Here is a 72,089-nt window from a genome sequence, read left to right on the forward strand (position 1 = left end):
GGCACTTTTTTTTTGGCAAGAAAAATTTTTAATATAGCTATGTATATACTTTATTACGTCCATAGAACGTTGAAACATTCAATCTAGTACTTTCTTTAAAAAAAATTCACGAAAATCGCCTAATTTTTCATGCGTCACACTGGTATAGGCCCTTAATATCAAGAATTGAAAGGAAATATACAGAAACTTATAATGGTGGTATGTTTTTTCATGTAAATTTTCAGTAAGTGAATTGCCTTCTCTCTTACTTACAAGGATGCAATTTTGTTAAGTACGGGCGATAGATGTGAATAGACTTTTTATTAAAATTCCATAATAGTTAGCCGACTTTGAACACCCAAAACCCCTTTTGAAACCCAGGTTTCATTTGTCTGCATAATGAGCGGTCAAGCAATGAAATCTTGCTTTTCAGATAAGAATCATCATATACGACTGAATTGCTACGTCCTACTACTTTCGTAATGATTTTTTTCTTGAAGACATTTAGTATGCCAAAATATCTGAGAGCGTTTGAGACTTCGTATATCTTTAAATTGCCCTCCGCCTTTTTTTTCAAATTCTAAACGAAGAGTCATTTTCTTTTCTGGTGAACGCAGAGTTGTGTTAATAAAGTTGAATTTCATAAGAATTAGTTTCAGTTTCATGATGACCAAATACGTTATGCTGTATCCATTCAGTATTCGGTTGCACTCCTTCATTCCTTGATTTTTCTCTTCTTCCTGAAGTGAGGGTACGAAGGCTATACGACTGATTTTTTACGTTTTTGGCATCACAACATCTGAATCGAAAATAGGTATTCTGAGTTACGATTGGATTGAAAGAAGAAGAGGAAGAGCTGTAGCTCTTTCGAAGTCAGCTGTTTGCCTTGAAACGTGTGAAAATGAAACATAACAAAGCAAAAATACACAAATTATTGTTGGTTTATTAAAATAAAGAAATTATATCGCGTTTTTTTTTAAATACTAACATGAAATCAGTAGCGGCAGCGATATTACTTGAGGAGGAGAGCAATGCGTTATTCAAAATATGATCTACATTACTCTATTAAATAAAAACAATTGCATTCAGTGCATTTTACAGCTCCTATATTAAAGAAGTAAATGCTTTTATTTCATTTCACAGCTCGTTATATAAATGAATAATAGTAAATTAAATAAAAGGCTAACAATTAAAAAATGACTACTTTGAATCCGGCTTATAATTTGGATCTAATCTTAGCATTTGCATTTTTATTTCTACTTTTTCCTTCACCAGCTCTTCCTTAATTCTATTGTGTCGCTTCTGTTCTTCAGGTTGCTTCACTGCAGTCTCCGCCAAAGTTTCTAGAGAACGATTCATGTGCCGTAAATATGAAGTAACTTCTTCCATTTTACCAAAGGCAGCTTCATTGAATTTTTTCGTCTCTGCATAAAATTCTTTTTGATTTGTATCTGTTGCTTAAGTAATGAAGAAGTGCTCTGCTTCTCTGCTCTCGCCTCTCTATTTTGGCTGCTAGCTCTACTGGTTGAAGGGATATCATCCGTTTCCAAACCCGTCAAAGCTATCACCTTTTCATCAAGTGGGCTTATGCGTTGTAAACGGCAAGGACCTCCACAGGTGCTCATCCTTTCTTTTTTGTTATGCGATAATTTTCGCTTCATGTAGCATTTCCAGTCAATCCAGACCTGCACGAAAACGTTAGATTTAACTTAATTTTTTAAAATTAATTGTAGGTAATAACTTACCTTTCTCCATGTATTGGAATCTTTTGTTGGTGGGCCAAGTGCATTTAAATTCCTTGCAACCTCCTCCCAAAACTCCTGTACTTCTTCCTTCGGTCGCTTTTGGAAGCCCTGCGCAATATCTCTTTTCGTGGCCATCATATCTGCCGTTGTTACTTTTGACCTGCAAACATATCAAAATATATCATTTAAGCACAAACAACCAAGGACACCACCATTTTGTCTTTTACAACTATAATCTTAAAGTTTTACTTACATATTTGAGGAAATTATTTTATCCAAGTGCACGAAAATGAATATATGTATAACGGCTTTCCACCAACAAAACTTCAACGTACAAAAACGTAATTACGATCGCAATGCAGAATACATAGAATTGGAATTTTCGAAGTTGAATCGAAACGCAGAATACCAAAGTTGCCAATCGGAGAAAATTTCGATTCGAGTAGAAATGCAGAATAGGGGCAGTAAAATTAAATTTCCTCTTCTTGTTTAAGAGACTACATGGTTTTCATGGGGTCAACAAATCGATTTTTTATTGTCTAATTTAACATCTAATAAAAAATTGAAATGAAATATTTAATTTTTTATATGGAAAGAAATACTGAAAATAGGCCGTGTTCTGCTTGAGGAAACCTATGTAATCCCTTAAAACCTCCTTAACGTAGGTTGTGCCACGGCAACGTTAATATCATTTCCATTGCATTTTTGATAGTTACCGTCAGCAGGGATGATTTCGCATGATACCAAGGATGATGAGGAAATGTTACTTCATCTCACTTATCAAACAACAAAATTCTTCCATACTTCAACGAAAAAAACTTATGAATAAGGACGAACATTATAAAAAGGCTATTAAATTGTTGGTACAACTTTGGCTTAAAATTAAAAGTGGAAAATTTTCCGAAGGTTTTTCCGTATGCGCAGCATATCAGATTTGCAGCCAACATTTTCGCCATTGTAAAATAAATCAAAAATAATGTTCATTAACCGAATTAAAATTTCGTTTAAAAATGTTCAGATGTGTAATTATTAGAGTTTGGTTGTTACCGGCAAAATATTCTATTTAATTTCAATAGAATCCACACAGACTGCCCAATATTTCCAGTAAAAAGTCAGCCGAAGGCATTGGACACAAGATGTTCGGTATCTGTGGTTTGAAAAGTTGTTCATCTTTTTCGACATTTGATAGACGTGAAATGGCACACCTTAAAAGTGTTTAATTTGTTCATACACAATTTACACATGGAATTTAAAAGTGTTATAATGTATATAGGAAGTGGGCGTAGTTTGTTGATTCCGCCCATTTTCACAATGGAACATAAGAATGTTAGGAAATTTTTATCTAAAGTTGGTTGAAATTGGTCGAGTACGGATCCGGAGAAATGAAATTTTACCTAAAAATGGGCAGTGCCACGCTCATTGTCCAATTTTAACACCGGATCGTATAAAGCCATTTTTCACCATCCCGGATGTAAAATTTAAATTAGTTATTGACTTATCACATTTTTACTAATTTTTAAGAAAACCGTTGTATGGAGAATGGGCAGGGTTATCAACCGATTTCCCCCGATTTTACACTGTCATAAGAACTGTTAAACGTATACGCTCCTACGTGATTTGGGATTATATACATATGTAGTTTGCATGATTGGGAGCGTAGAAGCATCACTGTCATAGCCGTTGCGCAAATATTTGCAATATTTGAAAAGTAATTGCACAAAAACTTACACCAAATCCAAATTTGTTAGCTAAAATGTCTTTAAGTTATTTATGTTAAATATAATTTTAAAATTATTGTTTAAATGAGTTAAGACTCTCCCATTCTACCCGAAAAAAACTGGCGCACCCTTATATAACACACCACACCTGAGAATAACATCACACTCAACAACTCAGAAGAACATAGTTGACGACACCACACGCGTACAAAACACAACTCACCACGCTTGTACATCAACCCACACAACATAAAGGATGGTCCCCTGAGCAGATTAAACACATTCGTTTCATATATGTACATTCGTTTTGCGACACCCATCCCGCGCGCTGCAGTTAGCACCACACACGATCCCGTTCAATTCGATTTCCTTCATGGGCCTCCGAAATAAATAAACATTTAACTTTAAGAAAAATAAAGTTTATATAAAGTTAATGACTCTATAAATTACGTTGTATATTATAGAAGTGTGTCACACAAGTAAACAGGTATTTTTATTTCATATGTGCGGATAACTATTCCATTTAAACTAGTTCAATTTATACATATGTACATGGTGATTACTAAAATGAAAATAAAGATATATCCTGGTTAGAAACTTAAAAAATTATATTTATTCAATTTTTTAAATTTAGTCGATAATTTTTGCTATCTAACTTGTCAGTGAAAGTATTAATAAAAACATTTCGCACATTTTTATGTTTGAAAATGCAAATTATCAGCAGTTTTTAGCAATTTCATGGAGGAGCATCAGCCAATATCACATAAGCAGTGCAACTGCGCCGTTTTGCCAAATTTTTTAAATTTATTTTATAATTTTTGCTATCTAACTTGTCAGTGAAAGTATTAATAAAAACATTTCGCACATTTTTATGTTTGAAAATGCAAATTTTCAGCAGTTTTTAGCAATTTCATGCAGGAGCATCAGCCAGCATAACATCAGCATTGCAAACTGCGCCGTTTTGCCAATATTTACTGCATTACTGAAAAATTTCAAATTCAACCTATTAGATGTTGGAGCCACGCACACTTCTTAAATATTTCTAAACCCCTCTCTTTAATGCGATTAGTTGTGAGATTGTTACATTGAGCCGTTTAGCCACGGATTCAGAAGGACGCAAAATCGCATACAATTATTGATTTCACGACATATCTCGTTCATTTTCGACTTGGTGATTTTTCAAAGTTGCTGGTCGAAAAATCGACCAATAGCTGTAAATGGGTTAATGGGGTTTTGTGGGCGTGGCAGTGGTCTTATTACACCCATCTTCAATCCCACACTTTTTATGGTTCCAAGGAACATGTGTATCATATTTCATCCAGATATATTAATTTTACTTAAGTTACACCTTGCACAGAGTACGGATGGACAGACAGTCAACCGAATTTCAACTTATCTCATCATCCTAATCATTTATATCAAACGAACACTCTGTAGCAACAAGTTGAAAGAGTATAAAAGTAATAATAATATATTTGTTCAGCTACGGTTATCCGGAATAAGTTTTCTTTGTCATTATAAGCCACAATTTAATAGAGCATGTTTTCCTTACATAATTCAGAAAAATTAATTTAAAATGCGGGGTAATGTTTTTCTGCACCATATCGTATTTTAATAGCAAGAAATATAATATATTATATATTATTATGTTAGATATTTACAACATCAACATTTATAGTTTTGCGGAGAAAAGTAAGAATATCAGCAGACTCTTCTATCCTCTTTGAAGTCGGTTTACCAGCACCGTGACCAGCTTTACTATAGACCCGTAGAAGAATTGGATTTTCTTGAGCAGAATTTCGTACGGCATCTTGTAGAGCAGCTACAAATTTTAACGAATGTAAGGGGCTGACACGGTCATCATGATCTGCTGTTAGAATTAAGGTAGAAGGATATTCTTCACACTTTTTGTTTGGAACGTGAACATTGTGCAGAGGCGAATATTTCAACAAATTTTCAAAATGTTCCTTTTCAATAGGGTCGCCATAATCAGAGCACCAAGCATGCCCAATAGTGAATTTATGGAAACGTAACATATCCATGACACTGTTTAGAACACAAATTTAGTTTTTGTAACTCAGCTTTCTTAATAAGTTAACTTACCCAACTTGCGCGACAGCTGCACCAAAAAGATCGGGTCGCTGATTAATACAGGCACCAACTAACAGCCCTCCATTTGATCCTCCCTGTATCACAAGACGATCTTTAGTTGTATAGTTATTATTAATTAAATATTCGGCTGATGCTTGGAAGTCATCAAAAACATTTTGTTTGTTCAAAAGTCGACCTGCGTTGTGCCATTTTTCGCCGTATTCCCCTCCTCCACGCAGATTCGGGTACGCTAATATGCCATCGAATGTATCCATGAACATTAACCCTGTGGCAGAAAAGGAGGGTTGTAGGCTTATATTAAAGCCACCATAACCATAAAGAAGACAAGGTTGAGGCGATATAACTTCCCCCTTTTTGCGTATTATAAACATAGGTATTTTTGTCCCATCTTTACTATTATAGAACAATTGTTTTATTTCATAGTCATATTGGCTGAAACCATCCAGTTGTAATTTAATTTCACGGAATATTTGTAATTCTTTATTCGGTAAGCCGAAATCGTATTGATAAATAGTGCCAGGATTCAAAAATGATGAGAAATTAAAGAAAATTTCTGAATATTTTTTTTTGCCAGATACTGCTACAACAGTTCCAATATCCAAAGAAAATTTTTTAACTAACTTTCCAGTTTTTATACAATTTGCTTGAAGGACACTCTGAAAAATAAAAATAATTGGTTAAGAAACAGTATATAAATTAAATTTATTCATTTAAATAATGTCTGATTTAGAAATATGCACCAATATTGAAAAAGAGCATCAGCGATTATTTGCAAAATTTATAATGTTGCTTATGACAGCATATTATCGAAAAATATATGTTTCAAAATAAATAAGAAATAGCTAAGTTTAGATGTCATTTGTATGAATTTTAGGCATTAAAAAGTTTAAAGATGCCCGTAAAATGTTGTAAAAAGTAACGATGTATATGAGTAAGTTTATTACACAGTCAAAGAACGAAACTACTAGTCGTTTTCAACTCATTTATGAAGTTAACATCTGTAAATTATTTAAACGAGGCTCTCATTGTAACTATAGGAAGATCTATTTTGTATGTGATTATCGCCTTTAAAGAGTCACGTATGGAATTGCTCCGCATCACATTTTGTCGTAAAGTAACTACATTAAGCAGCACTTAAGGCGGCAAACGCAAGCAAAGGGATCTTAGAAGTTATAGTCACACTTGTATATGGATGACTTACTAACTGGGGATGACAGGAGATATTTCGTCTTGCCCTCGCTCACTACCGACCCATTTGCTTCGCTTCCGTATCCAGTTTGGAGCTCCTCTTCATGCTGTTAAAAGTAGCTTTGAAATCGACGAACAGGTAGTGTCTATTGATCCTTTTTTATGGGTCTTTTCCAAGATTTGACGCATGGTGAATATCTGGCCAGTTGTTGATTTTCCAGACCTAAAGCCACACTGATAAGGTATAATCAGTTTGTTGACGGTAGGCTATTTTATTTCACACAGTACGTTCGATAGCACCTTATATGCGATGTTGAGGATGCTATTCAAACGGTAGTTGGCAGAGATTGTGGGGTCTCCCATTCTTAAATTTCCATGTTGTAGTTGTGACGGGTACCCAATCCCTGTTAGGTTAATAAGATTAGCTAAGTTGTCGTCGACGTCATCAAAAGGTAGGCCCAAGAAACGTGCTCTGTCAATGGGAGAAAGGTGTCAGGTGAGTGAAGTTTGAGGGGCATGCAGTGTCATGCGGAGACTCATTTTAAGCAGGACTTAAATTAGATATGTTGGGTATATTCTGAATAAGTAAGAGTTTAACCTGTTACAGTATTCAGAACGAAGCTGCTCAAGGGTCACTCTCATTTCTCGCGGCAGAGGAATGACCCCTTGATGCTCCTAGAAGATTCCCCTCCAAGCAGGTGCCTGCAGGGATGATTTCTGCGAAAGCACCCCAGCAGGAACTGCTTGGAGAGGAGTTCATTATGCTTCTTAACTGGGAGCATACGGGCCTCACTATGTAGGTGTTCGATAGGATCCATCAAGGGGCACCCCGTAGTAGTCCGGAGTGAAGTATTATGGCAAATCTGGAGCATGTTCGTCTGCTTTGCACTGCATCCAGTCGACCATATTCGTGCGGCGTAGTTAAAGACCGGTCGCCGATTGCCTTGTAAGTTGCCAACAACGTTTTTCTGCCCTTTTCCCATGTGCTGCAATAATCGCAGTCGAATGAGGAGTGAAGAAGCGCAGGCTGTCAAGTGTCACACCTAAAATTTTAGGATTATTGGCAGTCGGAATCTTGACGCCATCGACTGCAATATTAAGGTCAAGTCTATACTCCTTCGTCCAGTTTGTAAATATGGTCGCAGTGGATTCATTGGGGGAGAGAGTTAAATTCCGTGCAGCGTTGAAGCGAGAAAGGTCGGAGGAAATATAACCGTTTACGTTTGAACGCATGCCATCGATTCCATTGCCCGACGTCAATATCGTACAATCATCAACGTAGAGGACACCACCCTGCGGAAACTAAATTTTAAGTTTTTACATCGAAATAATACGGACGATTGACGACCGCTCAGTTCTGGAGGTAGCGTAGTTTCTTCGATTTTCTCCAGTAGCGTTGTATAACTGACTGTATCAGAGGCTTTCGACAAGTCCAACGCTACGAGGATCGTTCTCTCACAGGGTAGTTTCTGGTTAAGGGCACGAACTATCTGGGGATTTATGACGCTAAGTACTGTAGTGGTATTGTGTACTTTTCGGAAGCCATGCTGGTGGTTTGCTAGGCTCAGGTGGTGTGTGAAAGTTGGAAATAGCAAAGCGTCAAGTGTCTTCACTACTGTAGTGGGACCACTCCTACGGCTTTCCACTCATAGGATAATTGAAGAGTGGTCAGCGACAGTTTGAGGACCTTGATGAGGTAACTTACTCCCGTCGAGCCTAGATGCTACAGCATTAATATGTTGATTCCATCAGGGCCTATAGATTTGGACGATTTCGCCTTACTGATGATACTCTTAACCTCCTCATCGCTGAAAGTAAGCGGTGCACAGTCTTTTGACATTGCGTACATCGTTTGGCTTTGTCTTCGCCGCCGTATTTGAAAAGCTCGGCCGGTAATCCATCTCCGCTCTCACCGCTCACCGTCAAAAATTGGCACCAGCACAGAGAATATACACATATACACTTGAGGCCGTGCAAAGCTTACCACTATACTTTCTTAAACTTTTTTTCGGACTTTTTCGTTCGTTAGGGATTTGTTTCAATTTTGTTTTTTTTTCTGCTTTTAGTAAGCATAAGTAAACTAAATAATATTATCTAATTATAATTATAGCTTTAAATTTATTACGTTTAATGAGTAAAACACAAACAAGATTTTCTGTGCTTATACAAAAGCGGCCGATTTTATTGTTTCTAAAGTAATAACGAGTCTAAACTTCGTGTTTCAATTAAAAAAAATTAAATAAAGCATTAATTTCAATTTTAGTGTAAATGAAATTAAATTTAAAAAAATATAATAATTCATCGCATGTCAGTCTCTTATATTTCGTGCTCATATTGTAACGCTCACTAACTTTCAAATGATTTGGTCTATAGCTGAATGTGTTTTGTTTTTAATATTTTTAATAATTTTGATAAATATGTAGCAAGAAGTTAAGCTATGAAGTGTTGTTAAATATGCACTTGCAAATTTTTAATGGTAAGCTTTGCGTGGCCACAAGTATACATTGTAATCAGCCCTAAAGCTACGGATACGAATGTCCGCTACGCATAATTGGTTATCACTGAATCCATGTGAATTCGAAACTTTTGTTACCAGTCATAACTTTGAATTTTGACGTTTCGAATAAGCTGGGTAAAAGAAAAAGTTTAAATTTTTAGAAATAAAACTGAAATCGTTCATAATCAAATTGAATTTACGAACGAAATATGGATCTGCTAAGACTCTAAGAATTTCGAACTTACGTACGGAATTGTTCGGATTGTATCATAGCAATTTCATATCTTTCCCGAAAAAACCGTATACGATGGAGTGCATGGTAGGGCTATATGTGTTTCTTCGATAAAATTGTAAAACACATTGTATGACCCAATCACTTGACCCGCAAAACAAATACAAGGGCGTGAACAGGACTTAAAAAAACAGAACAAATGGTTTTTTCGGCAAAATCAATTTATTTTATTCAAAATTCTGCTTCAAAAGCTTTTGCACGGTCTAAAAACGAACGAGTGTTTTAGCACGTTGGCCGGTATGGCCGCCAGTATGCCGGTGCAAGCCTCTCAATGGCCTCTACGCTTTCCTTTCATGGGAAAATGCATTTTTGCGAAAAGGAAGAAGTCGCTCGGTGCCATATCAGGTGAATACGGGGAGTGTGCTTTTGGAATGTGCTTTTTGGTCAAATAATCGTCCTTCGAATGTTGGATTCTGTGCAACTTTTGGTCGTCAGTCAATTTGTGCGGAACAAACCGTGCACACATCTTTAGTAAGCCCAAATTTTCGGTCAAAATGCGATAAATCGATGTGTTGGAGATGTTCAATTTCATTTCCATGAAGTTTTTGATGAATTCATGCACAGTTTCGATGGAATTTCCGGTGATCACGGATTTTGATTGGCCCACATGTTGATCAACATTTATGTCCTCACGACCACTTTGAAAACGTTGAAACCACTCGTGCACTCTGCTACGGGATAGGCAATCATCGCCATAAACTTGTTTCATCAATTGAAACGTTTCAGTAAAAGTTTACCAATCTTAAAACAAAATTTAATGTTGGCTCTTTGTTCGAACCTCATTTTCGCACCGATAACACAAACATACTGACACTTAAAACGCAATAACTTCACTTCCAATCGATGAAATGTCATGAAATGCCAACAGGGGGCGCTAGGTTCAAAAAGTCCTGTTTACTTTGGAAAGCAACTTGTAGAATAAATGGAAATTATTGTGAAACCAGGCTACAGTTATTTTCATATTGTTCCAGAAGTAATCAAGGAATAATTGACGAAGATTCTTTTCCACGCACATTGCAAAAAAATGTATTCCTGCTACAACTCAGCATAACTAGATACACAAAGGGTTTGTTTAAAACCCGTTGATACATAAATAAAAAATGGAGCACCACTATATAATATTCATATATTCAAAAAGCTGACAACGAAATAAAATTCCATGTAGAAAATATCGCGTTACTATGAGACGGCAAAAAATGAAAAATATCAAAATGAAACACGATGAATTTTTATGTTGTAGATTAACAATTTTAAAATTTTTACTCACCTTGACATCTTGCATATAGCATAATAACAATTTGTCACTATCGACACATTTTCCCCAGTCTAGTACATCGCTTTCCTGTTCCTAGAAAAGTTGGATTTTTTATCTTTATTTTATAAAAGTTATAAAACACACAAAAAAAAAACGTTAACTTCGGTTAAAAAGCTTTAATACCCTTCACGCAGCTATATCCTATAGTTATCTGATCTAATTCAATTCAGTTCAGTGCTACTCTGCTCATCAATCGATAAAGATAGCAGATTCCAAGGCACTAGTCAGACATTGTGTACTTTGGAACGCACCTTGTATAAAAGAAATTGCGAAACGTAAAGGTGGTCCGCGATTAATATTTAATATTGTTAGAGCGTTAGAGTAGACGAAGAAACATTATAATTCTTGTGATCGTGAATGAATTTTCAAAATTTGTTTGGTTATACCAACACACTGAGTGGAAGCAGCTGTATTCGGAAATCTAAAGCGCATCATCACTGACAGAGATGCGGAATTCACAAACATCTTGAAAGCCAAATTCTTGATCGTGTAACTGCAGCGTCAATATTTGAATCAGCTGCTTACGATTTAATTCTACTAAAATTTATAATGATTTCCGCTATTTGAGCTTAACGGTAGGGCAAGTAGCGTTTGGCTTTTTCGAAAAACATTATAGCCATTAAAGAACTTCCCCAAGCAAGACCCTTACTGGAGATAAGCTTTGATTGGTTTTTGCTTCGATATATATACATTATATTTATTATGTCATGTTTTCAAATTTACTGTAATGAAAAATGTTGACCTTAATGTAGTTTTTTTTTAACCCTCAATTTGTTTATGTTAATTAAAACTTACTGGAATTATTGTTTCCCAATTTTCTTCACGAGGATTTTCCAAATCAATGATAACAATTCTGTAATTGGGAGAATTTTTGTTTGTCCTAAAATACATTTTTGGCCCAATATTGGTAATGTACTGAAAATAGACATTAGAAATATTTAAAGTGAACTCATTTTGTGATTACTTACCTCATAATCGTATTCAAATTTATCTATCACTTTTATCACATTTAAGCCTGACTGTATTTTGTCGCTTTCATTTAAATCAATGTAATAAAGTAGATTATCGCGGCAACCTTTAACTATGGGCATGACCAAATACCTTCCACAGTCAGACACGACAGCTTGTCTAAAAAAAAAACAAATAGTCTATGTGAATAAACAATGAAATATTTGGCAAGGTATAATTGTGTAAAAACAAACGAAAGAGTTAAAAACAATTTATTACAACCACACGAAACACTCGGAAAATAGTAGAATTGCGGTGTCCCATAACTTAAATAAATCCTCAGGTAACGCCGATAGGGTTCCCGAAGTTTTAATTTTTCATTTTTGTGGTTCAGTCGTGTTTTCATGAATTTTCTGTTTACATTTTGATGATTTTGTGTTATTTACAATCCATACGTATGCAGTTATCAAGAAAAGAAGTTTCATTGGCTAAAATCTTTGAAATTTTTTTAATTAAAAAAGCAAAACAATACAAAAGGAAACGGCTGATTTTGTCATTATGGATTCAAACACTTTTATCGAATTTAGCTGAACCATAGCTGTGAACTGATAAATTCTGTAGTCGGAATTTTTAATATTGAAATAAAAAACAATTGAACTGTGCTTTCATGAAAACTTCTTTCAAATAAAAAAATTGGACGAATCCAATTATGTGTCATGGTTCCTACAAATGAGAAGTGTTTTTGTACACTCCGATAGCACTGTGAAACATTTTTGGGATTATTGTCTTGGGGGTGAGAAATTCCAAGTCAGGGTGATGGTACTAGGTCAGTTTAGTAAAACCCTCAAATGGTTTGGCGTTCGTATGTGTCAGTTTTTTTTATGACCTTTACAATTTTTTCCTTATTTTGATGTTTTTTCGCTTAGTTGTAACATATATTTTTTTTTTTTTATAAAATTCTTAACAATTCCAAGTTTAATATGCAGTGGAGGCAGCAATATCTTCTCCTTCGGCACTAGAGGCTCACGAATAATATTGGCCGTTTGTAACCTGCTGTGCTCTCTGAGTTTCCATCCGTGGCATGCATATTGGTCACCGGAAAGTCGTGTGTCCCAATCGCACAAAAAGCACATATATTTTATATAGCCGCTTTGAAGACCGCAAAGCATTAAAAAAGGAAAAAATTTAAAGAGTCATAAAAAAAAACTGACACATACGAACGCCAAACCCTTTGATGGTTTTACTATACTGACCTAGTACCATCACCCTGACTTGGAATTTCTCACCCCCCAGATTAGCTGTTGTACTGTGTAGGAGAAGATCGCGAACGGAATAATTGTGGGGATCTGAATATCGCATTCGGTGGAACGATATACAGTTCATAAGATATACGACGACATTGACATAATTCAGCGAATTAAAAGACAGCTGCTGCGCTGGCTAGGTCATGAAGTACGTATGGATGGGAAGGGGGAAGTAGACGAAGAGGAATACCTCCACTCTGTTGAAAAGTCCAGGTGGAGAAGTACCTGGCTTCGCTTGGAATTTCCAATTGGCGCCACGTTGCGAAAATAAGAACCGACTGGCGTGCTGTTGTTAACTCGGCTACAATCGCGTAAGCGGTGTCTACTCCAATAAAGAAGAAGAAAATATCCCGTTAAGCGATGTCAAGCTCGAAATATTTAATATACTATATACAGTTGTCTACAAAATATTAAGAGGGCAACAAAAATGTATTTTGCTGCATATTTCTATAAAACATGTAAGCAACGAGATACAATTACGGGTACTGGCACTAAACTAAAAGACGATTTATTATTTTGAAGATCGTTATTCGCGTTCAGCTTTGCTAGTTGTCAGAGAAACTTGTTACAGCATTCTACAAAACAAAGGAGTGTTAAACCGTTCCTTTCTATAGTAATATTTAACCTAAAAATATAATCTATTTTCTTTATTTCTTTTAGTTCATTTACAAAAGATGTCAATAAGGTCACACCGATTATTTGACAGACTGCAACCCTTTAGTTGCTGTCAAATAAATAGATTTGAACAATAAGTTTAATATTGATATAAAACTATTTTTGCACTATATAATGTAAAAAAAAGTACAAAAGATTTAATGACGTGTTAGTGAAAATAAAAATGAAAAATATAAGTGTAAATTAATTTATAATCCAAAAAAAATAGTGAATTGAATTAGTGGTAATTTTCAACTTTAATTTATCTCATTTTGTACTTGTAGTTATTTTTACCCCAGTGGTTTCGTAAAATGTTGCATTGATTGTTCCAACATGTTGAAAGCGATCACTAATGCACATCCGTTTAATTTGTCGTTCTTAACGAGGTTTTACTGTTTTCGGACGTCCACTGCCCTTTTTCGAGCTAATCAAATAAATACGTATAATTTTTATTATAAGCGCATGTTCCAATCCCTTATGCCCATTACACGAGCTATTTGCTTTGGATAATTTATTTTATATGAAGCTACGATTTCTGCTTTCTTTTTTTTTGACACCACCATGTTCAACTTTACTTGTTTTCATAACTTATTCAAACAGAAAAAAGAAAAAACCGCAAATTCTGTAATAAACACGTGCGGACGCTAACGGTTTTAAAAATAAAGGTAAAATAATGTAGTCACATGACAAAACAGCTAAATAAGACAAATTGTGAATTTTGAGCAAATAGTGACAGTTCAAAAAGAAAAATTAGAAAATTTCCAACTGCGTGGAATTTTGTTTCGCCGAGTCTATATTCTTGATCTGGAGAACCTCCACTATCCGACCATACCCATCTCATTTCCGTAAGCCTGGGACGGTATTCTACAGTTTTCCAAAACGTTAATTTACGAGCAAAAAAACTATTTAGGACTTGAGGAAGCCATTGAATTAATAATTGGTGTTTAAATTGAAGATGGAGAGTATGATTTAGTTTGTGTAATATGATGCAAAGAACTCACGCCAATGGGGTGTCTTTCATGAAAATGTATTTATAAAATATTTCGGACATCATCTAGCTAAACAATTTATTATGGGGAAACCAGTGCGATTTGGATATCGTAATTACACTGCCACTAGCTCTGACAGCTATTGTTATACTTTCGATGTGTATTGCGATAAATATACAGAGCTTTCTACTGATCCGCTAGGTGCAAGGGTGGTTAAGTCTCTGCTGGAGAAAATACCTATTATCCCCAGAGAGGTGTGTAGTTTGACAACTTTTTTTTACCAATTACCAATTGCTGCATGATTTGCGGCGCTTAGAAAATAGAACAAAAAAATGTCCACTTACGGTTGTAAAAATAATGAAGAAAAGAGTGAGAGCAGATTTTGAAAACCGTTTTGATACCAGGAATGAAATTGCATTTGTCTGCTGGAAAGACAATAATGTTGTTACCATTGGTTTAATTTTGTATTTGAAGGGGTGGTGTAACATTAAAAAGCAAAAAATTGACTTCAATATATAGAAAATGTTGTTGAATTATTACAAGAGTATGGGCGGCGTCGATCAAATGGACCGGCCAAATAGCCTACACCGGGCATATTTACTTATATACTGGACATGGCGAATTCTAATGCTTGAAGGCTTCATGTTTTGATAAATAACGCTGAAAATGTTACTAGAATGGATCAACTAACATTCAGACGTATGATTACACGAACATATGTATCTACGATTATCAGAAATATTAAGATTTGAGCACGAAAATGAAGGTCACAATTTACAGCGTTTTCGAGCCCATTACGGTGCGTTATTTGTCATAACAAATATGTTTGAAAACGTTATGCATTGAACGACATTGCCTTGCAGAATTTCACCACTAATCCGCCTATTGTACACAATTGTGTACACCCCTATAACTCAACAAGCACATAAAAAATTGTTTTTTTTTTTTAGTAAAGTTTATATTACACTAGTTATGACATAATAAATAGCTCCTAAAAATAATTGGCATGTGTAGTTTGGGTTTGGGAGTTAATGGGTTAATAGTGACGCTCCTCAAAAAGTACAGCTCCTAAAAAAGAAACACGTAGACAATTTGCAAAAAGGCTTGTCTCCTGGCCATTGGCGAAATATGTATGTTGTGGCCATAAAAAACCAAAAATATATTAGTTAGTGGTAAGGCATCCCTTCAACGCGGAACATAATCTCTAATTTGTGAGGCAACGATGCCAGTAAATATTTAGACAAATAGGTTTTCGCACGAAATTTAAATTAAAAGGTCTTACCTCCTTTTGCTCACAGTAGTACTCTCATTTTTATGTGGAACTAGTTTTTTAGTTTATTTAACATTAACATTATGTAAAATTTTATTTATGTACGTTCAATTTAAATATATGTATAAACCATGAGAATATTAATACATCAGTAGTGAATGTGTTGTCCAAAAATTTTCACACCTATTTTTTGACAGATACTTTACTAATGTTAAAGAGAACCTCAAAGCATGTAGTAAATAGTAAACACCTACTTTGAAAGCCTAAAAAAGTTGATTTTTGGGAATTAAAAAAAAAACTACTGTCTGGATTATTTTGAAAATGTCAGGGTATATTTATACATGTTTCAAGAATCAACAGTGAAATTTGAATCGAAAAAAAATATAATAAATATTTTAGAGTTATTCGAAATCTCCGGCGGCGCTTGGTGGAGGTACTCCACCGCTGCAGTGATTCCGGATTAAACTTGAAGATATTCTTTATACAATGACCAACGTAAAAAATCGAATTCAACCCTGAATTAGATTTTTGAACAGAACATGATGATGATTCAAGATAATCGGATTATTTGTCTTCGGGTTATCACTGCAGTATTTTCGAAATATGTTGTTTAGAGAAAACCCATTTGAGATATTGATTTGAAATTTTACTACTTTATTTTCAAAGGTATAAACTACCAAAAAAATCAATTAATTCATTGACGTAGTTATAAGAGTACTGTATATTTAATTTTACGCTCCCATGCTGTTGTTTCTACGCTATTACAATATTTCAGTCTAATAAATATTTTCTCTAATAAACCTCTAAATTCTTCATTAAAATTTGTAAAAAAAAATATTTTTTTTGTCAATTCCAATAACGAACATATTTTAATGCATTTATTTTAAAATCAGTAACTTTTTTCTATAAACACAACAAAATATAACAACAAAAACATAAATTCCATTGATTTAACGTCAATAAAATTTTGGTGCAAAAACGAAAAGGAATTCAAATATGATTTATACAAAAAAGATAATATAATTTAACTTTGTGGGCCCTCCTTTAGCTTTAATTATTGCTTGTAAACGGCGATGCATGCTTTTTACTGGCACATTAGTCTCAGACTTTGTAATTTTGGCCCATTCAATTCCTATAGCGGCTTTTAAGATATCCTTGGGCGAAATATTGCGTTCTCAAATCTTTTTTTCTATCAAATCCCATATGTGCTCTATAGGATTAATGTCGGGTGATTGTGGTGGCGTTTGGAGTTGCTTGCAGTTATATAGAAGGCATTCACGGACTAGATACGACGTGTGTTTAGGGTCGTTAACTTGTTGAAAAAGAAATTGGCTGCTGTCAAGACCCAGTATTTTCACGCCTTGGACGCAAATTTTTCTTCAGAATATCCAGATAGATATATTTGTTCATTTTATGTTATAAACTCTAAATTACCCACGCCAGATGCAGCCATACACCTCCATACCATGATGTTTACCCCACCATGTTTCACTGTTAGAGTAAGAGCCCGTGACATCCAGACCTTCGTCATTTTATAAAAGCTGAAAGTTTGTTGAAGTATGCTTTGAACATAGGTAAGAACGATGGCAAAATGTGAAATTCGAGTCATCGTGGCTTTGGGAGGTAGCGGGTGGGACAGGTGCCTAAAATAACAGCCAACTTTCGTTATTTTACAAAGCATAATTTTTTAATACATATGCTATTCGGAATAACATTACAAACCATCTTATTCATTGCCAGACACTTTTTATGGTGGCAATCCCTTGCCAGACACCCTAAAACTTTAATAAATTTTAATTCTACTTTCGTTATAGTATAAAAGTTAAAATTTATATACAGGGTTACCCACTCGAAGTGTTACCTATTCAAACGACTATAATTTTTTAGTTTGATAATATTTTTATTGATTCCAATGACAAAAATGTATGAAAATAATCAAAAATTTAGAATCCATTCACTTTAGCTCGATATGGCCACCTTTTGCCTGACTATGGCCCTCAAACGGTCAAAAAACGAGTTGCATGCTGCACGAATGTGAGCTTGTGGTATTTTGGCCCATTCACGTACAATCGCTTTCTTGAGCGCATCCATACTGGTGTATTTTTTAGTCCGCACCTTGCTCTCTAAAATGGACCAGATGGAAAAGTCCATCGGATTTGCGTCTGGTGAATTCGAAAGCCATTGTGTCGACGAAATGAAGCGTGGAACATGATTTTTTAACCACTCTTGGTTAATTCTCGCTTTATGTGACGGCGCCGAGTCTTGTTGGAACGTCCATTCTTTCCGGCCGAAGTGTTTACGTGCCCACGGCTCTAAAGCACCTTCCAAAATATTTTCACGATAATAAGTCGCATTTACTTTGACACCAGGCTCGATGAAAACGACTGGAGAGCGCCCATCAGCGGTCACGGCAGCCCATACCATCACTTGCGATGGGAAATTCCTTCGGGTGGCCATTCGTAGGCTTAAATTCTCGTACGTGCGTTCGGTCAAGTAAACACGGTCATTTTGAGAGTTTATGAATTGCTCAATAGGGAAATTCTTCTCATCAGAAAACACAATGTTCGGAAATTCGCCACGTTCGTGCAAGTGTAACAACTCCTTCGCTCTTTCGAGTCTAACTTTTTTGCTGCGGTGTAAGATTGTGTCCTTTTTGGAACTTGTAAGGCTTGACCTTTAGCTCATTTTTCAACAGTCGTTGCATTGAACTTTGCGAAATTTTCAGCTCTTTAGCCATTTGATTGCCACTTCGACGTGGATTTCGTTCAAGTCGAGCCTTCACTTTTCGAATCATCTCAGGTGATGTTGCTGTTTTCTTATGACCACCTCCATGGCGTTTTGCGATGCTGCCAGTATCATTGTAACGATTTATAGTGCGATACACAAACATTTTGTTCACTTCGAGATGTTTTAGCTGACGAACAATTGCTGCTTGTGATTTTCCAGCCAAATATAAAGCAATCACACTATTACGTTTAAATTCCATCACGTATAACTTTTTTTTCACACGACACAGACTAAAATGTTTTTGTACGCTTGTAAACAATGGAATGATTTGTTATTGGTGTAAATTTAAGCGCGCTGTCATTAATAGTGTGGTAGTTATAGCAGTTTGAATTTGGTAACACTTCGAGTGGGTAACCCTGTATGTTATTTGGGTGACTATTAGAAGATGTTTTCTCAGTTGCCAGACAGTTCCTACCTGGCCCAGACAAACATATTGGGTCCCTATACTAAGGGTATAGGTGCGAGCGCGAGGCAATATACAATCGTATAGGTGCGAATGAGACAGCACGTTAGGAGCGATCGAATGATGTTATTGTGTAATTATTTACGACTTAATATTTAAAAAAAAGTTTAAAAATTAACCTATTTGGTAAACTACTAAATAATGGGTAAATTTAATGCGAAATTAAACTAAAAGAAGCGATTTATTTTTTTTGAAATTTACAAAATTATAAACATTCTTCATAGCATTCATCATTACTATTAATTTCGTAATTTTCTTCATACTCTTCATCATTGCTGCACCATATTTCTTCTGGTTCATTGTCAGTGTCATCTTCTTCGTTAGATTCTGTAAAAAAAAGTGAGTGTGCTTATGACCACACGACTGAAGTGAAACTTCTTTCGCTCTATCTATATGTATATATATATGAATGTGTGTGTACAAATTATACATGTATGCACATATACATATATTAATTTCCTACAAATATTTAAATTTATTTTATGTTTTCATTAGTAAATTAATATTTTTGCATAGATCTTTTATTTTTTTTCATTGTTTTATTCGTTATTTTCATTATTGGGTACATCAGTAATTACTGTGGTTGATTGTAAAACCGAGACAATAGGCTTATGATACGAGAAATACGATACATATATTACAAATTTTGACAGCTCATTTATAAGGCACAGAATTTTACGAGTTTAAGAATTTTATGAGGCATTTATGAGTTTGATGGAATACCCATATTGTAGGTCGGAATTCGCCTCGCAATTTTAACATTTTTTACAATTCTCTCACATATTCTAACCGAGAATATGAAGAGACAGAAATATATGTATTTACGGCATATGATGACATGGCATATATGCCGAAGCAGAGAATAGGCAGAGACAGAAATACACTCCCAACGAAGAATTTCGTTTATATTTATTTCATTTTGAACAGCGAAAAATGTGTACAAAACACACCTCTCGCACAGAGAACATAAACAAATTTTTTATGTTCTTGTCTCACATGCCCAAGAATATGAAGAGACATAAATATGTATGTGTAGGCATGCTCCTTATGATGCTCCCAACAACAGCATTGTGATATTTTCATGCTTCAATTTCTCTTTCAACTTGGGAATCGCAATGTATGCAAATATGTATGCTTTTGCGTTTTGCCGTCGGCAATTCAATATTGACATGTAAACATAATTATGATTTGAGTATAATTTTGTATGAATGCATGCATAGTAATATTTATAGTCAATTTTGACTTGCATATCTAATAATTTTATTTAATTTTTACATAATATACTATACTAATAAATATTTTTGTGTTATATTTAGGCTGTTCACGGTAAGGTGGTTATCGGGTTATGTGCTTATTAGATTAAAAATAACCTCTATGCTCCGTGAGCACCCTATGTTATATGGTTATTTGCTTACTTTTACACAAACAGCTGTTCATTGTTTACAATTTTAGTTCAATGAAATTCCTACTTATAAAATGCCTAAACAAAGTTTAAAAAGCAAAATAATCGATTTTAAAATAATAATTCTGCTATTCAGGAAATGGACTTTATTGAAGGTCTGTGCTTATTAAATAATCCGAATTTTAAGGGTTCAAAAAATTCTTTGTATAAAATTTGCAGACATCTTGCGCCCTGAAGAGTGTCATAATGCAATGGATGAAGTACCAGATGAACTGCTAGAGGACATAACTTTAATCATCTGTAGTAGACGGGGGGATGAACTACATGTTCCAAAATCTATTCATTGGCGAGAAAATGTTCTGTGTTGCTTTGACGATGGAAGATTTTTACAAATGCTGCGCGTCAGCAAATGACAATTCGCTCATCTCCTAGAAATATTTTCTAATGATATGCACTTTACTAATTCAAGTTTACAAATACCTGTAGATTTGCAACTCGCAATCGTATTGCTCCGATTAGGTTCATCGGGTGAAAGTGCTTCTATACGTAAAATCGCTACAACTTTTGGTGTGGGAGATGGAGGTACATTGACCAATATCACCAAAAGAGTTTTTTCGGCAATTTTGAATAAACTACCCCAATTCATTCATTGGCCTGGACCGGCAGAGCGCCGGGAACTTGTTTTCCAAACATTCTGCGAATTACCATATTGCATTGGTTACATTGACGGTAGCGAGATTAAACTGGCCGAAAAGCCGAATAAAAATCATGAGGTGTATTTTTCTCGGCAACGAATATACTCTATCAAATTGCAAGTCATATGTGACCATAAGTTACGCATATTACATGCAGAAGTGGGCAATCCCGGAAGCTTCCACGATTCTAAAGTATTTAGGAAATCTCATATTGGAAGAAACACAACTAGCTTATTTAGTGGAGAAGAGTGGATTGCAGGGGATTCTGCGTATAAGTTGACAAAACATTTAATAACACCATACCGAAGCAATTCTTCTTTAGCAGACTCTGGAAGACAAGCTAAATTCAACAAAGTACACAGCCAGTATAGTGTTAGAGTCGAAAATTGTTTCAGGATTCTTAAAGAAAAGTTTTGTAGTTTGAAACAAATGCAGATAAAAATAAAAGACCGAGATAGTCAAATATTTTTTAATAAATTGCTACTTGTCTGCTGTGTGCTGCACAACATACTCTTGGAAGAACGACATTCTTCACACTTTGAAAGGCAAAGTGTCGAAGCCCATGGATGCCAATATGATGGAGATGCTATTGTTGCACCTACCCCCGAACTAAAAAGACAAGCACTATACAATTTATTTTTTCAATAAAAATTCATATTTTTGTTTTAATAACAAGTAAGAAAAGTATTTATTTGTTTACTGGTTGTTTATTTTATTATTTTTATACTTCATTTCAATTTCTAATTTCCTTATTCTTTCATTCTGCTCCAACTCCATTTTTTTGAGTTCGAAATCGTTTTCGATCTTCTTCTTTTCATTTTCAAGTTTGTTTGCTTCAACTTGCTTCATCCAATTGAATTTTTCTGTTTCAAATTGAAGCTGTTTTTCCCGAAAGCTCATTCTTTCAGCTTCTAATGTTGCCAGTTTGTCAATGGCAGTGTTTTGATGTTTGGCCTTAATTTTTTTTACAAACGGGCTGGCCGCAGAGGAGCCAGATGCCAATAGAGATGTGTCATTTTCTTCCTCCGCTTCGGGTTCGGGCTCTTCCAAATCATGCACAACATTTTCTATAGAGTCGAGTTCCATTGCAGAGGAACTCATTACCACCACCTCAGCTTCCCTCTCCGTAGCAAAATGTCCGCTAATTGTTTGTAATGCGGACAACTTTTAAGCACTTTATCTGTAATAAAGCAAATCAATTTAATTCCAAAGTTGATATTAAAATATATATAAAATCTACCCATCACAGTCAGCTCCACATCGCCATCCTCTACTCCAGCGCCCGTGGAATTTAGCCAGTGTTCTGCCGATTTCATTTGGCTTTTTAAATAGCGAATCTTACATTTTAAGATGTTCCACGTTGCTTCAATTTTTGTCACTGCAAGCAACTTACTATAATAAATTTTCGCTGTTGGTTTCTGAAATTAAAGGAGATGTGATTAAATTAAAATACATAAATAACTAATGTGTCGAAAACTAACCTCGACGTTTCGGTGATCCTGCATATAGGACAGCACGGCTTTGATTTCGGCTTCCGTCCATTTTTTCACCTCCGTTTCTCGCCGGCGCTTTCGTATTTCTGTAGACACTAAAATTATAGTATAACTAAATGACAAAATTGTATATTTGTTTTGCACTTTATCGTTTTACTTACTTTGATGATTTTTGTTGATTTTCGTTGATTTTTGCAGATTTTTGATTAATTTTGATGCTTTTGGATGCTTTTTATTCTGATTTTAATTTGCTGATTGTAAACAAAAAACAGCTGTTAATAGCAGATTTTCTAATAAGAAAATTTAAATGGAAATGCCATTCGCTTAGTTTTATTTATTTTTTGTGCTGCCATTTAGTAAAATTGCAACGACTTTCTAACACTGGAAATAAGCAAATAACCACATAATCTGTAAACAAGGGCCTAGGTTGGTCAACTTTGGTTATTTTGTCATACCGCATTTTGTTGTTGTTCACTTAATCACATAACCACATAACCCGATAACCAGCTTAACGTGAACAGCCTAATTATATTTCTTACTAATAGATATTAAATTGATCACAACAATATATACAAGGCATTTATGAGTTTGATGGAATACCCTTATTGTAGGTCGGAATTCGCCTCGCAATTTTAACATTTTTTACAATTCTCTCACATATTCTAACCGAGAATATGAAGAGACAGAAATATATGTATTTACGGCATATGATGACATGGCATATATGCCGAAGCAGAGAATAGGCAGAGACAGAAATACACTCCCAACGAAGAATTTCGTTTATATTTATTTCATTTTGAACAGCGAAAAATGTGTACAAAACACACCTCCCGCACAGAGAACATAAACAAATTTTTTATGCATGTATGTGCATCTTCTATCATATTAATCTTATGTCTCTGCACATGCTCATATCATAATCTTATTATGTATACGCATGTGCGCATTCAGAAATTTAAATCATGATTTTATAACTTATCAATATACATAATGTATTACATGCGCGCGCATTTTCATATGAGCATTATTCCAAATGGTGGATATATAATTAGCACGTCGAAATTGTTGGAATAGCTCCGATTTACAGAGTGGCAGACTGTTCCCATCAAAATTGCGTATTTTTTTCACTGAAACGCTTCATTAACATCGCGGACCGTATAATTATTAATAAACAATTGAAGAAATGTAAGTAGTGGTGAATAAGATTTATATAAATCAAATAAAATTGTTCGAGTTTTTCCAAACTCGCCATTGAAACTTTGCTATTTGTAAATCAAGTAATTATTCAACAGTTCCTTCAGATTCTCATTTTCAATTTGGAATGATGATATTTTGCAGTTAAATATTGACACCCGCTTCTTCCACTTCGGCCACGCTCACATTTTCCTGCGAGGTTGAAGGTTGATGTTCTATAGCTAGTGAAAGCTACGAAAATCTATAGCAATGTTTGTGCAGCGCAAACGTAAAATGTAGTAGTATTGAGGCGTGCGCACCACTGCTGTAGATGCTATGTCCCTTAGTGAAGACTGTAAATAAGATGGTTGTAAAACCAGGTAAACACGATAGGTGAGAGTATGATATATACTTACTTCATTTTCTGTTTGGTATGCTGTCTCTGTTTGATGTGGTGTCACTGTTTCAACGGATTTTTTTGAACGGTTCGATTCAGAGATAAAATATTTTTTCATTAATTCTGTAAATGATTTGTAGCACTCCCTGTGATAAACACCATCCGTATATTCACTAGGCAAAATAATGTCCTTATATTTTAAATTATGTAATTTTCGTAATCTTAGAATTAATTCACATTTTTTTAAAGTCTCTTCCCAAAAAATGTTGTTTTTCCATACTTTTCTTACACACAAAACAATTTTATGCCCTTTCCGTGATTATAATGCTTTAATAAAACTTTATATATTAAAAGCGTCACCACAAATAGCCAAGTGTGTACTATACTGATACAAAATAACTATAACCCAAAATAACAAATATCTACCGCACAATAACGAGAAGCTTCGCGCGAGTTAAGGAACATATTCCTTATAATAGTAACAAACAGAATGCACCAAAACAACATTGAGTGGGAACAATTTAAATGCACCATCACTACAACAAACAATCCTAAACAAACAAGTATCAAAACAACCCTGAGTTTGAATACCACAACAACCTTATCTTAAAACAAAGCAAATGTTTTTAAGCAAATAATATATATGTAATCAAACCTAAACAAATAATACAATCTGTATTTAAACAAACTATCAACTAGTAATAAGTAAACATACTAGTTAGTAGAAATAGAAGTGAGAACCATGTAATAAGTTATAAATAAAAAGTACACATTTCGGTGCTGCTCAAAATATATTCTTTTGACTCTTTTTTACTCTATGTAAAAAATAACTCGCGCAGTGAAGACCTAACGCGCTATCTCTCTCGCACCTATACGATTGTATATTGCCTCGCGCTCGCACCTATACCCTTGGTATAGGGACCCAATATGTTTGTCTGGGCCAGGTAGGAACTGTCGAAACTGTCTGGCAACTGAGAAAACATCTTCTAATAGTCACCCAAATAACATATATAAATTTTACTTTTATACTATAACGAAAGTAGAATTAAAATTTATTAAAGCAATCCCTTGCCAGACACCCTAAAACCATAAAAAGTGTCTGGCAATGAATAAGATGGTTTGTAATGTTATTCCGAATAACATATTAAAAAATTATGCTTTATAAAATAACGAAAGTTGGCTGTTATTTTATGCACCTGTCCCACCCGCTACCTCCCAAAGCCACGATGACTCGAATTTCACATTTTGCCATCGTTCTTACCTATGTTCAAAGCATACTTCAACAAACTTTCAGCTTTTATAAAATGACGAAGGTCTGGATGTCACGGGCTCTTAGACTATGTAGGTATTAAGTTATTTTCTTGCATCTCTGCATTGGCACGCCTACACACTTTATTACTCCATCCGACCCCAAAATTTTGAATTTTGATTCGTCAATGAATACAACATTCTGATTTATCAAGATGTTCTTTAGCAAATTTTAATATTTTTTTCTTATTTGTTTTTATGGAATGGATTTCGTCACGCAGTTCGTCCGTAATAACCAGCTTTGTGCAGCACATTTCTCACAGTTTGAGGACTTACATTTTTTTGAAATTCGACGTTTATATTATTTGTAATCTTTACTGCTGAAATACGAGGATTTCGCTTGACTGCAGTGATGACATTGCGTTCTTCGCAGGGCGTTAAAACTTTAGGTCTACCGGAACTATGTTTTATATTTAGATCTCCGTTATTTGTATACTATTTGAAAATGTTATAAACACTTGAATGTCGTTTCCCCACTATTGTTCCAATTTCCCGTTGAGTTTTCTTTTCCAAATATAATTTTAATATTAATTTTCTTTCTTTGAGCGAAATTTGTAAACCGCGGCCCATTTTTTTTATTTCGACAAATAAATACGCTAAACGTTTATAGTTTTACACTTTTACACTTGGTTATGTGTAGTTTTCTGTCCAGCTTAAACAAATAACTGAAAAAAATTAACCAAACGCAACAAAAACCAAAACAACATGACACGATGAACGAAGTTTACTTAAACTATTTTGAGTACTTTTTGGCTGCTTTTTTAATTCACAGCGTCTAAGTGGCGCCACAAGACAGACAACGGCACACCTATAACTCAGTAACGTTCAGCATAATGCAGTTCTTAGAATGTACATAACGGTGTTTTTAAAACTTTTGTTGAAATTAGTTGTTTCAACGATTTTTGCTCTAAATTGTTACTGTACCTAAACTTTATTGATTCACTGTATGTGGTTCAACATCGCGCAGCTATTTTACATGTATTCTAAAAATTTTAAATGCGCCAGGAAAATAGATGCCCCTTTATTAATTCAATAACATAAATAAAATTAAGAGAATATGACAACACCATATGAGTGGTAAAGATAAATAAATTGTAAATGTAAATATTTTTTATTATGAAACTATGGCAAATTAAAAAAAAACTAAAACTTTATTTCGTCAAGGTATATATATCCGAAATTCTTTATTCGCATTGATTTAAGAATTTTCGTTGTTGTAGGGGCAGAAAACATTCCTGAAGTGATTTCGAGGCATGGTACCGAGGACCGTCAAGTCCTTGGCCGGATAAAAATTCGGGACCGTTCCGGTTACATAGAACCGACTGTCGTGAAAAGTTTTGTCTATGGTCATAGTTACTATGATTTTTATATTTATATTTATAATTGTGTTATTTTAAACTTTTCAATACAATAAAACTTTATTTATGAATCATGACTAAAACGTTATAGGCTCTATAAAAATCCACTGGGCTTAGCTAGAAGACTCAAACGATTCCCCGTTTAACTTCAGCACTGATTGCGCAACACCGGCGAGGAACTTGGCATCCAACTGGAATGAATTATCAAATTCTTTGAGTTTATTTTGAGTTATATTTTCGAATATTTAAAAAAAAATTTTTGAAATTCATAGCTTCATCAGAAATATAATTAAATGAATTTTTGTAGGTAAAATGATTTTTCCGTTAAAACAGCTGCCAGAAGATTCTTTAGCGCACTTCAAACCATTTTTGTAATTATCATGCTTATTGTAATTGAATATCGCAAGTTAAATTCTTTCTTCGTGACTGAGCCTTTTGGTCGTGAATGACGTCTTTTGAATGCCTCGGTAGCTCGCAGTGATACTTTGTCACGCTTTTGCTGAAGCTATGATTACGCTGTTTCTGTCATTCTGCTCATAGATATCCTGTTACGATTTTCGTGGAAACGTGCCTTGCTTCCTCAGCTGTTTCAGACGTTCTTTTTTTCCTTTACTTTCTTAGACTTGGACGTTATTCTACCAATGGATGATTTTCTTAGTGACATTTTTATTAATTACAATGATTCTGTAAAATAAGATATATATATGAAGAATAATAACATTATACAGATAGAGTACATTCGCGACAGTATTACTTACCTGTAAAACTTTAATATGCTTAGTGATATATGTACTTTAATAGGCCTGATATATTTTATTGTACTTTAATATGTTTTAATATCGTTCATTACACTTCAATATCATTCATTACTTAAATATATTTAATTAAATGATATAGAGTAATAAAAGCAATAGCATATCAGCTGTAAAATTCAAAATATTTACTTATAATTTTTGTAATTCTCCGATCGCCACCAAACTTCACAAGAACACTCGTTGGGCCATCTTTCAAAAATTTCATTGGAATTAGTCCAGTCGTTTCGGAGTTTCGAAGCAACATACATAAAAATTTATAATTTATATATGTGTAAATAAATACCAATGTCAGCCGTTTCCGTAGTCACTGCGAACCAGATGGCATCAGCGCAATTTGTTATTATTAATTGTTTGCTGTGACCATTTTACTCATTGTTCTTTCAAAAAAATGCTCAAAACACTAAAAATCAAAAGAATTTATAAAATTGTACACAACACGTTTATCAGAGATAATTTGAATGAAATATTACCAAAATGGTACCCACGTCGGTTATAGGAATTGCTTTTGTATGAAAATAATAATGGCAAGTAAGGGAGGGCTAAGGTCGGGTACAACCGAAGACTTTATACTCTTGCACTTTGCAAGAATCAAAGCCAGGGAAATACTTTAAGGTGTAAGACCAATCATATAGAGTAAAATCAGCCGGTTGTTCGAAAATCCTGATATTAGTTATATAGCGGCAAAGTCAAGTTTTCGCTAAAATTTATCGATTTAAGGCATAAAGATTCACTGTTATGAGTAAAACGCGATCTCTTATTCTCATTGGGATAACTCACATATTTTCGATCTAAAGTCAGATGTAGGTACCGGGGTTTAAATATTCGGGACCTGGGGGATTGAACAGTTGTTATTAGAGTGAGAGCGCGGGATTATCCTTCGATTTCATTCATTTTCACACTGTCGGCAAAAGTTCTTATAAGATTTGAACTCAGTAAATTTGGTTGTTCTACTTTAAGCGGTTTCGGAGATATGTACATTAAACTTGTTAGAGGGCGGGCCACGCATACTTTAAAAAAAAATTCCACAGGTGTCCCTTGCAGCGGCGATCCTCTATACCAAATTACAGTTTTATACCTGTATTTAGTATTTAGTTATGGCACTTTATATGTTTTCGGTTAATTGCGATTTGTGCGCGTGGCAGTGGTCTGGTTACGCGCATCTACGAACTCGAATTTTTTTGTTGTACTAAGGAACCCACATACAAAGTTTCATCGAGATATTTCAATTTTTACTCAAGTTACAGCTTTCACGGACAAAACTATAATACTCTATAGCAACTGGTTGCAAGAGTATAAAAACATTGTGTTCATGAAATGTGTAGCCTGCGTTGGGTGCTATAACAGAAAGAAATGTCAAGTTAAAGAACATGAAAAATTATTAATTAACTATCAATTGCATCGTTTCTGTAAAATTACAATTAGTTTGAACACATTGATGCATCAATAGACAAGTTAAATTCCTAAAACAAAAAGTGTGACAAATAGAAAGAATTAGCTGCAGATAGATTTTTAATTGATCATTGATACCGTCGATAACCTGCTTTATCATAAGTAAACTGCTTTACCGACATCGATACGGAAAGAGTTTTCGATCGAAATTTTTCAAATAGTTAAGTTATGATGAACTATTCATGTAATGTCGAATTTAAACTGAACTACAAAATGGTTACATTGGAAAAGCTTATGGGCTACATTTTACAAGTGAATGGAGGGTGGAGTGGTAGAGGAAATAAGTGTTGAGTTAAGAATTAAGTGTTGTAAAGCGTAAAGAATAAGATAATAAGATGTGTGGAATATTTAAACATAACACCTCCACCCTCAAAAAATTTGCGTCAAATTCTTAACATAACTATTTAATTAATTTTTTCATAGGTTCCCTAATTTATAACCGCTTTAAACATTCATAAATATAATTTTATTTTTTTAATTCGGGTTGGAATTTGTACATGCACTATAATTGCGTTTTATTAATATTATTCTTCTTTTATTTGATGTTTCGACCACATAGTTACCTTTATGTTCATATTTATTTAATTGTTTGTTTTTAGGTTTATTTCTTAAAATTCTCTCTTAATTACTACATTATCCAACAGATTTGACTCATGGTGTCTTTTTTGGTTAAATTCTGAATTATCATTTTTAATTATAAAATCAATGGGCCTCATTTTTGTTGTTGAATATATTGTGTTATTATAGGAGTTAAAAGTTAAAGATTGCGGTTTTGCAGTCCTCATTCTTTATGCATCTACTTAAATTATTGGCTACTATATTATCTTTACCGTTTATATAGGTAATATCAAAATCGTACTCGTTAAGAAAAAATTTTCCCCTTTGCAGTTTCATGTCAGGTTCTTTGAGATTGTTTAACCACGTCAAAGGTTTGTGATTGGTTTGACTTAAAAATTTACGACCGTACAGAAAGGTTCGAAAGTGTTTTACTAACCAAACTACAGCAATCAAATATTTTTCTATAGTCGAATTTCGAAATTCGTGGTCAGCTAAATTGGATGGCCGCTTTGGCTTAGAACTGATAGCAAACTGAGATGCATCAGTTGTTAGTAGGTATAATTTTTTTATTGAAATCTGATGGTTGTAAAACCGGCTCATTTGTAATTAACTTTTTTAATGTTTCAAAATAGTTTAAAAATTCACATCTTTATTGTTAACAGCGCAATTTGTTTTTTAAATACCGGACCACTGGAAGGTTGCCTACCTTTGCATAATCACGTATAAATTTCCGATAATATCCCGTAATGCCCAGAAATTGTTTAATTTCGTTAAAGTTTCGTTGTAAATCCTGCAAAATGCCACTTTTCGCCTTGAACTTTCAAATTTGATTCTCTTAATTTGTTTTTTTTAATTTTCCTTATGGAGTCAACATGTTCAAAAAAGAAATAGTAGAAAAAAATAAAACATCGTCCAGGTATAAGACACATATTTTATTAATGTAGTATTTTAAAACATGATTTATGAGCCTTTGAAACGTCGCGGAAGCTGCTTGTGCGTACGATTAAACTCGTAGTGGCCACTTGCCGTCGAAAATACCGTTTTTTATCTACTTCAGCACGATGCACAACCAGGTAACTATAAAGTTTGGTTTAAATAGGCTGGTAAATCTTAGTTCTAATCCTATGTTGTATAACACTAGAAAACGGGAAATTGCATTGCATTCTTCATAAGAATTCTCGGTAATTGTTCAGTGACTTTTTTAATGTCGTTAAAATCGACAAATTGATTTTCTTTCCGAAAATCTTAAAAAAGCGGTACGTTGTACTGTATGTTTTTTGAGGCATTTCCGTTTAGGAGTTTAATATTGAAAGTTGTCTCCATTCCGGATTACAAAGTCTAGGATTTATTATGCCAAATTCAGCACCAGTATCTAATAAATTTTAGTTTTTCAATCTCGTGTTTATGACCATATAGGGTAACAAATTTTGTTTATTTTCGTTCAATCCTATATCCATTTGCTCAAGTGCAGGTTCTCTATGAGAAGACTTGGTGTTATTATGAAGTTGTTTGTAAGGTCTAGTTGTATGCAGGGGCGGATCCAGAGTAGAATAGGGAACTATACTTGCAACTCAAAGTCTTTTCCTTTGCGGAGTGTCACATATGATGGAAATAATGTATAACTTTTAACTTTTTAACCGTGGACACGCGCCACGATTGTATTGTGTGCTATGATTTTGTGTTCTGTGAATCTGGTGTGGTGTTGAAAAGATCGGTTGTTTGTGATTTTATCCCGATTGTTTAAGAAATTGAAACTTACCATGATTATTGCTGAAATCTTCCCGTATTTTTATAATTTATACATGGGTTTACGGCTTTCAAAAAATCGATTTTTTTTGTGTCTAATTAAATTCTACAATACCTCTAGAATATTGTCCTAAAACGAACTCGAAACTGTGTTTTTGTTAGTTGTCAAGATATCTCGAGAGCTACTCAACCGATCTTCATGAAATTTTAGACAGGTCTTTGAGATACAATTCTTAAAGACTTTGCGAAGAATTAAAAAAAAAAATGTCGCGAAACGCAACAAGGTGTTATAGACCGAAGTGCAGAAATCATGGCAGAGCATACTACTGGAAAGATGCCAGAGTCTCGTAGATTCTATGAAGAAGCGTTATAATGCAGCAAAAATCATGGCCATGCTACCAAGTACTAAGATCTCGTATAGACGAAACATGCAAAAAACCTTCAGAATTAAAAAAAAAAAATTTTTAATACTTTACTCCTATTTTACTGCTTCCACTAATTTTCATACATAAACACATATTTGTAAATAAACATATCTTGAACATATTCAAATCAAAATATTTTTAGTAATAAACATAGCCTGGAATATACATATATCCACTTTTGTATTTCAATGGATATTAAAATTGTTTGGCATTTTGAATAACTCACAAATAATGGGTTGTCAAAAAAGTCTTGCGGTATTCTTTATTGAATTTTAAATGAGTTTTTGATGACTCATGCCCAGCTCTTGACCGATGCTACGGCTGCTACTATGTCGGTCTCTTTCTACCAATTCAGCGATTTTATGGCAATTTTCGACGACAGGCCTTCCGGAGCGTGGCGCGTCTTCGACCACCTCTACACTAGAACGAAAACGTTGAAACCATCGTTGGACGGTGGAAATGGAAACTGTATCGGGTCCATAAACTGCACAAATTTTATTGGCGGCTTGATTTTTGCCTTTATCGTAGTAGTACTGTAAAATATGCCGTTTTTTCTCTTTATTGTGCTCCATGTTTGCGACGCTATAACTCACGAACGACTTAAAAGAAACGACAATCAATCAAACACGTGTTAACAGCAAGACTTTTTTGACAACCTAATATGTAAAACTCTAACACCCACTCCTATTTCACTGCTCGCAGCTGTATGTATGTTATTTCTTTTGTTCACTTTTTTTTAACCGAACAATTGCGTATCTTAACAGTTGTATATAGCACTTGAATTTTTTATATTGTTTTACTTTCAATTCGCATCTAACGGTTTGTATCAGTTATTATATTGTTTGTTCTGTTCACTTTCACTTTTTGTTTCAAATGTACTCTTGTGCGTGCTAACGGTTGTTCGTATAACTTCTTATTTCTTGTTCTTTTATTGGCATTAAGGTGTACTTTTGTTTTAATTATGTTTTAATTTTTTAACCATTTCAATGTACATAACTCTTTTAACTTTCAAACACACAGTCACCGACTAAACCTCGTACTGAGCAGTTGAGTTAGCATCTTTCTCTGAGTTTATAGCTATTCATATAGCTCTCTTTTGGTGTTCTTTTTTTTTGCACTACGGTCTGCTTACTTAAGTAACGCGATTAATACTTATTTAAAGTGAGAAATATAATCCAATACTTATATCAGTGTATTATAATTTTTCCACTATGCCCCCGGCGGGCTTCCAGTTCGGGGACAACAGGTTTGCTGCGCAGGCCCAAGGTCCCCAACCAAAACGTAAAAAATCGTATCAAAAACTGCAAGATGCTTTTCCTGACTTACCGCCAATAAAAAGTGATGACCCAAAGTATATTGTGATTAAATCCGACGAGAATTCTACACCCCTTTCGAAGGTTTCCTGTTTTCGTGTTTACAATGCCTTACTTACCGTGAGCAAAGATATAAACAAAATTAGTGAATTACGCGACGGCAGCCTATTACTGCTAGTGAAAAATAAGCAAGTAGCAGAAAAGTTTATAAAAACGAAATGTCTTTTTAACATTGGCGCTGTTAGCGCTAGCTATCATCAACATCTTAATTGTAACAAAGGCACCATTTACGCACCGTTTTTAAACGATGTGCCTGAAATCGAAATAATAGAAGGACTGAGTTCTTACGAAGTTTCCGCGGTTTATAAGTTCACTCGCAAAGTTGAAGGTGTTATAAAGCCCACTGGTGTTATGCTAATATCATTCAACAGTTATTCCCTTCCAAACAAAATAAACATCGCATGGAGGATGACCTCTGTGCGACCGTACGTGCCTAATCCAATGCGCTGCAGGTCATGCCAAAAATTGGGTCATACGCAAAAACATTGTAAGGGTTCCCCAACATGCGAAATTTGCAATTTCCCTTCTCCACACGATAATGACTGCATTCGAGTTATGTGTGCGAATTGTTCTGGCGAGCATCGTTCTTCGGACTATACGTGTCCAAAGTATATGCAAACCAAAGAAATTTTAAAAATAAAGACACTAGAAAAGTGCAGTTTGCACGAAGCCCTTAAAAAGTATAGAGAAAATACTTCCCTCCCTTCCCTCACTGCTAGCTTTGCACATGTGCTTCAACCTACAAAAGAGGTATCCTCTGTATCCAACACACCAACAAAAATTTCAGCCATCAACAATTCCACAAAATCTAAAAATACTCGTAGAATTGCCGACAATGACTTGCCTAGAATATCAGCGACAACTGTACCCAACAAGCCCCTTTCTTAAATCCCAAACTTTTCAGTCCAACAACAGCCTCTCTCATTTCTAACTTAAACAACTCCTTAAACTCGCTCAATAAATATACTGACTTCAACAACACTACTACCAACACTACCGTGCAGTCTAATCCACCTAATCACGAAAGTCTCTTTCCAACAACAAGCAATTCCAACGATAATAAATACTCTACTCAACATACTGAACAAATAGAAATTGACTCTGAATAAATACGCTTAGCGTTTACTCTCTTTTGAACTAGTACTCAATTGGTGACACTCAGCTTCAACTGACTGCTCATACGAGTTGATATTCTAGCTATCTTCTGTTTCCCTTTTTCTTTTTTTCCTACATAGATCTTATGATTCCATTATTGCAATGGAATTTAAACGGCTACACTAATAATTACAATGAGCTTCAATTATTAATACAAGATCATGCCCCAGCTATTATACTATTAAATGAAACTCACATCTCTTTCAACTTGTCGGCTTTTACTCCTAAGCAGTACATTGGCATGTTTCACAATCTTCCACATATTAGCACAGGTAAAAGAGGTATTGCGATTCTCATAAGAAGAGATATTCCACACAAAATTAATGCCATTCAATCCAACTTGCTGGCTATGTCGATCGAAATTATCTTAGTTAAAAAAATCACCATTATCTATATTGCACCAGATGAACATTTTACCAGTACAGACATCCTGCAATTAATCAACCAAGCTTCTGCTCCTTTAATTTTCGCTGGTGATTTTAATGCATGGAGTCCACTATGGGGCTCTCCAATAGCCAACAAGAGGGGCAAATGCATTGAATACGCTTTACTTTCCTCTAACTTAATATGTTTGAATAACGGATCCGCGACTTTTCCACTCACTCCACTTTTTCCCATGTAGATCTTACAATGTGCACCGACACACTTGCCACAGAGTGCGAATGGAGTATACTCGACCACCTGCATGGAAGCGATCACTTCCCCATTGTACTAAAATTGCACCTAGGTTCAACAACTAAAAACCACAAAATAAATAAGGTATTCAAAACTGATTACGCTGATTGGGAGAAGTTTCAGACACATTGCGAGATAAATGGCAATAATACCCCAATATCTGACAACCCTAACCAAGAAAGTACGAGGTTAACAAAAATTATCCGTTCAGCAGCGAATGTTAGCATTCCTCATACAAAGCCAAAAGCAAGTTCAAAGAGTGTTCCTTGGTGGAATAAAGAAATCGCTGAATTGCGGGCAAAAAAACAGACAGCTTTGTATGAATACAAACGCGCTCGATCACTAGTCAACTTAATATCTTTCAGGAAAGCCAATGCTCCTTTCCGTCGTTCCGCAAAACAGGCCAAGCGTAAATGTTTTCAGGATTTCACAAGCAAAATAAATCCTTCGTCTAGTCCTAAGTTAATATGGAACGCTTTAAAAAAACTTTCTGGAGTGCCTAGAAATCTAGCCATTCAATGCGTAAAGGGGCCAACAGGTTTAGTAACCAATCCATCCGATATTTCCGAGTTATTTGCAAACCACTATTCTGAAACAAGCTCAGATATTTCATTCAGCACACAGTTTCAAACCTCTAAAACCACCACACTGTCCGATACTTCCTACTCTGTCTCCCCTCTTTCTTTTTCTGCTAAACAAATAGAAACCAGCATTTCACTGTCTGAATTCGAGTTCGTTGCATCTACCGTTAAGGGTAAGTCCCCGGGGCAAGATAAAATTTCTTATCCAATTATCAGATTATATGCCAAAAGTCTCAAGCTCCGATTGGTAAAGCTTTTATAACAAAATTTTCAATACTGGTGTCTACCCCCAATTTTGGAAAACGTCCTGTATTATACCAATACTTAAACCACACAAATCCTCCGATGAACTTGCTAACTATAGGCCAATTTCCTCCTTCCATGTATGGGCAAAATTTTGGAAAAGATCGTATAACCGCTTGATGTGGTATGCTCAGCGAAACAAGTTCATATCACCGAATCAAGTCGCCTACAAAAAAGGTCAAGGCACGTTAGATGCTTTAATCCAACTTGACTACTTCATTACTAACGCTTTGTCCAGCAAAAACCACGTGTCCGTACTATCTCTGGACTTTCACAGAGCTTTCGAAAAAATTGGAGCCCATATTATTATTCGACAACTTAGAAAATGGAAAATAGGCCAGAATATGATACGTTTTATTACTAACTTTCTCACAAACAGAAAACTCAAAGTCAACGTAAATGGTTTTCTTTCTTCAACACTCCCGCTTTCTAATGGTACGCCGCAAGGCTCACCTCTTTCAGCCCTCCTTTTTATCATTGCTTTCGATGATATTAGTAGGATGATAAAAAATTACATAGGAGTTGAGCACCAGATCTATGCTGACGATGTCCTAATCTACACAAAAGTCTCTGACGTTAATTTAGCTCAATCCTTATTTACTAAGACCAGAATTGAGACTTGGTCACTGGAGTCTTTCCTTAGACAAAACACATATCTTTCATGTATGTAGGAAGCAAAATTGCAACGGTATTTCACTAACCCACAACCAAACTAACATCGAATGTAAAACACAGCTGAAAATACTAGGATTAATTTTTGATTCTAATTATAATTTTAATGCTCACTGTAAATATGTCAGAAACTCGTTAATGTCACGATTAAATATTGTTAAATATCTCTCGTCTAAGCATTCATTTATTCATCCGAACACACTAGTCAATGTTGTCAGAGCTTTGCTAACTTCAAAAATAGATTATGGGCTCCCCATCTATGGCAATTGCTTCAAAAGCAGTATCAACCTTTTAAATGCACCTTAGCATTGCGCAATACGGCGAAGTCTCCGGGCCTTTCCAACCTCGCCAATAAAAACGATAATGGCTGAATCTGGTTTACCAACTATTCAAAATAAAATTATAGATTCTTCGCTTCAAATTCTTGCGAAAACGGCTGAGAACACCAACCCATTACTAAATACAACTATCACCCATGCCACGAAAAAAAGAAAAATTCCAAGAATACAATCGGCTATTTCGAGATGCTTAAGTTTCGCTGCAGAAAATAATATTTTACGTAACGCAACATGCAAATTCACCACTCGACATCCTCCCTGTCTGATCAATGATAAAATACTACAGAACAAGCTTATGTTTTTGTACAAGCAAAACACACCAAACGAAGTCTTTCAACAAACCTTTGCTGAACTGGAATCTAATTACACAAATAATGGCTGGAAGTTATTGTTTACGGATGACTCCAAGTCGATCGATATATATATACATATATGTACATATATACAAAAACAGCCAATGGATTGTACTCCAGAAAACTCATAAAAAAGTTCTTATGAACGCAAATCTTGCCAAATTCGATTGTGCAATAAAAACAGAGCGACTTATACTTGTAAAGCCCTCAAAGGGTTTGGCGTTCGTATGTGTCAGTTTTTTTATGACCTTTTAAATTTTTTCTTATGTTATAGTGAACGAAAATTGGGTACCAAATATGGTGTGTAAAAGCTGCTACAACCGTCTAATGGATTGGAAAACTAGATAATAGTGGTTCGCGAGTTATGTTAAACTACGTTTTTGCCAAAATGTTACAACTAAGCGAAAAAACATCAAGATAAGGAAAAAATTTAAAAGGTCATAAAAAAAACTGACACATACGAAACTAACTCAAAAGTTACTATAAAAGCCAAAATCAAAAATCTGTCAATTTGACGGGTGCGGTAAAACTAGGTATATATTTAACATCGGTAGTTCTAGTGTTAAAGAGTAACGTGGAGTACACCACCTTGCAGACACCCTGTCTAATTCTACACAATTTGGAGGTTTTACCTCGAAACAGTACGTAGATCATAGTTCACCTTTTCAATACTGGACGGAGCGTGAATTGTTCAATCAGAGAATATAAAATAATGAGAAGGAGAAAATCCAATTTTGTAACATGCTCGATCGGACGGCTAACAGTGGTGAAAAACTTCCAGTAGGGAATTCACATATTTTACAGTACTACTACGATAAAGGCAAAAATGCATCTGAAGCCGCCAATAAAATTTGTGAAGTTTATGGACCCGATACAGTTTCCATTTCCACCGCACAACGATGGTTTCAACGTTTTCGTTCTGGTGTAGAGGTGGTCGAAGATGCGCCACGCTCCGGAAGGCCTGTCGTCGAAAATTGCCATAAAATCGCTGAATTGGTCGAAAGAGACCGGCATAGTAGCAGCCGTAGCATCGGTCATGAGTCATCAAAAATTCATTTCAATTTCAATTAAAAAAAATTCAATAAAAATACCGCAAGACTTTTTTGACAACCCATTAATTTTTACACAAATGTGGTATTGATAATTTGCGAAGAATTAGGCAAAAAAGTTATTTTCTTACCTTTTCAATAATTTTTACCTATTTGGTGTTACAAAATTAAGAAGTGCAAAATGTAGTGTGTATAGATTGGATTTTTATAGGTTTTATTTGCAATCATATTTGTTGGTATAAATTTTTGGAATTTGCATACAAAGTAATATTTATAGCCAATTTGGACTTGTACATTTAATAATTTTATTTGCTTTGACATAATATAATTTCCTAATAAAGATTTTGTATTATGCTGCTTGTTAATAGAAATTAAATGTATTACAACAATATATACAACTAATATTATATTAATCTTATGTACTCATTATTTGTACATGCACATATGAATGCACGTATGTGCGCATTTAGAAATTCAAAACGTGATTTTATCAATTATCAATAAAATACATATCCGCGCATTGATCAATGGATACATACAAATACATTTGCTTACATGTCACCAACAAAAAATATAAGCATTGTTCTACAAAAAAACAATCGTCTCAAATAGCATAAGCATCACAAGTCAATATGGCAGCCAAATTGGTGAAGCCCAGAAGTAGTAAATTTTACAACAAAAATATTTTCATACAACAAGCGTCTTTCAGCGACGATGGCAAAAGCTAAAAATCATAAATTGAACCATTTTCTCATCTTCCTTAAATAAATTAATTAAAAATACAAATAGAAATCGCATGGCATAAATTTATTCATGTTTCGGTTGGTCAATAATATTCCCTAGTTGATTATGTTAACAAAGCTGTAATTCTACATATTCCTTTCTAATAAACTAAACACAATGTTAGTATTTCACAGAGTGAATTCCCCCGTTTTTTTTTTTTTTGAGGTGAATTACCCGGTTGAAATATTACAAATGTTAGCTGTCGACCCTACACCTTCTCATTGTTTTAAGATCTCCGGTTCAGTGTCCTGAATAGCGTTGTGTGGTTGACTGTGATCGTCCTCTGATCGAGTCTAAGTTTTTTTAGCATCAGCATGTTTATTCCATCTGGGATTTGGAAGATTTAGCGTTGTTCATGACACTCCGGACCTCCTAATAGGTGAAAGAAAGTGGCGTACAGTCTCTTGGCATCTTGCGCAGCCGTTGAGTTTGGCTTTGTCTGTCGAAGGGTGCAGTGTGAACTGCCGGCTAAAATGGTTTGCGCAGTCACAGGAAGCAAAGCCATCGAACTGAATTTCAACTCGGTCATCATGTCTCCTCGGATAAAACAAGGCCTTGACAGTAGGTCAAAGCTTACTAACACCGGTGGAGAGGTTATAACACTTTATATGCTCGATCCATTATATCAGCTTGTGTTGATTTTCCATTTGGCGATCGCTTGTTCGGAGATCACAGGGCTCGACATTGCGTAAGGTGTCGCGCTAGGAAATTGAAAGTATGAAGGAAGCGGCAACAGCTGCAATCACCTTGTGGCCTTGACTTTCGCCAACGGTTACATTCGTGGGAATGGGTAGTGCGATGATGATCGGTAAATTTTGTGAGGATGTCCCAGTTAGCTTTATTAAAGTTAACGAAGGTGCGGGTGTCTACGAAATTAAAGTCGGAAGGTTTCTCGATCGAGATTATTATGGGCAGATAGTCTGAACGAGAGCTTCCATAGGTCACCAGGTTATGCTATTAATCAGATCGCCACTGGCAATGGTAATATCAATCGAGCTTTACAAGTGCCCATAATTCTGGTGTATTCGCCGTTCATTGAGCAGAAAGACGAATCGTCTTATCTGTTTTGCGGACTCCTTCCCTCTACGATCGTTGAACAGTCAGGAATACCAAAAATCGTGATGCGCTTAAAGTCGCCTAGTAATAAAACGGTCTTCACTATGAAGTAGCGCACCTATGTTCGGGTGATATCGTGTTGAGCAACATGTACAGTACAGTTACTTGTAAGAGAGCGATATTTATCGCATACACATACATATTTATCATTTCCGTTAGGATGTTAAATTGTTTTTTTTTCAATGATGAGAGTGAATTACTGCTCATTTAAAAAAATAAGAATTATTTGGGATCTTTACAAAAACCGTATAAATCCGTTTACATCCTTTAAATGTAACGTTATTAAGCATTGTGTCTCTGTCCATAGCTGTACATAAACTTTGTTTCATTGCTATACAGACAATATATTTCTCTGAAATACTGAAAAAATGTGTTCCAAAAACGAATGATGTATTTTAAAGCTCTATGGTAACTCTAACAATTCCATAAAAAACAACAACAATTTTTCTAACGGTACTTTTCCTACTGCTATAGGTAGAAGCGGAATGCTCTGAAAACCGTGTTTCATTGTTATAAAGACATTCTTACCGATCAGTGCCATTTAGAGTTATAAATTCATTTTATTAAATTGTGTTTGCTAATCGGAGAATATCGCGCAAAAGCATACTTAACGATAAATAGAAAGGATCTATAAACGCTTTGAATGGTGAGTGTTTGAGCAAGTGCGCCATTGCTTGGAATTTTTGAATGTCAGTAACAGTGGTGTGTAAATTACCTGAATAACAAAGAAAATAATAAACAGGGAACTTATTCTGGTCAAAAAAAAAAATTATTAACACTCAACAGAAAAAAACCAAATTTCTGCATCTGTTTCAACAGTTTGGCATGCGGTCTCGCCTCTATTTTGCCCGAAATCATATGAATAAATACTGGCATCATGTAAAATTATAAGATAAAATAAAATTAAAATACGTTTGCGGCAAAGTAAACAATGCTCTTACAAAAAAACGTTACTATTAGTTCAACCTTGATGGTGCAGACGGCGAAAATAGTCGCGATATTTTTCAAAGCGCAATTTTATGGAAGCTTACTCATGGTACGGGCGCCTTTTCAAATTCTGGGACAGTACGTTTAGCATTCTCTTCTTGCCGAATGAAAAGTTCAGAGCACCAGGAAATATAAGAATCAAATCTGCTACTCTATATACACAGTCATCCGCAAAAGTATTTCTCTTTTCAACGAGACAACGCAAGAACCCATACGAACAGGTCAACGGAAACGTGGCTTCAAAGTAAAAATATCGATCCTTTGGAATGTCCAGCTTATTCTTCTAATGTAAGTCCTATTGAGAATATCTGTGGATGGCTGGTAAAACAGGTTTAGAGGATTATCGTCAATTTAATATGATTTCTGAGCTGAAAACCGCTATTTTGGATACATTGGCTTTATTAACCCCAGAAATGTTGTTTCATTATACCAACTCAATGCCAAATAGAATATTGGCACTTATTAATAATAATGGAAACACAATAAATTATTAGGAAAAAAAAGAAATTTGAAACACCGTTTTCAGTGCATTCCGCTTACTTGCGGAGGAAAAGAACCATTACAAAAATTGTTTATATAGAATTGTTAGAGCTTGGAGCTTTACAATAACATCAATAATTTCTGGAATGGGAAAACATTTATTTAACAATTTCACAGAAATATAACGTGTTATGGCAATGAAACAAAGTGTATTAAATAGTTAGTTCGACATCGCCCGAGCGGATAGATATACCGACATTCAAAGGTAGTATCGGCGCGGTAAACAAACAAGGTGCAGATTGCACAGCGGTAGAGGCTATTGTCACAGTATTGCGGTGCCTCAATGGAGGTCTTAAGGTCTGAAGTTCTTAAGATGGCTCCATCCATTACATGTTTTACACCTAACCAAGGTAGAAAATTTTTTTCGGTGTAGGGTTGGACCCGATGCCAGTACGGGTCAGAAGGATGCGGAGCAACCCTACTTTCAAGATTTGCTACACTGATGACAATCTTAACCTAAAACCCACCGATCACAACATGTCTAGATATCCGAAATAAACGCCCTTGGCCGGATAAAATTGGCTCATTTCCGGTGACGTAAAACCGACTGTCTTTAGTTTTTTTTGGCGATATTTTGCTAAAACAGATTTTTAAATGGCCGTTGGGAAAGATTAAGACGTTACCAATTCCCACAACAGCCGGTTCTACCGGTTTGGATCGGAAAGTTACATTAGAAAGAAGCTTAGTGTGGAAAGTCATTAGATGACAAATATACTTTTCATAACTTATAAACGAAATCGTTAGATTAGAAAGAAGTTTAGTGTGGAAAGTCATTAGATAACAAATAGACATTTCAAAACTTATCAATAAATTTTCCCGCATTATAAGCTTTGCGACACAATTCGGATTACTTTGGCGGTCGGGGACAGAAAACGAATTTCGATTATAAATAGGGTATGTGCTGATAAGGGAGTCCAGAGGAGGAATATGTAAAAATAATATTTGTATTAAAAATACAAACATTTTTATAAATAATCCATGATATTTCGCAATTGTACACTTTGTATATTGAAAAATACGGGAAAACTTTAGTATACCATCCCAGTATTTCGGGAATAACATGGGTATAGTCAGATAGAAGAGGGTGTTCCAGATCAAGAAGATAAATATAATATTTGTTGATATCATAACTTTATATCTATATATGTATATTAGGGTGTCCGTTATTTACCAAATTGATTATTTTTGACGAGACGCCCGATAAACTTTTAGTTTTCCATCTAAAAAAAAATATCAGACCATGAAAAGCCCTTAATTTTCATAATAAACCTTGCCCCAAACACGATACATTTCCCATTGAAATTACATGGGATTTTGCAACTTTTTACGAATATTTTTTTTTTCTCTGGAACTTTCTCGTTTGTAGGAATAAAAAAGTCATATTCTTGTACAGAATTGAATGCTCTACAAAATAAGTCTGGACAATTTTTCGATATACTCCCTCCTTTAAAAGTTATTCAAGGTTAAAGTTAACTTCTGATTAATTTATGGAATTTTCGAACTTTTACGGCAAATTGAATTTTTTTTGTAAAATTCAATTTTTGTGGCGAGGACGTGTCCTCTAGTATTATAATAAAATCATGTTAAAATATAATAAAAACTTTATTATAAAGTTATATAATAGAATTGCTTTATGCGTTGGCGGCCTTCGAGCTTGAAAAAAATAACCATGGTCGAGCTAATATTCAGGGTGACTGAAGTACTTTTGCGTAGTACTCATTTAAAAATCTAAGTATTAGATTACGTAATATTATTACTTAATATTACTTAGTGGTTTACTAAATTTAAATAAGAAAATATTATATGCATGGCAAGTTTTTTATACCTATTTTAAATTGAAATATAATTTACAGACGCTTGTTTTTATTAGAACTAAGATTGCTAAATAAATAAAGAGGAATTATTTATTTATTTATTATTAATCACGCCAATCGGCTATATACAAAGAAGTATAACAAAAAAGAAGGAAGAAGGCATATAAGTATTTAAACGAGACTTAATTGTGAACATTGCACAAATCAATGTCTTGGTGGATCATTACTAGATCATTACTAAGATTCTACTAAACTTTAAGCTCATTTAACCTAACTCTCACGAGTACAACCACGCATACTAACGTATTAACATCAGGAGAGTGCATTTTGACTAGGTTTGATCACAAATCACACATTAATGATTCATTATTAACCCCTTAACCCTTGAGCATACGTACAACCAAACATATTAATATCTTGATAATATCTATTGACTAAGTTTACAACCCTGCTCCTTGGTCCACCCCGCACGTAGTCCTTCGAAGAGTTGACTGTTTTTAACAGTCTGTGCGACTTCAACCCAGGCATACGGCCTACAAGGCCGAATTGTTCCAAAATTTCCGGAGAGTCGATTAATCCATTTAGTGATTTAAAAGCAAACAAAACACCAAGGTCGAGTACAGCCTTACGAACGTATTACCATTCCTGAAGTCATCCCCACATCTGAATATGAACCCAAGTGTCCTGTAGGCCTGTGATGTAATTTTGTATATGTGCCCGGCGAAATTTAGTGTTGTCTGTCGAGATCGTATTCTTGAAGGCGAAATTCACCTGCTGCAAAACAAGTTTCTCAAACAGCTTTGCCATTGCCGGCTGTATGCATATTGGCCTGTAGTTGGACACCTCAGATCTCGACCCTGCCTTGTAAATTGGACATATATACGAGCGTTTCCATGCCGACGGAAAAATACCCATCTCCAATGATTAACTAAAGATGTGGGTTATTGGTTCGGCAAGTCCGACTGCAGAGCTCTTCAGTAATATGTTCGGTATTCCATCTGGTCCGGCTCCCTTATTTTCACCTAGTTTGCACATTTGCTCGTACACTTCAGCGAAGCGGATGATGAGTTCCGATAATTTCACATCGTAGCTAGTCGATGTTTCCACAGCTTGAGCTGCGGGCATTGGTTCCCCATTATCATTAACTTTCTCCGCATAGATGCTACCAAAGAACGACGCAAACAGATTGCTCACTTCCCCACCCGTCGTAGCTACGCTATCTTTCCACGACACGAAGGATGGAATATCCATATTTTGTTACGTCTCCTGCTTTTGACGAATTTCCAAAACTGACTCGAATCCACCCGTACAAGCTCCTCAATCCTGGATGTGTATGCGCTGTAACACACCTTGCCGATTCTTTTGCATTCCGACCGTAACCGACGAAAAACATTGTAGGCGTAACTGGTTTTTAATCTCTTGTATGTTGCAAGCGCATCCTTTTTCTGCTGTATTTTCCCTACCAGCTCTCTAGAAAACCAGCATGGATAATTGCTTTTCCTGTTAGTATGGACAGGAACAAATTGCACAATTCCATCGCTAGTTCTCTCGTATAGCCAGTTTACCTTTTCATCCAGTGATACTAACTTATACAGTTCAATCCAGTTACTCCTCAAAAAGAAGTAATTCAATCCCACGTAGTCCGCCTTCTTGAATGCATAAGTCGGTGCCACGTTCATTTTTAGGTTGGCCTTAACCTCAGCACGTATACTTATAGCCGGGTGGTGCTTATCTTCATCAATAAAAGCCTCGGTACTGTCCACACATAATTCAACGCTGCTAAAGCATAAGTCAAGCGTACGATCATTTACATTACGAATAAGATTATACTGTTGGCAGTTAGCCACACTCATCTCACTGTATACTATATTTGCACATTCATCTTGAGAACAGCTACTGGGGAGATTATAGTCGCCAACGATAATCAATGCACAATTGGGATATTTTTCCTTCAAATACGAAATTGTTGACATATGACCCGCATACTTATCCAACGATGACAGTGGCGGAAGATACACACATCCAACTAATAGATCGCCCTCAGTACATTTTACTTTAATAAAAACTTGCTCGACACTACTACAGTTAGTTGGCAGTAGCTAAGCATTAATACTACGCTTCACCGCAATGAAAACACCTCCACCTCTCGTGCAATTGCTTGTATTTTGATAGTATCGGGTGATTTTTTAAGAGCTTGATAACTTTTTTAAAAAAAAAAACGCATAAAATTTGCAAAATCTCATCGGTTCTTTATTTGAAACGTTAGATTGGTTCATGACATTTACTTTTTGAAGGTAATTTCATTTAAATGTTGACCGCGGCTGCGTCTTAGGTGGTCCATTCGGAAAGTCCAATTTTGGGCAACTTTTTCGAGCATTTCGGCCGGAATAGCCCGAATTTCTTCGGAAATGTTGTCTTCCAAAGCTGTAATAGTTGCTGGCTTATTTCTGTAGACTTTAGACTTGACGTAGCCCCACAAAAAATAGTCTAAAGGCGTTAAATCGCATGATCTTGGTGGCCAACTGCCCATGCATCCCGAAAAATGCACTGTTTGGTGTGGTTTGTACGCTGGTGGAATCATTGGACCGTATTTTTCAAAGATGCTGTTGGACGCAACGTTACGGTGAATGGCGATCGCTATCGTTCGATGCTAACAAACTTTTTGTTGCCAAAAATGGAAGAACTGAACTTGGTTGACATGTGGTTTCAACAAGATGGCGCTACATGCCACACAGCTCGCGATTCTATGGCCATTTTGAGGAAAACTTCGGAGAACAATTCATCTCAAGAAATGGACCCGTAAGTTGGCCACCAAGATCATGCGATTTAACGCCTTTAGACTATTTTTTGTGGGGCTACGTCAAGTCTAAAGTCTACAGAAATAAGCCAGCAACTATTCCAGCTTTGGAAGACAACATTTCCGAAGAAATTCGGGCTATTCCGGCCGAAATGCTCGAAAAAAGTTGCCCAAAATTGGACTTTCCGAATGGACCACCTAAGACGCAGCCGCGGTCAACATTTAAATGAAATTATCTTCAAAAAGTAAATGTCATGAACCAATCTAACATTTCAAATAAAGAACCGATGAGATTTTGCAAATTTTATGCGTTTTTTTTTTTAAAAAAGTTATCAAGCTCTTAAAAAATCACCCGATATATATGTAACTTACGAATCTTTAGGCTTTTCTTTTGGCGCACGAAAAGTCTGCTTATCGACTATCCTCGGCACACCATTAATGTATCTAATTGTCTTGCTGTTATCTCCGCCCTTAGTTAGATTATCAAGCTCCGTATGTAGATTCCTGAGATGCTCTTGCTGAGCTCGAGTTCGGTGCGCCTTAAATGAGATGCCAGACTCACCAGCTGTCTTGATACGCAATAGACTCCTAGCATCTGCTACGGACTCTGTAGTTAGTAATAGCGGACGAATCTTACCTACCACAGGACGACCGAGTCTACGGAGACCAAATTTCGGACAACCTCTGACATCTCCTGTGGTAATAATGCGACAACCTTCTCCAAATCATCCAGACATCGATCATAGCCTACCGGCTTCTCAGACTCCGGCACGTTCAAAGCAATAACCTCTCTTCCTCGCTTATTGCGATCATTTATCTACGATACTATAAAGCTAGGATCCACATTAAGTGCATCGAACGATGTTAATTTATTCTCGACAGCACCGACCGTCTTTTCTAATTGCTTATAATGCTGCGAGTTTGCTCTGTTGTTCTCTGCCAACTTGTTCAAGTCTAGCCGAATCTCTGCAACGCTGGTCTGAATATTTTCAATTGTTTTCTTGAACGGTGCTAAATATTTCTCAAACATTTTCTCCAACTCCGATTTGCTTGTTGATAACGGCAAATCATTGTCGTTCTCATCACTGTCATTGACGGCCTCAATAATACTAACCTCTGAGTGACAACCAGAGCATCGCCAGCCGAAACGCAGCAATTTTCTTGAAACCATCGTCACTCAAGTCGCTGCACTTCTTGTAGAACCAATTCTTACAGCTATTGCAGCTGAGTTTCCCCTTATAATCTTGGAGCAAGTTATACACGTGTTTACTCGACGCCATGTTAACAACGAAATTATAGCGAAAAAGAGAAATTTCAGGGAATTGCTCATATTTGTTTATTATCATATGGCAGCGCTCCATTTCCTCATAATTGTTAGCACATAAATGATGTTCAGTACGAGTGCGAAAAGTAATTTTTAAAATATAAATTTCTTACTTATAGAGCAGCAAAAAGTGTAAATTATGAATTTGTTTAAATGTTTACAGTTTAATAAAATGAATTTGAAGTGAAAAATTTGAAATATTCGAATTTTTGAATTAGGCGAATAGCTCTAATTAAGCGTTTGCGGTAATTATAGCCCTATATATTTTTAATTAGGAAGACTTTCTCTTTCCAGCGGTACCTTCAGATGGTGGCGCCAAAAAAATCGGGATTGTGCCGACAGGTCCAATCGATGCTCAATTTGAAAATGTAATTCAGAAAATGCGTAAAGCTGTCGCTTTATTTAGGGATGCCAAGTTGTAAAAAAAACACGCCACAAAACGTTTTTAAGGTAAGCAAGTAGTTTTAACCTTAACATTGAATTCGCGGTTTTCTGTTCTAGTTTAACGTTTTGGGTAAATTTTAGAATAGCTTACTTGTGGTTTTTGAGATATTTTCATTTAAAGTTCAAAAATTCAACTATTTAAAACGTTATATATTCTTAATCTGGAGGACCTCCTCTATGCGTCCATACACCTTTTAACCCCGAAATTGGGGGATGCTATTCTGAATCCCAGCCAACGTTTTTACCAATGTCTATTTTAGCTTAAATCCCAACGAATTACAGTGAAACCCGCTTTAGTACCCCCCGCTTAAGTACCTAACCCACTTAAGTAACCAACATTTTCGGGCACCGTGAATTTTTTAATGTAATCTGAGGAAAATCCCTCTCTTAAGTGCCTCCCCGCTTAATTACCCGACACGCCTAAGTACCTAAATTTTTCGTACCACAATTACCATGTTACTTATAATTTTCCCCGCTTAACTACGCTTTAAAATTTCTTAAAATATTTCCAAATTTTGAATTTCAGTGGCAGCACTATACAATCGATTCTTAATTCCACTTGCACCGCTAGTTTATCGAGCATCGCTAGTTGTTAAAACGAATTCAATCTAAAAACTTCCGAAATGCCTGGCAAAGGGCGAAAAATCACAAGTTTATCAATTAAACAAAAAATACAGATTCTTCATTTAGTTGAGCGTAATGAAAAACCGAAAAAAGACATTGCACAATATTTTAAGTGTGATATTTCAACCATAAATATGATTTTGAGGAAACGCAAACAAGTGGAGGAAGCTGCAAACGCCACCTGCACGAAACGCAAGCGTTTGCGTGGAAGCTGTAATAAAGAAATTGAAAAGGCTCTTGCCAAATGGTTTGACCAAATAAGGGCTGCAAACGTAGTGTTGACAGATGCTCAACTCCTCAAAAAAGCTTGAGAATTCGCTAATGAAATGCCTTTTGATTTTTCTCCCACCAATGGCTGGATGTGGCGCTGGAAACGGCGAGAGGGCATTAAATTTACAAAAATAACTGGAGAAGCGGCTGATGCGGTGGCGGATTCATATAGACGTCGCATATTGCAGAATTTATTAAAAAACTATGAACCTTGCAATGTTTTTAATGCGGACGAGAGCGGATTACTTTATAAAGCACTTCCGAATGGGACTTTGGCTAGAAAGGGAACTACTGTGACTGGAGGAAAAAGTCAAAAAATGCGTCTAACCCTGTTGTTTTGTTGCAATGCAGACGGAAGTGAAAAAAAATATATTCCATTGGAAATTCAAAAAATCCTCGCTGCTATAAAGGGAAAATCATACCCTTTCCATATTATTTTCAGAGTAAAGCTTGGATGGACAAATATTTTAAAAGAGTTTGATCGCGATATGATAAAGCAAAATAGAAAAGTTGTGCTATTTATTGATAATGCTCCTTGCCATAAGGTGACCGATTTAGTTCTGGAAAATGTCAAAATTGAATTTCTTCCTGCTAATACCACATCGATATTACAGCCACTCGATCAAGGAATAATACATGCCTTCAAAGTCTATTTCAGACAAATTCTTGTAAGAAAACAGTTACTTGCAATCGAAAAGGGCTTATCAAACAAAGATTTTGTGAAATCGATTTCAATCTTAGATGCTCTAACTTTTGCAAAGCGGGCATGGTGGCTTGTTAAGAAGGAAACTATAGAAAACTGTTTCCGTAAGGTAGTGGAATTATAACCCCTGTTGAAAATTTCTTAGCATTTCTAATTTTTTATTTATTTGTTTCAAATTACAGGGTGGATTTTTTATTGAAAATAATTCCTCTGACGTCGTTGAAGAAGTAATAGATGTTACAATAGATCCTACAGAGTTTGAGGAATATGTTAACTGCGATAAAGAGCTTGAATGTTTTGGAACATTGACGGAAGATGAAATTGTTTCATCCCTCTTAGACGAAAATTCCAGCGAAGCATCTTCTGAAGAAAATTCAGAAGGTGAATGTAATGATGTTCCACCCACCTTAGTAGCAGCTATAGGTGCGCTTTCAACAGTTAAACATTTTATGGAAAGTAAAAATCTTTATCTTGATGAAATTGAATCGCTTGAAGAAAAACTCTTTAAATGTTACTTTCAAACCCACCATCAAAAGAAGATCACAGATTTCTTCATTGTCTAAAATAAAATATGTATGTATGTATTTAAGTATTGGTATCTTTCACCCAAATGTTCCTCATCATACAAAATATGGGTGTATTTATGTATAATCAATCAATTTTAAAGAATTGAATTCTTAAAAAAATTGCATAATATTGCTTTAGCTTGTTTTGTTAATAAAGTTTTCCTTTATGTGTTCAAATAATGCTACGATCTTGATTTTAAAATATGTACGTATAGTTCATTAAATGGTTATGTTTAACTCGAGGATTAATTTATGTAAGCTAACAAGAAGATGTAATTATATATGTACATAAATAATTATGTTCGTTTAAGTACCCGCATCGAGGTACTTAAGCGGGTTCATTTAAGTACCCAACCCGCTTAAGTACCTTAAAATGCTGACATTTTTCGTGAGGTACTTAACCGGGTTTTACTGTATGGTAAATTGCTTTATTAAGCCAGTTTATTGTTTTACGAAGTAGACTGTAGGTTTACAGTAATTCTAGAACTACCATATTAAAATAAAAAATTACTCACATTCGCCAAGAGGGTTCCTCAGGAAACTCTGCGACAAGGATATCTTCGTTCTGTTGTTTACCCACATAATGATAATAAAGCTTTTGATTTTCATTTTGTTTAACTTCTGCCCCATTTGCACATTCGTCGTGATCATATTTCTGTAATAATGTATATTTATAAATTGTTGGATGCGTCCAAATATTTATACGGATGACATACGGCATAAAAAAAGCCCTTGTTATCAAGAGTCCAAGAAATTTCACTAAATTTTACTTTTTCTAACGTCTCTTTGAGGTCCTCTCCAGACTTAACATTACGAATTTTTATCTTTAACCAGTCTGACCCATTTTCACTTATACCATACGCCATGTAGTTTCCATCCTCAGAGAATGACTTTTGAGATAAAGCGATTGTTCCATCCTCAGACCATGTGTTGGGATCTAAGAAAACCTTGGGCTCATCCACAAGATGCTTTTGTTGAAATAGAACACTAGAAACACCATAAATTTTATAATAAACAGAATTAATCTTAAAAACAGTTTTACTTATGATTCTGCAATCCAGTGTTAACATAAAAGTAATAATAATCTCCATGCTTTGTTGGGCAACTATATTTAGGATAGTTCCATAATTTTGTCAGTTTTTTTTCAATGCGATATCTATCACTCCCTTCTTCAATAAATTTTCTACTAATTTTATTTTGCTTTTCAATAAATATTTGTGTTTGTTCGGCATTTGGATCTTCTAACCATCGGTAAACATCAAACAATTCAACGCCATGGAATTTATCCACATATGAAAAATCTTTCCGCGCTATGGGATATTCCATTTTATTTATTAAATTAGAATAACCTCTCCTCAAAAGACACAAGCTAAGAAACATAACAATAACACTGTGTTTAAACGTTAAAATTTTTGTCGTTGAAAACAAACCCTGCAAGACAGAGGTAATACCCAGCAACACCAGCGCGACCCAAACTCCTACACATTTACACAACATAAATGATTAGAAACGAATTAGTTAAGTGTTAGTGGATATAAAAGTATAAAATATAAGTGTAAAATGCATTATAAATTGGAGAAACACGCATTTTAAATAGTTGATTTTATGAACTTTAAATGCAAATACATATCTCAAAAACCAAAAGTCCTCTATCCGTTCATAGCCATTTTAACCCCGAAATCTGGGGATGCTATTCTCAATCGCAGCCGATTTTATTGTTGATAATTGTGCAAATCAAATTGCTGAGCTTAACCGTAACTTAAATATTTGTAAGTAAAGTGCTATTTATTCGAGTTATAGCCCTGACAGACGAGAGCGCTAATATGCATTAGCGGGCTTAATTTACATTTACTTGCGCATTTGATCCATGTTAATGCAAGTTAGTAATGCACAAAAATTTCGTGCATTTAGCTGAATTTACTAAATTTGAGTAGCCAACACTGCCCAAAAATGGCTAGTTTCTGCTGTTGTTTGACAGATGTCGCTTGAAATCTGCCAACTTGTTTGTGTTTACGCTTCAGAGGTAAACAGTTTTTATATTGCTAATTAAATTATGTGCAAGTATATTAACAAAAACAAATTTTAATATTTTTAGATGGCAGAAAATAAACAACGCACAGTTTGCTATTCATTTTTCCAAAATTCTTAACTTTTTCACCCACTTTTATTTCACTTTTTTTTAATAAATAAACAAATTTCACTATCAGCTGTCTAAATGCACAAGTCTGCCGTCTGCCACCTTTAATAGCCCTGACAGACGACAGCGCAAATATGCATTAGCGGGCTTAATTTACATTTACTTACGCATTTGACCCATTTTAATGCAAGTTTGTAATGCACAAGAATTCCGTGCATTTAGCTGAATTTACCAAATTTGAGTAGGCAAAACTGCTCAAAAATGGCCGATTTTTGTTATTTTTTGACAGATGTCGCTTGAAGTCAGCCGCCTCTTTTGCGTTTGCAGCATCAGATGTAAGCAGTTTTATATTGCTAGTTAAATTATGTACAAGTATATTAACAAAAACAAATTTTAATATATTTAAATGGCATAAAATAAACAACGCACAGTTTGCTATCCATTTTTCCATAATTCTTAACTTTTTCGCACACTTTTTTCGCATTACAATCAATTATTACTTTTAATTTCACTCTATTATCTTTAAACGTAGTTAATAATAAACGAATTATTTCGTAAAATTTATATCTTTTATTCATTTTTATTTCGCTTTTTTTTAATAAATAAGCAAACTTCACTGTCAGCTGTCTAAATGCACAAGTCTGCCGTCTGTCACCACAAAATTGCAATGCGCATTAGCACAGCTTAAGGCGCATTAATTTTGTTCGTCTGTCAGGGCTATTATGTATTTGTAGATGCCGATAATGCAGCCGTCGAAGATAATTTAGACTGCCCTATAGAAGAGGTGATCATTCAGCCCTATCACCATGGTACAAGGGAGTAAGGAAAGAGCTCATTCACCATCGTGGAAGAGCCATTCACAGTCCTTATCCTACCCCCAAAGTGTACGTTCACAATAAAAACATTATGGCCACCTCTGGTGAATAAGGGTGGCGAGAGGTCATAACGGGTTGCGTAAAACGAAAATGCTATAATATCACAGTGGAACATTTTTGGGATTATTGTCTGGGGGTGAGAAATTCCTAGTCAGGGTGATGGTACTAGGTCAGTATAGTAAAACCCTCAAAGAGTTTGGCGTTCGTATGTGTCAGTTTTTTTTATGACCTTTTAAATTTTTTCCTTATCTTGATGTTTTTTCGCTTAGTTGTAACATTTTGGCAAAAACGTAGTTTAACATAACTCGCGAACCACTATTATCTATTTTTCCAATCCATTAGACGGTTGTAGCAGCTTTTACACTCTATATTTGATACCCAATTTTCGTTCACTATAACATAAAAAAAATTTTAAAAGGTCATAAAAAAAAACTGACACATACGAACGCCAAACCCTTTGAAGGTTTTACAATACTGACCTAGTACCATCACCCTGACTTGGAATTTCACACCCCCCAGATTAGCTGTTGTACTTTGTATTTAATTATATATTATAGTACTATATACAAACATTTATAAATACTTTTTTCAATTTTTGTTATAGAGTAAAGTTTAAAGCTGTTAGCAAACAAATTAATTATACCATCATGATATAGGTAAGTATGCTAGATATTTTTAAGTATTTTAGTTAACTTATTCATGGACAAATTGGAAAATATATTTGATAATGAGTGGACCAAAAGAGATAATTATTGTGGAAAAATTTGGTATTACATATCATAATAATTCGTCTGAACAGTAAAACGCAATAGGGGGATTCTCTTGCCCTTTCAAGATTGCAGATTGCAAAAATCCAAGGGCACGAGAGCACCCATTGCAGAATCTACCCTGCAAGACGGAGGTAACAGATTGCACAAACACATTGAAACATTTTCAGCTGTTCACTAACACTGTTACATTTTCTTGAATTTTCAATTGAATGGGAGATTACGTAAGTAAAAGCGCCCATACACGAGCACACAAGTGCGTTCGATCGGTATGTGTGCGCTTGCGGTTTATCGTGTATGGGCTTGTTCGCGTACCGATCCGTGTTCGCGAAAATGTTTGATTTTTTACGATCGGTGCGCGAACATGTTTATCGTGTATGGCGTTTTCGGCGCACAAAATCTCATTTCTCTCTTGTCGCCGAACAGTGAAGATCGCGGACAATGGCAAGTGTTAAGGGGAGAGCCTGCTTTCGAGGCTTCAAAAAATCGATTTTTTTGAGGATTTTTTTTTGGGAGGGAAAGAAATAATTGATTGAAGCGAAATTTCTAGGCTTTATAGATAGTTATATATTTGAACATCTTTCACAAATTTTTCGGATACGAAATCTTTGATATTCTGCCTTTAGGAAGCAATTACCCGATGCATCTCACATGTACATTTTCGGGCAGGATGCAGGTCGCAATTTCTATCGGAAACAAAAAATTCAAAGAGATTCATATTTTTGATTAATTTATCTTCTAGTTAAACTAAGAAAATTCCAAAGAATGTATAAAATTTAAAATTTTATTTAAAATTGAATAAATAGTGGCTTCTGATAAAAAGAATTTTACTTTATGCTGTTTAAAAATATGTTAAAACTTGACTTTTCTTAATATTTTTTTAGTTTAAATATAAGATAATTTTATGTCAATGATAATAAACTTTGCCCTAATTCCATACGACTTTTAGTTTTTTTTCCTATCCTGCCCGTCAACTAAGAATAATCGTAAAAATTAAAAACCGAGAAATCACTCTTTAAAGTTTTCGCTTTTTTCCTAAACGCTCATACATATACATATTTAGTGTAAGAAAATTAAAAGTTGGAATAACTTATTAACGAAATAAAATGAAATAGATAAAAATGCTACATTAGAAATAAATTCCAAGAAATGTTCCGCTTGCCTGTCGCATATGTTAACTCTGTGAAGAACGAACGCAAAATGGATTTGTGTGTCGTGTATGGGCAAACGAATTCATACCGATCGAACGCACTTGTGTGCTCGTGTATGGGCACTATAAGATAACGAAAACTATCGACATTCTAAACATATTTAATGTTAACTTGCTAGAAAAGGAAAGACGTATACCAAATTTTTCAAGAAGAAGAAGAAAACGAAAAGCGCAATTTATTATGGATTTTAAAGAGGTAAGTTTTTTATTTGATAATTTGATATGTTATAAATTATTTATTATATGTATATTATTAATTTCCTTTATATATTATAGAGAAAAGGAAAAAGCTTAAGAAGGAGAAAAAGGTAAGCATTGTGAATTGAATGTTGTGTGTATAATTAAAAATTTAAATATTACAGAAATCATTTGGACCATTTGGAAAATTCAAATCTATTGCGTATAACGGCAAAATTCCGATTTCTTTGGCGCCGCGATTTGAAGGTACCGTTGGAAAGAGGAAGTTCTCCTGATTAAAAAATATACAGTGTTATAGGTTATTATATCTGTCAGCGATTTCCATTTATTTTTTATGATACATTGGTTTGTATTTTAGGGACGATATATATATTATTATATTTAAAATATGAGTTTTGGATATAAAGTGGTTATATTTTACGGTTATCATGCACTCATATTCAAACAAAATTTGAGTTTTGGGTATAAAGTAGTTATATTTTTTGGTTGTTATGCACTCAAACTTATATTTTAAATATAATATATATATATATATATCGTCACCTAATATACAAATCAATGTATCATAAAAAATAAATGGAAAACGCTGACAAAAATAATAATCAAAATTTATCAATTTTATAACGAAAACTTAAATTTTGTTTGAATATGAGTGCATAATAACCAAAGAATATAACCACTTTCACCACTTTGTAACAAAAAGTCAATATATTTTTTTAATTTTTAACGCAGAAAGGAGTACTACGCGATAGTAATTCAGTCACCCCGGATATTCGCTCGGCCAGGGTTATTTTTTTAGAGCGCTGCCGAAGGCCGCCTACGCAGAAAGGAGTACTACGCGAAAGTACTCCAGTCACATAAATTACGTATTACACATATACATATGTAGAAAGTTTTTTTTATAGTTAATAAAGAAAAAAGAATCACGCGATAAAACAAACAAAGAAAAATTGTTAAAAATCCTACATATTTACTGTTTAAGATGTGGCAAGGCTCGTTTTCCTCATAGTTGTAAACAATCTAACCTTTTCAACGATGAGTGTGCTAAGTGATTTTTAAATTAATAAATTTAGGTAAAATATAGCAAAATAAAAGTGAAATGTAAACTTATTTCAAAGCTTAGAGTGTGTATTTAAATATACAAAGTAAAAAATGTGAAAAAATTTTGCGAAACATAGAGAAATAACATGTTTTCTTAGTGCAAATTTTTGAACTTTTAATCGTGAATATTTTAAAAAATATTAGTAATTTTTACATTAATTTTGGATATTCCTCCTCTGGAGAAGCTCCCCTATCCGTATATACCCCACTTATACGGAAATTTGGTTTTTTACCCCTCCGCCAAAGTAATCGGAATCGAGCCCGTATAACATAACAAAAAAATAAGAGAGTAAGTTTTAAATTATTAAAGTTAAATAGTGCATATTTAATTCAAATTCTTGTTATAGATAGTGAATTTTTGCGAAATATGTAATTTGTGCGTTATATCTACATATACACACATGTAAATGTAGAAAATTTAAAATCTAAATTGAAACGAATTGTCTGGTTAAAATTATAATTGTGAAGAATTAAGAATACACAGGATTTCGGGAATAAAATATGTATGGTCGGATAGAGGGGGTTCTTGAGATCAATAGTGCAATCCTTTAGTTGATGTTAAATAAATATAATTGAACAATAAGTTAATATTAAAAAAAAAAATCACACGAATTAGTGAAGTGTTCTTCTTCTTAATTGGCGCAGACACCGCTTACGCGATTATAGCCGAGTTAACAACAGCGCGCCAGTCGTTTCTTCTTTTCGCTACGTGGCGCCAATTGGATATTCCAAGCGTAGCCAGGTCCTTCTCCACCTGGTCCTCCAAACGGAGTGGAGGTCTTCCTCTTCCTCTGCTTCTCCCGGGCGGGTACAGCGTCGAATACTTTCAGAGTTCGGACAACATGACCTAGCCAGCGTAGCAGCTGTCTTTTAATTCGCTGAACTATGTCAATGTCATCGTATATATCGTACAGCTCATCGTTCCATCGAATGCGATATTCGCTGTGGCCAATGCTCAAAGGACCATAAATCTTTCGCAGAATTTTTCTCTCGAAAACTCGCAACGTCGACTCATCCGTTGTTGACATCGTCCAAGACTCTGCACCATATAGCAGGACGGGAATTATGAGTGACTTATAGAGTTTGGTTTTTGTTTGTCGAGAGAGGACTTTGCTTCTCAATTGCCTACTCAGTCCGAAGTAGCACCTGTTGGCAAGAGTTATCCTGCGTTGGATTTCTAGGCTGACATTGTTGGTGGTGTTTACGCTGGTTCCAAGATAGACGAAATTATCTACAACTTCAAAGTTATGACTGTCAACAGTGACGTGAGTGCCAAGTCGCGAGTGCGACGACTGTTTGTTTGATGACAGGAGATATTTCGTCTTGCCCTCGTTCACTGCCAGACCCATTTCTTTTGCTTCCTTGTCCAGTCTGGAGAAAGCAGAACTAACGGCGAGGGTGCTGAGACCGATGATATCAATATCATCGGCATACGCCAGCAGCTGTACACTCTTATAAAAGATGGTACCTTCTCTATTTAGTTCTGCAGCTCGAACTATTTTCTCCAGAAGGAGGTTGAAGAAATCGCACGATAGGGAATCACCTTGTCTGAAACCTCGTTTGGTATCGGACGGCTCGGAGAGGTCCTTCCCGATTCTGACGGAGCTTTTCGTGTTACTCAACGTCAGTTTACACAGCCGTATTAGTTTTGCGGGGATACCAAATTCAGACATCGCGGCATAAAGGCAGCTCCTTTTCGTGCTGTCGAAAGCAGCTTTGAAATCGACGAAGAAGATGTGTGTTTGACGCATGGTGAATATCTGGTCGGTTGTTGATTTTCCAAGTCTAAAGCCACACTGATAAGGTCCAATCAGTTTGTTGACGGTGGGCTTTAATGTGTCACACAATACGCTCGATAGAACCTTATGCGCGATATTAAGGAGGCGTATCCCACGGTAGTTGGCGCAGATTGAGGGGTCACCTTTTTTATGGATTCCCCCGCCGCTTTGTTGTTCTTCAGGCGGGTAATTGCTATTCGAACTTCTTCATGGTCGGGCAATGGAACGTCGGCTCCATCGTCATCGATGGGGGAATCCGGTTCGCCTTCTCCTGGCGTTGTGCGTTCACTGCCATTCAGCAGGCTAGAGAAGTGTTCCCTCCATAATTTAAGTATGCTCTGGGCATCGGTGACTAGATCACCTTTGGGGGTTCTTCAAGTGTATGCTCCGGTCTTGAAACCTTCTGCAAGCCGCCGCATTTTTTCGTAGAATTTTCGAGCATTACCCGTGTCGGCCAGCTTATCAAGCTCTTCGAACTCACACATTTCGGCCTCTTTCTTTTTCTGTCTGCAAATGCGTCTCGCTTCCTTCTTCAACTCTCGGTATCTATCCCATCCCGCACGTGTTGTGGTCGATCGTAACGTTGCGAGGTAGGCAGCCGGTTTTCTCTCCGCTGCGAGACGACACTCCTCGTCATACCAGCTGTTCTTTTGCACTTTCCGAAAACCAATGATTTCGGTAGCAGCTGTACGTAAGGAGTTTGAAATGCCGTCCCACAGTTCCCTTATTCCGATTTGTTGACGAGTGCTCTCAGAGAGCAGGAGTGCAAGCCGAGTAGAGAATTGTTCGGCTGTCTGTTGTGATTGCAGCTTCTCGACGTCGAACCTTCCTTGTGTTTGTTGGCGTGCGTTTTTTGCTGCACAGAGGCGGGGGCGAATCTTAGCTGCAAAAAGATAGTGGTCCGAGTCGATGTTAGGACCTCGGAGCGCACGCACATCTAAAACACTGGAGACGTGTCTTCCGTCTATCACAACATGATCGATCAGGTTGGCAGTTTTTCGATCCGGAGACAGCCAGGTAACTTGATGAATCTTTTTATGCTGGAATCTAGTATAACAGATAACCATATTTCGTGCCCTGGCGAAGTCAATCAGCCTCAACCCATTTGGGGATGTTTCGTCGTGCAGGCTGAATTTACCGACCGTAGTGCCAAAGATACCTTCTTTGCCCACCCTGGCGTTAAAGTCGCCAATCACGATTTTGACATCGTTGCAGGGCAGCCTTCATAAGTGCGCTCCAAGCACTCATAAAAGGCATCTTTGGTTACATCGTCCTTCTCTTCCGTCGGGGCGTGGGCGCAAATCAGCGATATGTTGAAGAACCTCGCTTTGATGCGGATTGTGGCAAGACGTTCATTCACCGCAGTGAATGATAGTACTCGGCGATGGAGTCTCTCTCCCACCACGAATCCCACACCAAACTTGCACTCCTTTATATGGCCACTGTAGTAAATGTCACAAGGACCTACTCGTCTTTGTCCTCGTCCCGTCCATCGCATTTCTTGGACGGCGGTGATGTCAGCCTTCACTGTAACGAGAACATCAACCAACTGAGGAGGGGCACCTTCTGAATTAGTGGGCCGGACATTCCAGGTGCATGCCCTTAAATCGAAGTCCTTATTTCGTTTGCCGTGGTCGTCATCAAAAGGGGGGTCTCTCATCCGAGGCTGGTTGTTACTATTCATTGGGGGTGTTTTTTTTACGTGGCGGGTCCCAAACCCAGCGCACAACCCTATGTAGGGGATATTTCGCCTTCTCACTTTAGCTCGCCTTCAAACGGATGTTCTTAGACTACCCAGAGGATACTTGGTCAAAGACCGGAAGTAGTGAGCTGCTTGAGTCATGTGTAAAAGAATCGTTTCTATCCACTCCCAAGTGAATGGCGATCAGAGAACTTTCCTCACTTGCGTGAACTTCTACACGTGACTCCATCCTCCAAGTGAAGTGTTAGTGGACATAAAAATGCGAAATATATGTAAGTGTAAAATTAATTTTAAATTTTAGAATAGTGGTAATTTTCAGCTTTAAACGCAAATATCTCGAATATTCCAGCGAGTATAAGATATCTGTTTGTATGCAGAATATCTAAATTTGTTTAAAATAAAAACAACATTAGTGTTTCATAATGAATAAAAGTGAACAAAGCTCGAATATACATATAAGTTTACACCGGTAAACACGTATCCGGTCAACACTCCACTCCCACCGATATTGCTGACGGTGCGTCGGCAGGTTTGAGTGTGGAAATAGCGTAACAACAACTCTCCCACCGATACTGATGAATAAGCGTCGACAGCCGGTTCTACGCACCGGAATTGACTCGGATTTCATCCGACCAAGGGCTGTTCTTTCGGCGATCTAACCCCGTTTGGTAAGTGTTAATTTGTATAGTTTGTCGTCACTGGAGCAAATGCTTTCGTAAACATACAGACAAATGTGCCAAAGAAATAATATATGTACACATGCATGTGCCATAGAAATTCTATTGGTGCAAATATGGAAATGATAACGAAATAATGCGAATATGCATATTTCATTAAGGTCATCAATTTTCTTTGAAGAAATGAAGTTCATTTGACACATCTTCGCTTTGTAATAGACGAAATAAATATATGTAACTTTTTTGAAATAATTAAAAAATTAAAAAATAAAATTAATTCTTTTTTATCTAATTTTTTACGATTTTGTAAAAAACTAAAATGTTTACAATTTTTCTGAAAAAAATGGTTCATATGATACAAGATCACGCATATGTGTCTCAGAGAATGCTTCTTTATATTCTTTGTGTGACTTTACATATTTTTCTTCAAAGCATTTCTCTTTATACATTCTCGCATGAATTCAGTCGCTTTACATATATTTCTGCCATTGCACATGCTCAATTCTGCTAAATAGCAGCGAGAATGGTGAAATTCCGTGTCGCAATTTTATAAGCTCTGTTAACCGTCCAATCGAACATCATACAGAATTCAATTTGCACCTTCTCTATGTTTTATGTTCTCTGGTTAAGCGTTCTGTTTTCTTTACGATTGTTATTGTTATGCCTTCTTGTGAGGGCGAGCGATATTGTTTTGATAATAATGGATTTTTGGAGTCAGAACGGAAAAAGCATATCGAATTCGTTAATTATATTTCTAATTTATGACACAATGTAATTGCAAAGTGCAAAGATTCAATTTTATTTACAGTTAGGGTAAGGTTTCTATGCGGAGGCTATCGTTAACTTGCATACATACTATAGGTATATTTACTTTCTCTGTGTGAGAGGTGTGTTTTGTACAAATTTTTCGCTGTTAAAAATGGAATTAAATATAAACAAGCAAAACGAAATTAGTCATGGGCATGCATACATATGTATATTTATCTCTATTCATCTTCTCTGCTTGGGCATATATGCCATCTCATCATATGCCACAAATACATACATATATGTTTTTATTTCTCTTTATATTCTATGTTTGAGTATGTGGGGAACTGTTAAAAATGTTAACATTTCACAGCGTGAATTCTGCGCTTGTGAGGTGAATTCCTTACTTTGATTCCAACAAATGTTCGACATCGAACCTGCACCTTCTCTATACTTTACGCCAAAGGAATAATATATGTACATATGTACATATGTGTATGCCATAGAAATTCTATTGGTACACATATGGAAATGATAACGAAATAATGCGAAAATGCATATTTCATGAAGGTAATTAATTTTTTTTAAGAAATGAGAGTTTCTATGGCATACACATACAGTCTGGTTCACTTGATTAGAGGCAACAATTTTTGTGAAAGAAAATGTTGATTAAAGTTTCTATATTTGATCTTTCAACAAATAGTTTTCTGCTAACTCAAGCTAAGACTGTACTGGTTTAAAAATACAAACACATCGAAATATTATTTCAGCTAACGGTATTTTGTAGAGGTAAAAGTTCGGCAGCTGCAATATTCTGCTTGATTTATTGGTAAAATATCTTCTTTTCCTGGCCAATGCCAGTTAGATCCACTCATTGTCATGGTTTTGATTTGAAATTTTTCTGGATTCCCATTAGTAACTTTTAACACCTGCTCAGGAAATTTCTCGCCTTCATACCTTACTACAACATAGTCTCCTGGATTAAAACTATTATTAATGTTCCGTTTTGCTTTCACCTTTGAACCTTGCTTTTCTTTCTTTTTTAAAATTATCTTTTCTTTCTTAATCTTTTTTTCTTCATCCAAGCGTCGCTGATACTCAATGAATTCAGAAGCAGTGGCGACAGTTGGGGTTAATTTTTTCTTGACAAATTTTTTGTTCCGGTTCACTGGTTGGGGCTCTGGCCAGAAAAGAGCATTTTTGAAAGGCGTTGGAAATTCAGATTTTTTTATTTCTATTGCATTAACTGTGCTTTTTGGTGGAGTTCTCGAATTAATATTAACCACGTCTACATTGTCATTCGCCTCCATAGGGGGCAACTGAGGTCTTGGTGGATGGTTGACAGTTGTTGGGATATCTTCGAAGTTAATGGCTTGAGCTACTGGGCAACATCACCCTTCCAAGTTCCGCTGCACTGAATAAACAGTTTAAGCTTTTCAGCCGGCAACCTTTTCTCAAACCAAGTTAGTAACGCAGTTTACAAGTTGATATTTTGTTACTGGAAAGCCTATTTCCGCCAGATAACAAACCCATTTGACAATAAAACTTTCTTCTTCTGTCGTTAGCACAGCTGGAGATCCTGGGCAGCCTTTTGAATACTTGTATTTAATTTTGTCCAGTAGAGTTTGCTTCGGAGCACGATATACCTTTGAAGCCTTGTAACATGTCATCCGATTGCTTTTTATTGCTTCAAGAGCTAAATTGAATGATTCCTGTGTATATTTTGGCATGATGGCGGCACTCAAATTTCTGTTAAAATGAATTGAAACGTAATTAGAAACACACCGTTCCCAACCGCGGCCTATAGAACGGAATTAGGCACAAAATTAAAAACTGAAGCCTATTTTCGTGCTACATGTTTTTATAAATATTAAGCAGGGAGTTCCCGAAATATTTGATGTAAACTGTTTTGTAACTAATTTAAATTCCACCAATGAAGAATCATCGCAAATAAAGTCTTGTTAATCCAATAACATAGCTTTAGAAAAAGTAAGCCTCTGAATTGTGTTTACTTATTTTAAGCTCATTTATGAAATTTCATACGCAAAAATAAGCTTTTTCCTCAAAAAACGATAGGACGGAAATTGATCTTTAAACAATTTATTGAGTTTACTTTAAGCTAAGAATTTAAATATATATTAAAACTCAATTTTCAACCCCAAAACAAAGTAAAACGAAATATGATATATGTTCCTAATTCCGTTTCATAGCACGTAGATCGGTACAGGTGAAATTTCAATGTACCAAATTCCGTTCTAACTTTGCATTTAACATTTTTATGAGTTTATTATATAAAATTCATATTAAAACATATATTTCGGTAAAAAATGCTATAATGTACAAATATTTTAGTATATGTATATATATATGCACTTACCCTATTATAATATCAGTCTTAAACAATTTTTACACAACTCTTAGCACTTTTCACAACAAAACTTGTTAATTATCACCACCGGATAGGCAACTGCTTCCAGCCAACTAACATATGTGAATTTAATATGAAATAAAATGATTTATGGTTTGACATTTTTCAAATGTAAAGTTGAATACATTTTTGACAATTTAAAATAACTGTCCTTTGAATGATGGGTAGCATTGACTTATTTTGTTTAAATAAAAAACTTGTAAACGAAATAGCACGGGATTAGGTATTAGGCCGTAATTGGGCACACTTACGTTATTTATGCAAAACCAGGTCTTTATTAAATAGTTTTTCATTAAATATGGTATAAATAAATGGATACATGCATCTCCTAAATAGAAATAGTTATTCCTGCATACACACCACCTGTGGCCATCGAATGGCATCCACATAGGGTATTGTAGTGAACTACCTGCCGCATACAACACTTCGCTGTTGGTATTTAATTTTGGTAAGCATTCGGTGTTGTCGGTGTTGTCAGTGTTGTTTTTGTGACAGCTGAAAATTATAAACTTTTAATTTAATTTAATTTAATGTAAATGAATTTCACTGTTCTCTGATTTTGTAGAGGCTGTATTTATGTAACTGTAAATTAGAAGTAACAAAATGTTAATTATTAATTGTGGAGACGATAAAATTGTAGCTTATATAAAACGTTGGTATTTTTAACAAGGCGCCATCTCTTAATCTTTTTGAGCTAACCAATAATACAAATAATTTGCAATAATATAATATTGCGAGTATAAATTGAGATGTAAGCTATCCTACCATCTAAGTTGGACCAAATTACATGTATATGCCAACTTTCATGAATATCAGTTGACTCATTTTTGTGTTCATTCGAAACATACACACGGACACTGGATTTTTATATATTAAGATTAGTATTTGCTTAATAAAAATACATTTATGTTTTACAGATATAATCCAGAAGCTGGATGCGGTTGAGACCCCTAAGTCCCTAACAGACAAAGTAAATAACGCAGTATTACATTACAAATACTGCGTGGTATGTTTTCTGACGATCTAATGTACTACTACAATTTAGAGGGGCGTAAGGAGAAGGAATCCCTACTAAAGCTAAAGTGCGTTGGGTTAGTTTTTGGCAGGTTTTTTTTACTGATATATATTTGAATGCCTAAACTTAAAACGTTTCATTTTAGATATATTTCCTCCTGACAAGGATAAAAACACTATCTGTGGGGAGCTCCGGAAATTTGTGGCCTTAAGCCACAATCGTTTTAAGCAAAAAAAGCATAAACTTAAGGCAAAATTAATATAAGTTTTCTTATTATTACTTATATATATTAGTTTTAAGTTGTACAAATATTAGTTTTAAGTTGAAGTTTCTAATTTTACTTTTATAAATATGAATTTTTAGAATTATAATTTTTATACTGAAATAAACTTAATTTGTATTATTTTTCTGTCGAATGTAATAATAATTGGCAAATTGTTAGTTTAAGTAAATATTTGATTATTTTGATTTTATTATTAAATAAAGCGAAATAATAAAAAAAACTGAATTTTATTTAAAAGAATTGAATTTGCTAGAAGTTACAAATGGGTAACAGATAATCTTGTTACTGCTTGTTCTTGCTAACATGTTTATATGTTATAGGTAACAAACTGATAACGAAAATAATAACACTAACAGATATTCGGGTAACAAATACTTTTTGTTATCCATAACACATAGGTAAGCTATGCGCTAACAAAAGAATTTGTTACCCGTAACATACTGTGAAGAGATTTGCTAACAAATGCATGTACTCTGTTAGAACAAGGCGGCATGCGATATTTGCCATTGGTTAGAGCGAGATAACAATTGAACATCAAATAGCTATGTGTTAGTTTTTTCCCACACTCTGAACAAAAGTAACAAATATTTTAACGAATGCAAAAGTGAACAATAACAAGTCGGTTACACATTTGCTAATAGCTACCCCTCTTGCAGGGTAGTGCTATATAAACGGCTGATTCGGTCAATTTATTGTAAATGACTATTGTGCATGGCTATTGTGAGCAGGCACCGATTATAATTAGTGGAAAGTAAGTTTTCAAGTAGCTTTCAGAGAAAACCTGTTTTTCCCACGAAAACATGTTTTCATTGTCGGTCCGTACATAGTGTTAGAAAAAATGAGTTTTGGATTGAAAGTAGGTAAAATATAAATAATGGTACGGCACAATTCGGATTTCTTTGGCGCCGCAATTTGAAGGTACCGTTGGAAATACCGAGAGTTGATTTGAAAGCCACATTCGACAGCCCGAAAAGGAACTAGATAAGGAAACGAAGCATATGGGTCTGGTTGTAAACGAGAACAAGACGAAATATCTCCTGTTATCAAGCAAACAGTCATCGCATTCGCGACTTGGCTCACACGTCGCTGTTGATAGTCATAGCAACACCGACAATAATATCAACCTTGAAATCCAACGCAGAATCACTCTTGCCAACAAGTGCTACTTCGGACTGAGCAGGCAATTGTAAAGTAAAGTCTGTTCCAACGAGAGTTGGGTCTACGGTAACGGTACGGAACCGGATTTTTTGCCGCTACAACAGCAACATTAAGTTCTATCTCGACCTAGCTCTTTTAGTCATGATGACGGGAATAATGAGCCGTCATCATGACATCATCTGATTAGTCGGTCTGAAGAGTGTTCGAGAGGAAGGTTTTGTCGACGATTTCTGGTCCGTTACGCATTGGCAACGCCGAATACCGCAGTCGATGGAACGATGAGCTGTACGATATATACGGCGACATCAAGAGACAGCGACTGCGCTGGCTAGGTCCGGACTACAGGATGGAAGAGAACACTCTAGCTCTGGAGTTTTCGATTCAGTCCCGTCGGTGGAGGTGGAGGAATATACCGTTGGAGAGATCAGGTAGAGAAGAACCTGGCTTCACTAGGTATCTCGAATTGGCGTCAAATAGCGAAAAGGAGAAACGACTGACGCACTATTTTTAACTCAGCTAAAACCGCGTAAACAGTATCAATCTAGTAAAGAAGAAGAGGTGGCTTTTTGGCAGGGCGTCAGTGTATGGTTTCCGTACTTAAATCTATTTAGGAAACATTTTGCATCTTCGCTCTTATAGAAAATACACTTCTAAAGCGGTCGCTTAAGCTTCTCAGCCGCAGTAAGCTTTTTGTTCCCTCAGTTCACTTTCGGGAACTACCTGATCTCTTTTTACACTCCAAACTATCACTATTCTCTGTTTTTGGAAAATACTTTCAATAGTCTAGTTCAGTGCTTTCTAGGTCTAGTAGAATTTTTTTTTCCAATTCACAGTAATGTAGCTCAAGGTAATCTCCAAAAGGGATGGTGGGTTTTTATTCATCACAAGTTTGTGTAAAATATGGGGTTTTCGAATTTTTAACTACAATATGGACATTGGTTGGCCTTGAGTCTTACTTATATACGAAAATCCATTGAATAGGAAAATAAAGCTTCCTGAATGGCTTCGTAGATTTTGAAGGTATCATTAAAATAAGTGGCAGTATGATTACTTCTATTTTAAGCGTTCCTCTCTAAATTAATCAAACTTCAATCGAATGACATGTAGTAGCTGCCAATGTGATATGCCAAAATAGCCGGATAACAGTGCCGGTATAAAATGTACTATTTTGTGTGTCCGGGAACGTCAGTTAATCTATGTATCTTTTATGTGAACGACAGTGCAAACTTGTCTATGGGTTTTCTGCATTGGAACGTTTCCATGTCCAGTTATAGGAATTGGGTTTGTATGAAAATAATATTGAAAAAGTTGTGTTCATAAAATTTGTCCAGTTATGGTAGCTGTCAGGTTATGAGAACGGCCGTAATGGATTTCATTATATGGTTGACTTCGAAAGTATTTATAGTACATCGTCAGTATGCAACGTCAAACAACATTGCAAAATGATGCGTTGCATAATTTGAAGTTATGGAACACTTTTAATGCAAAATTTACTTTTGCAGAAAACTGTTTTGGGGAGCGTATAAAGTTGATCAAATTGAAATCAAATAGTTTCATTAAACATCATTCAAATACTCATGGAAATATATTATATTCTTGCCATCAAAACTTTATTTTTGGCAAAATCTTTAAATTTAACCTAAACTTTAATATATGTAAATTAATAAGAAATCTATTCAGATTGACTACGCCATTGTTGTATACATATGTGAATGCGAAAAATCATCAACTTTACTTGTGATGCGCGATTTTCTCTGCCATTGTGCATTGACTACCAGAATTATACGTTTCAAACCATGATGCATGTAACAAATATTCCGGATACATTACAAAACAGTCTACTTCCTAATGAACATTTTTGTTGATTCTCAAATTGAGATGAGTTGGAGAATCAACCCTAATTTCAAATCTCAAACGTTTGTTTTCAAATGCTTTTTAATTTAAAACGAAGGCATTCTCAAACAAAAAGGAACATTTTCGATATGAAATTTTCCTTTGTCCTCAGTTTGAGAATGTCAAATTCTCGAACATTTTCTCAAGCGTGAAGCGAGAGTAATGGAACGGATTCCAATTACTTTAATTGAAGTTGCCACTAATGTAAAAATAATTATTTGTTTTAAATTAAGCTCTAATATTGTCCTCTATTTATGTAAGAATTTAAAATCCAATCACAACTTAAATAATTTAATTTAAAATTCCCACGCAATACTCGTATGCTTATAACAACTCAACTATTTTCAATAATATATGTATATATTTTTTTGTAATCAACTCTATTCTTGATCATATTGCTCGCGTGTTGAAAGAAGTTTATTGTTGTGTTCGAATTCCATATCCGTGGCAGCTTCTACAATAGAAAAAAATTAGTAAATAAAAATAAATCGATAATTTTACAATTACGTTTTAATGCTGTCGTCACACTAAGGGCTGTTGTCGGTTTTTTTGGTATTTGTTCCTTTCCAGGTATATAATATGGCAACTTCATCAGTAAATAAATTTGTTCGAATTGGACGCTCTTATAATTTACATTTCAGCCACCTATCAAAATATGTAGAAAAATTATTATTAATAGAATATGCATTATAAAGTAAAATGTACGTATATTTATGATGGAGAGCGTACCAAATCGTTAAATTTTGTTTCTGATGTTCGAGTTTTGTCGTCAAACGCAACAAAATCATGTGCTTCTTTAAAAGTATTTTATAGCAAAATTTTATATATCTTTTTTGTAGCATTATTTGAACCCGATTTTATTTCTTCCAATACTCTCTTTAAAAGCTTTTGAGTTATTTAATAGGCACCATTCCGATTACTTTGGCGGACGGGTAAAAAAACCGAATTTCCCTATAAATTGGGTATGTGCGGATAGGGGAGCTTCTCCAGAGAAGAAATATCTAAAAATAATATGGAAATAACTTTTATCTTTTAAAATATTCACGATTAAAAGTTCAAAAATTTGCACTAATAACACATGGTATTTCTCTATGTTTTACTAAATTTTTTCACGTTTTTCACTCTGTATATTTAAATATACATTCTAAACATTGAAATAAGTTCACATTTCACTTTTATTTTACTATATTTTACCTAAATTTATTAATTTAAAAATTACTTAGCGGACTCATCGTTAAAAAGGTTAGATTGTTTACAATTATGAGGAAAACGAGCCTTGCCACATCTTAAACAGCAAATATGTAGGATTTTTAACAATTTTTCTTTGTTTGCTTTTTCGCGTGATTCTTTTTTCTATATTAACTATAAGAAAAATACTTTCTACATATGTATATGTGTAATATGTGATTTATGTGACTGAAGTACTTTCGCGTAGTACTCCTTTCTGCGTTGGCGGCCTTCGGCCGCGCTTTAAAAAAATAACTCTGGTCGAGCGAATACCCGGAGTGACCGTAGTACTTCCGTATAGTACTCCTTTCTGCGTTAAAATAAAAAAAAATATATTGAGTTTCGTTATAAAGTCGTTATATTTTTTGGTTATCTTGCACTGATATTGAAACAAAATTTGAGTTTTCGTTATAAAATGGTTAAATTTTGGTTATTATATCTGTCAGCGCTTTCCATTTATTTTTAATAATACGTTGTTTTCTATATTAGGTGACAATAATAATATTAAGAATATTATTATATAATATTACTTATTTGTTTATTAAATTAAATAAAAAACATATCCACATGAATGGATAGAGGAATTTTTGGGAAAAATGGCATTTCAGCGAATTTCCTTATCATCACATGGCAGCGCTCCATTTCGTCGTAATTTTTAGCACACACATGGTGTTCACTACGAGTGTAAAATGTAATTTTTAAAATAAAGATTTCTTCGGTAAAAAAACTGTCAAAAGTGTAAAATGTGGATTTATTTAAAAGTTTATAGTTTAATTTAATTAATTTGAAGTGAAACATGTGAGTAAAGTGTGTTTAATGTGGTAAAATAGCTTGTTGAAATGTTCGAATTTTGGGAATTTTTGAAATTTAAGGTCGAATATCTCGTAAACTAAGCGTTTGCGGTACCTATAACACATAAACATATTTTTTAATCAGGAGGACTTCCTCTTTCCAACGATACCTTCAAATCGCGGCGCCAAAGAAATCGGAATTGTGCCATTTAATATTCTGAAATTATGGACATCATCATAATGTATGTACTCGTTTATACCATAAATAAGGTGCGCATAAAATAAATATACATACATACATATGGACCTTTTAACAGTCCGTCTACCTTCTTATCCAGAGCATCTAGTTTCCTGTGTCCAAACCTACAGTATAATTAAAATGTTTGAACCACTTCAAAAACAATAATATATTAACCACCTGATTTAGTGGTTTCGCCATCGATATTCGATATAAATGGGCTGTTGAAATCCATCTAAATGTGAATAAGAGGAATAAATACATATTGGCTACACTCAAAATTATCAATATAATTCCTTTTGGTATTTCTTCCACTGAATGCTGACAACATAAAAATTCTTAAGCAGTGCATTAACATTAAATAAAAGTTTGATGATTTTATTGGTGTAATAAAGAAGTCAGTCCAATTCATAATTCCTGTGAAAAATTTAGGAATAAATAAAATGAATTTGTATTTAATGAACTTGCAACCTCAAAATTATCTTTACAGAATAAACTTTCCTCAACTAAACGATTATAAAATTGGGCAACAATATGAGTTTTACCATAACATTTACATTTAAAAATAGACAACAATTTTCAAACTCAAATGCACTAAAAGATTATAATCCAGTGAAAGTTAAAAATTAAGAATGAATCATCATAAAGTCTGGAAACATTTTTTAAAGAATTTTCGCATTTAAAAGAATTTTCGCACACTCATTATTTTCGATGCAAGAGCTTTTAATTAATAAAATTCGAATACCCAAACTAAGTAACAAAAAGTGATTATACCTTTCAGCGTCTAAAATATCAGCAAGTAAAACTATTCCAGTACATAATAGAGACTGCTTTAGTTCCGTAGCCTTAAACTATTCAATTTCTTGTAGTGATCGTGGAACCTGATTTCTTAAAAAAAGTTTAGAATTTAATGAATTAATTTGGACTGATTTTAAAGAACACAATCTATTTTTGTGCCTTCTCCAGCCAAGAAGTAAGCTTTTCATGACACCTTAACACACCACATGCATATGCAATATGGAAATGACTTCACAATGTCGATTGTTAACTATTCAATGGCTATTTGCTCCAGTATTTTATGATGATTTACATTACACCGTGAGCGAAAATCTGAATATGTTCTGTAAGTGTGGAAGTACTACGGAAAATTATCCGATGTCTTACAGATTCGCCTTTTTGAGTGAATTTGATGCAACAAAAAAGCCAGTGTGTCCTTTAACAATCAAAATATATGATCTTACTAGAACATCAAGATAGCGGCAATGAATAGAAAAAAGTTTACCATTGAAATTTAAACCATTTTCTAATAAATGCTAA

At 35.0% G+C, this 72,089-nt stretch overlaps 2 protein-coding genes across 3 annotated transcripts; both read right to left on the reverse strand.

Annotated features, from left to right (window-relative positions):
* Window positions 1-1,072: 1,072 nt before the first annotated feature.
* LOC120781485 lies at window positions 1,073-2,155 on the reverse strand. Its single transcript, XM_040113707.1, has 3 exons — window positions 1,978-2,155; window positions 1,725-1,884; window positions 1,073-1,664 (listed from the first exon to the last, which is right to left on the reverse strand). Coding segments are annotated over exons 1-3 (492 nt in total). The 5' UTR covers window positions 1,980-2,155; the 3' UTR covers window positions 1,073-1,334.
* Window positions 2,156-5,029: 2,874 nt separating this feature from the next.
* Window positions 5,030-51,942, reverse strand: LOC120781419 (prolyl endopeptidase). 2 transcript variants are annotated; one of them, XM_040113632.1, is made up of 8 exons: window positions 51,590-51,942; window positions 51,264-51,534; window positions 51,063-51,202; window positions 11,815-11,974; window positions 11,642-11,761; window positions 10,799-10,879; window positions 5,546-6,210; window positions 5,030-5,488 (listed from the first exon to the last, which is right to left on the reverse strand). In XM_040113632.1, the coding sequence occupies exons 1-8, from the start codon at window positions 51,925-51,927 to the stop codon at window positions 5,092-5,094; spliced, it is 2,172 nt and encodes a 723-aa protein (XP_039969566.1). In that variant the 5' UTR covers window positions 51,928-51,942; the 3' UTR covers window positions 5,030-5,091. The 2 variants fall into 2 exon arrangements, with proteins under 2 accessions (XP_039969566.1, XP_039969567.1); XM_040113633.1 differs by lacking the exon at window positions 10,799-10,879 and having other exon boundaries at window positions 51,590-51,930.
* Between the last annotated feature and the right edge of the window lie 20,147 nt (window positions 51,943-72,089).

This window comes from Bactrocera tryoni, unplaced genomic scaffold, assembly GCF_016617805.1.
Source record: "Bactrocera tryoni isolate S06 unplaced genomic scaffold, CSIRO_BtryS06_freeze2 scaffold_7, whole genome shotgun sequence".
NCBI lineage: Eukaryota > Metazoa > Arthropoda > Insecta > Diptera > Tephritidae > Bactrocera > Bactrocera tryoni.

Coding starts and splice junctions, on each gene's coding strand:
- LOC120781485 (XM_040113707.1), bottom strand. Junction 1,665..1,724: donor ATTCCAATACATGGAGAAAG/GTAAGTTATTAC, acceptor GTTTTCGTGCAG/GTCTGGATTGACTGGAAATG.
- LOC120781419 (XM_040113632.1), bottom strand. CDS start 51,927: ATGTTTCTTAGCTTGTGTCTTTTGAGGAGAGGTTATTCTAATTTAATA. Junction 6,211..10,798: donor GCTATATGCAAGATGTCAAG/GTGAGTAAAAAT, acceptor TTTATTTTTCAG/AGTGTCCTTCAAGCAAATTG. Junction 5,489..5,545: donor GCAGCTGTCGCGCAAGTTGG/GTAAGTTAACTT, acceptor TGTTCTAAACAG/TGTCATGGATATGTTACGTT.